A 53,419-nucleotide genomic window follows, 5' to 3' on the forward strand; every position below is an offset into this window, starting at 1 on the left:
ACACATGTTCTCTTTCACACACACATACGCACACGTTCACTCTCTCTCAAACGTACACAGACCCACTCACTCACTCACTCATACACACTCACACACACACCCAAAGACACATCAGTACTGAGCCTCTGTCTGTGTCCAGGACATCCTGTTGTACCAGAAGCGGAGCCAGCACAGACTGGCCCCTGGCCTGTACGTGGGCTACCTGAAGCTGAGCAGCTCCGTGGACCAGATCCGGGTGCTGGTGCCCCAGAAGATGCCCTCCATGCTGTGCCACGCCCGCGTCAGGGACAACGCCAACGTGTCCAGGTACCCAGCATGCCCCTCACATGTTTCACACACAGCGTTTCACACACAACGTTTACACAGCGTGGATGACCTTCTTTGATGTAACACATGGAGCACATCTGGTGCTGGACATCCCCCACAGGCAGTACAGCATGTGTATGTCAGTCCTTGGAGGGCAGTACAGGCCTGGACCCAGAACTCTCAAACTTCATTTTGAACCACACATCGATTCAACTTTCATCTACATGTTGTCAAACCTTCAGTCGACAGTGCATCTCGATATGAAATGTGATTTTCAGCCTCCAGTTGTTCTGGTAGTAGGCTCATGGAGAGTGGGACCAAAGGAGGTGATCTTCCTGCCTACCTGTGTGGGGGTGTTGTGTGCAGGTGCAATAATGATGTTGACTTGACGCTGGCGGAGGGGGTTGACTCACGCGTCCTCTGTTCTGAGAGAAAACTGTGTGATGTTACTTTGTAGCCTAGTGTGTGTGTGAAATTTGCTGGGTTTGTGGGTGCCTGTGGGTGCGTGTTTGTGTGTGTGTTAACAGATGGGGTCTGCAGGTAGACAGTGTGTGATGCTGCTTGGCGTCCCGTGCAGGAATGTCCTGGCAGACAGACAGACAGACAAGCCACAGAGCAGGGGACAGATTGCAGAGTGTGAAGTGAGAGACAAAGAAAACACTCAACTGGTTTTCCCCTTCATCTCTTCACTCTGAACATAGGCAGACAGACAGGCAGGAATACACACAAACAGACTGACAATCAGACAGGCAGGCAGGCAGGAAGAGAGTTAGGTAGACTGGACAAAATGACAGACAGGCAGGTAGACAGACACAGGCAGAAACAGGCAGACACAGGGAGTCACAGGCAGACACAGGCAGGCAGACAGGCAGGCAGGTAGACAGGCAGGCAGGCAGACAGGCAGGCTAGATCTGAAGGCTTATGACTGGACTGGGGGCGCCGGTGCCAAAGCTTCATGTATTCTCATGCAGATATTGTGAAAGTATGTCTGAACTTTGGCTGCTGAGAGACGCAGAGAAACAGGAGAATGTAGTGAAACATGGTGAGGAGCAGGAGAGGAGAGATGGAAGGATGAGAAGAGGATGAAGAAGGAAAGACTGAGGAAGACAGAAATGGGGAGACGATAGTTGCAAATAGTTTGTCAGGCAAAGAGAGAGAAGCAGGAGAGAGCAATAGAGAAAGAGGCAGACAAACGGTGAGGGCTAGGCGGGTGTTGTTGCTGATATGTAAATGAGTTGCGTTTCTGCTGGTGTGAAGTGGCAGTCGTGTGGAGGAAACAAGGAGACCATTTAACACCCACACGCACACACACACACACATACGATGAACTCCCACTCACAGTCATTAATAATTGCAGTGACAGTCCATAAATACAACAGAGACACACTATACAGTACTTACATAGCCACACATAAATACACACTTTAAGGGGCAGTTACAGGTGATCTATTGAGGTTTGTCACTAATCCAACCACAGGAGAAACCGACAGAACACACACACACACACAACTAACCAACCAACACACACAGTTTAAGGAAAATTCCTGCTGCTGAACATAGATAAACACACGCACACACCCAGTCGCACACACACGCACACGCACACACACACGCACAGACCTAGAGGACAAACTGCCGGTTTGTCTGAACCACACATTATCTCTTGTTCTGTTCCCTCCTTCCTCTGTCCTGTCCTTTCTCAGAGAGGAATGGGACTGGCTCCAGGGCCTGTGTGTCCCGGAGGAGGGCGAGAGGGAGGGGACGGAGGGAGAGAAGGAAGGGACCGAGGGAGAGAGGGAGGGACTGGAGAACATGCCAGAGAACCCCAGTCCTCTGCTCTACTATGAGCTCCAGACTGCCCTGAAGACCCTGCTCAAACACATCAACCTGCCTCTGGCCCAGGTACACTCACACACACACTCACGCACACAAACATACACACACACATATATTGTATCCGTGTCTGAACTGTAGTGTGTGTGTGTGTGTGTGTGTGTGTGTGTGTGAGCAGGCCAGGCCATTCCGTGTGTACAGCCAGGAGGTGCTGGAGCTGGGACATGGTGTGTCCTTCCTCCTGCTACTTCCTGCGGCAGACGCTGTGTGTACGGCCCCTGGGCAGAGCAACCCCTACACCCCCCTCTCTGGCTTCCTGCACCTGCCCCTTCAGATGTTTGAGCTGGGTAGGTAGCAATACATACATGAACTACACCAGGCATTATTTTGCATTGTAATACAATATAAAGAAACAACACCATAATCCAGTAGTAGGTATACCACACCTGGATACTCTCATTCTCACTCCGGCCCTGCAAGTGTCTGTTTCTTTATTGTTTCTAAATCCTGCTTTGTCTAGCCCTCTTCCTTCCGTCTCTCCCCTGTTCTAAATCCTGCTTTGTCTAGCCCTCTTCCTTCCGTCTCTCCCCTGTTCTAAATCCTGCTTTGTCTAGCCCTCTTCCTTCCATCTCTCCCCTGTTCTAAATCCTGCTTTGTCTAGCCCTCTTCCTTCCGTCTCTCCCCTGTTCTAAATCCTGCTTTGTCTAGCCCTCTTCCTTCCGTCTCTCCCCTATTCTAAATCCTGCTTTGTCTAGCCCTCTTCCTTCCGTCTCTCCCCTGTTCTAAATCCTGCTTTGTCTAGCCCTCTTCCTTCCGTCTCTCCCCTGTTCTAAATCCTGCTTTGTCTAGCCCTCTTCCTTCCGTCTCTCCCCTGTTCTAAATCCTGCTTTGTCTAGCCCTCTTCCTTCCGTCTCTCCCCTGTTCTAAATCCTGCTTTGTCTAACCCTCTTCCTTCCGTCTCTCCCCTGTTCTCCTGAGAATGTAGAGAATGATCTTGGTACACAATCTTCTGTTTGTCTGTGAGAGAGAATCCTTAGATTCCTTTCTTTCTCTTGCTCTTGCTCTCTCTCTCTCTCTCTCTCTCTCTCTCTCTCTCTCTCTCTCTATGTGTCTCTCTCTCTTTCCCTACCTCCCTCCCTCCCCCTCTCACTCATTTTATTTATGTCCCCCTCCTCTCCGACGTGACGTGCTGAATCAGTCTGGATTCCAGTGTCTCTATGCTCTTACCTATTTCTACTGCCCCCCCCCCCCAACACACACACAAACATGCAGACACTAGTCTCCTTTTTCTACAACTTCACTTGTTACCTAATACATTTGATTTACGTTACTGACCTTTGTGTGTGTGCGTGTGTGTGTGTAGTCCATTTCTGTGCATACCAGGAGAAGGCTGTTAGTGTGTACTGCCGTCTGTCGTCTGTCCTGGAGCTGGATGCTCTTATTACCCAGCAGGCTTTGCGGGAGGCCATTACAGATCCGGAAGTTGCCACTGCCAAGCAGAGACACCAGCACATTCTTGACTACATTCAGGTAACACACACACACATCACACACTCACACACACGTAGGGACATACAAGTTATGTAATTCTGCTATTGTGTTACATTGAAAATAAGTGAATCACATTTCCACTTAGCATTTCATCAAGCATTCTTCAGTAATACATAAACTCGGTTTAAGAGGGGCTAGCTGTGAAAGAGCTATTTCTATTGAATCACACTGAATGAGTCATACTTGTGTTTTTTCACACAGTAGATATTTATAAAATGTATTAAGGGCTTTTAGTTTGCAGTAAAATATATATTTCTCAAACACCAAAATGAGACTACATAAACAACAGTTAGTAATCTAATTAAAGATGTTTATTGAACTAATAAAGTGTAAGTACTGCTGTTCTAGTTGTTGAACAACTTGTTATTTTAGTAGTAGAGGACGTAGTGTGTGTGTGTGTGTGTGTGTGCACGTGCCAGACAGTTCTCTAATGTCAGGATGGTGTTTTCACTGTGAAGAGCTAGTCCACCACAGTTAGTTAACACTGACCACAAACCACCAAGTGTGTTCCTCTGATCTGACCTTGAGTGAGGTATGTGTGCATTTGTGTGTGTGTGTGTCTCCATCTGTCTATGTCTGGAAAAAAACCACAAATTGCTCAGTGCTGTGAGAGCGACAGGGGAAAAAATAATACCAATCATGAGAGCCGGTGTGTGTGTCCATGTTTGTATATGTGTGTGTGTGTGTGTGGTGAACTGCAATGTGTGCTTCATTAGCCGGAGTGAAATGGTAATATGAGGGGCAGATTGTTTGAAAGGGGGCCATGTCTGTCAAAAAGCTCCAAGTCACACACACACACACCCATAAGCCAGTCGAGTCTGGGAGGTCTTGTCGTCAGTTGCGTGTGTGTGCCTGTGTGTGTCTGTGTGTGCTTGTGTGTGTGTCTGTGTGCTTGTGCGTGTGTCTGTGTGCTTGTGTGTGTGGCTGGGCATCTGTGGTCTGGCGCTAGAATGACGCGAGGTCTGCTAATTGGACAGTTTGTTTAGACGTCCGGGCGTGGATGGAGCACCATACCAGAGCTCCTGGCACAGGGTCAGGGCCTGAGACACGCCCAACAGCACCACTAGACTCATTTCATCTTCATCGAAACACATTAGTCTCATTTCATTCCAAATCCGTTTTTTTTGCTGAAGAGCGGTCCAGGATGGCTGCCAAGGACAATGACGTGTGGAAGATGTGGAAGTCCCAGGGTTAGTCCCTAGCTCAGTTCTCCTGGCTCCTGGCTCTCATGGGGGTGTCACTGTTAATACCATCCCCCGCTTGGCTCTCATCTGGGGGACATGTTTAATACTGTCCCCCTCTTAGCTTTCATTTTGGGGCTCAGGTTTAATATCGTCTCCCGCTGGACACTCATCTGAGTGTCACATTTAATACCATCCCTCTCTGACTTCAGTCCCCAGCTTAATGGAATCTAAAGCTGTCCCTCATGAATGGTCTGCTTCCTGTAGCAGCGAGGCAGGAAGTCCTTTTGTCTGGCCTTTATTAAAGCCCCCGTCTCCCGAGTCTCCTTGCCTGTCACTTTCACTTACTCTCTGTGTGTGTGTGTGTTTCTGCGTGTGTGCATTTACGAGTGTGTGTGTGTGCACGTGTGTGTGTCATCTTCAGTCAGGTTCCCGTCATTGAGATGTCTTTAGCTCTAAGTGACAGCCATGTTTGGAACTGATGCGGCGGTCTTATTCGCGCGCGCACACACACACACACACACAGAAATGGATAATGATGATAGTTCTCCACTTGCTCCTCTAACTCTGCATCATGAATGTGATGACCCAGTCCCCCAGGAGAACTCCAGTCGTACCTCTGCCTGGTGCTCTGGGGGTCCTGGGGCTCTGGGGTCCTGGGGCTCTATGGTCCTGGGGGTCCTGGTGCTCTGGGGGTCCTGGGGCTCTGGGGTCCTGGGGCTTGATGGTCCTGGGGGTCCTGGGGCTCTGGGGTCCTGGGGCTCTATGGTCCTGGGGGTACTGGGGCTCTGGGGGTCCTGGGGCTCTGGGGTCCTGGGGCTCTGGGGGTCCTGGGGCTCTGGGGCTCTGGGGTCCTGGGGCTCTGGGGTCCTGGAGCTCTGGGGTCCTGGGGGTCCTGGGGCTCTGGGGGTCCTGGAGCTCTGGGGCTCTGGGGGTCCTGGGGCTCTGGGGTCCTGGGGCTCTGGGGGTCCTGGGGCTCTGGGGGTCCTGGAGCTCTGGGGCTCTGGGGTCCTGGGGTCCTGGGGGGCTCTGGGGGTCCTTGGGGTCCTGGGGGCTCTGGGGTCCTGGGGCTCTGGGGTCCTGGGGCTCTGGGGGTCCTGGGGCTCTGGGGGTCCTGGAGCTCTTGGGCTCTGGGGTCCTGGGGTCCTGGGGGGTCCTGGGGCTCTGGGGGTCCTGGGGGCTCTGGGGTCCTGGGGCTCTGGTTGTTCTGGGGTTCTGGGGTCCATTCTGGAAACTGAGAGGTTCTTCGTTTATTCCCTCTCTCCTCCTGTTACTCTCTCTCTTTCACTTTCTGCAACCGAAGCGCGGGCATTCTTTCCAACCGAGTCATCCACCCGGTGTCAGTCTTGTCCTTGTGTATGTGTGTGTGTATGTATGTGTGTGTGTGTGTGTGTGTATGTGTGTGTGGTGTCAGTCTCTTTGGCACTAAGTGCTCTCATACGGAATGCCAGACAGTCCCCTAATTGCTGCCTAATTGCTGCTTAACGTCTGTCATGCTTCGTTTTTCTCATACACACTCACACTTTCACACATGCTCTCTTTGTCACACACGCATGCCAAATACACACTATGAAACCTTGCATACACTTGCACACACACACACACACACATACACCCACATATGACAATACATTCAATGCTTGCATACACACAATATGACAGACCAGGCAGTCAGTGGTGTGTTAACCTAACCTCAGGCCTGCTGTGGAAAATGTAAAAGAAAGGGCCAGAGGAGTGGCACCATGAAGAGTTATGGAGTGTGTGTGTGTGTGTCTGAGGTCAGACATGTCTTTAAGGTCTTTAATAATATTGAAACCACATGAGCCCTGCAAGCATATACTGTGTCTGTGTACGTGTGTGTGTGGGTGTGTGCATCTGTGTGTGTGTGTGTGTGAGCAGCAGATGGATGAGATGTGGCGGGAGCTCCGCTGGATCACTGACGCCCTCCAGTGCGCCCGCGAGCGCCAGCCCCGAGGCGGGGTGCCCCTCTCCTGCCTGCTGGACCCCAACTCCCAGGACCCGGACACCAACGCCAAGACAGACTCCACCTCGTCCACCATGGACTACCTGCCCACGCCCTCGCCCTCCCCAGAGCTCCCCAGAGGCAAGGCTGGCGGTGGTGAGACCCCGCCACGCATGTCCACGCATGCAATGCATTCTCACACAGCTTTACCTAGTCCACACACACTCACTATTAACACACACACACACACTGTTCTTGTTAAAAGCTCTCAGTCTTGCCCTGTCTGACCCTGTCCTGTCTACTGTAGACTGCCAGCTGGGCTCAGATGAAGACACCTTCTCAGAAGTCTTCCTGCCCACGGACAGTGACTACGACTCCAGCGAGGCCCTGAGCCCTCGTGACCCCCCCGACCTCTACTCCCCCCCCCAGGGCCTGTCTCAGCAGGCCATGTACGCCCTGGGGGGCAGCGCCCCTGACGTGCTCCAGATCCATGAGCTCAGGTAGGGGACCACCTGCTGCCTGGCCTCCTTCCTCGCCTCCCCGCTCCACGAGCTTTGGCTTCCAGCTCTCCTCTGTTCCCTCTCTTGTCTTTTCCCCTGAATTCCTGTTCTCATGGCAGTATGAAGTGATGTCTTTCTCTTTTCCCATCTGCAGGTACAGTGTGTGCTCACCCGCTGACCTCTCCCCCTCCCTCTCCAAAGACCTGCCCATCTCCCCGTCACTCTCCAGAGACTACCCACTCTCCCCCCTCCTCCCCCTCTCCCCCGGCCTCTGCGACACCACCAGGACCCTGGAGGGCCTCTCTCTGTCCAGGGACAAGCCAGCCCCCAGCACCCCCCTCCGGGCCCTGGCCAACCCCCCCTCTAAGAGGAAGCTGCTGTCCCGGGGCCACGGGGCTGGGGGCCAGGGGGGATACTTCTTCAGTGGGCCCCAGCGCTGGCTCAGGGGCCACAATGACAGCCTGGGGGGTCCCCTGTCTGAGGGGGTATACACCCGGCAGAGGGACCAGGACCTGCCCTTTACGCTGGCCCAGCCTGGAGACTTTCCCTCCTCCCAGCCCCTGTCTCCCCTGCCCTCCCCCCTGCTGTCCCTGTCCAGCCAGGCCAGCAGTGTGCTGGCGAGCCGGCGGGGAAGGCAGAGGGAGGCGCGGCCGCATGTACGCAGGATCTTTGTGGAGCCCTGCAAGGAGGCGTCCCCGCCTGGGACGGAGGGCCGGCGCTGGGCGGAGGAGGAGCTGGAGGGGGGAGAAGGAGTCGGGGTGTCGGTGGTGGTGGTGACTGAGCCAGGGCAGGGCCAGGATGGAGGCTCTGTCCAGGATGTGGACTCAGATGATCAATCAGACGCCCAGGTGTCCGAGATCCTCAGTAGCACGCTCTAGGACTGGGCAGTGACTCCGAATCGGGCTCTTTGATTGGACAGTGTTTAAGGATGGAAGCCCAGGGTTAGATTGTGTTGAGTATCCGGCTCTAGGTTTGAAACCATTTTCACGATAACATTCTAGGATTGGGCGAAAATTGGCCTTCAGATTGGACTTTGGGATAACATGGTTCCACTGAGCCCTATTGTTGTATTTCAACTGCAGCCTTGAACTGCAATGTATTTTTGTGTGTGCTTGTCTCTATCTCTGTCCCTCTTTCTCTCTCTCTCCCCCTCCCTTTTCCTACCTCTCTTTGTCCACTTCTCAGTAGCCATGCTGACCAGACGAGCCAGACTGAGATCAGCAGAACGAGAGTTGCAGGTCAACTCAGACCCATGGCAACGACTGTTAAAACTAAGCCACTCAAACCATGCAATGACAACCCAAACGCTTCACAACACCTCTGCACTTGAATCCGTGTTCAACACAGCATGTCCATCCACAGCAGCACAGCTTAGTTCCACTCAGAGGGAATTATTGTCCATTCACGGAGAGAGTCATCCACAAAGCAATCATCAAAAACATGGCTGGAGCATGGAGTTCCCCAGCTGAAGCCTCAGGAGAGCGCCTCTCTTTTTCCTTTCTCACCCCTCCCGTGGCGTGACCTTGGAGGTGTGGTGTTCACAGGCGGTGCCACCTTTAGATGTTGTCGAGCTACAAAGTGACAGTGTCTTTAGAAACGTTCCCAGGGCTGGTTGGACGGGCATGGTTAGGGTTAAAGGCATGGTTTGGGTTAAAGGCATGGTTAGGGTTAAAGGCATGGTTAGGGTTAAAGGCATGGTTAGGGTTAAAGGCATGGTTTGGGTTGAAGGCCCTCTCGGCTCTCATGGTGAATGTAATGTTTACACTTCCGTCTCTGTCGCAGTGCTCCCAGGTTTCACACACAACAAAGTTTCTCAATGCTGCTGATGTTTTCCTCAATTATCGTTTCATGAATGTTTTTTGTGTGAAATGATACAACCTCCCGCCCCTCACAGCCTCCACCACGAGAGGCTTATACCTCCCTCCTTGTGTTCCTGCATACAGTATTTTTATACTCTGTGTTTTAAAAATGACTTGCTATTTCACATTGAATGTCCACTGTAAGTCTTGTAATGGAGTCAAATGAAGATGTTCTTTTTTTTTGTTTTCTTTTGTCTGCATGATCTTCTTGTGTACCAGTGTGGACTAACGTTCTGTGTCCACTTTGTGCCTAACCGTGTCTTGCATGACAAGGTCAAAGATTGGGGTCAGGGGACGTTATGAAGGGCATGGTGACCGTGCAGCATGAGTCTCTCTCGACAGTGGGTTTTGGTGTGTCGTTAATACTGCAGTATCAAACATCAGACGTCTCCTATCGTCAGGAACATCCAGCTCTCATCAGTCACAGGCAGACTGTACCCAGGAACAGTATTAGCTGGAGGTCTGAGAGGTCAGCTAATGATGGTGCTCATACTTGAGCCACACAGACCACAGATTGCACTTTGAACCTGTTAGTATTTTTTTATTTGAACATAATGTCTTTCATATGCTCCAACTGAAAAAGAAATAAATGTAACTAAGCCAATAGCGTGATGTTGAATGAATTGGTCTTTTAGATGAATTGTTTAACTTGAACTTGGAGCTAAATTTTGCTGCAAAACTGGCACATAACTCATGGCAGTACACCAGTACAGGCTTCAAAGAGTGGTAGGATTTGAACAGACTGCTTGTTTGCACTTAATTTAGAAATGAAAGCTGACTTGAAATTCAATGCACGGATAAATGGCAGCTTTCCATTGATATTGATTGTACAAGGACTCCAAGTCAGTTACTATAATCGTAAAGTTTTGGCGTTATATTTTTTATACAGGATGGTGTATTTGTATTGAAAGGTTAAAGGTCAATCCACTTGCCTCAATTGGTGATTCCTGTCTTCGTTCAGTTTATTAAAAGTGATGCAGTTGTCAACCACTCCATCAAATACCAAATGCACTAATGTTGTCTTAAATGTCGAAGTCCATCACTCTCGAGCACAGCTGCACCTCTTGCTGTTGAAACGTTACGTTTTCATGTATTTATTTGGTTATCTGTTTAGAACCGCTGTTTCAGAACCATGGTTCAGTCAGTACCACAACATTGTAGCTACTGTAGCTGTGTTACGGAATACAGAAACATGAGTACCATCAGACAATCTGTATATATTTTAATTAACTTGTCAATAACATAAACAAACTTACAAAGCATCGAATAGATACTTTCTTGAATGAAAATTACAACTTGTGTTTGTGTGTGTGTGGGGGGTGGGGGACACAATTTGTGATGATGCAAGCTCTGAGGTCACATGGCCAGGTGTGCGCTACCGTTTAAAATAAACCTGCTCCTATATGGATGTTGTGTACCAAACTATCTCGGCCTTTCTCTTTCTGTTTTTCATGATGTTCTACACAGTGGATTGATTGTCAGTTTTTGAGTTTGTGAGTCATTGAGTTTTGAACTGTTTTGTAAAGAGTAGTATTTAACCTGGTATTTGACCTCTCCTCTGCGTCCACTGGATGACATCTAATCACTTCCCTGTGTCTCCCTCCAGCCTCTCTCAGTCTCCCACATCGCCTTAAGGCGTAAATAATCTTAAACCGGGGGGTTACGGGGGGGTTTGAACCCCCTAATTAAGACTTGGACCCCCCCCAAAAGAGGTTAAAATAACAGGTTGGGGGGGTCGATACATTTATATATCGTGCTTACCTCTAATCGTAAATATTACTATACGCCCTCGAGAAGAAGTTGACCCCCCCCGATTGTCATTGTATAATTCGCACTCTGTTCACGATGTCTGACAGGATCCTTTATCTCGCAGGCACGTTAGGGAGAGAGCAATGGCACATATCAGCATCTGTCTGAAGGCATGGCAACCGGTTACCATGGCTACGACACAAAGACAGCGCACAGCACTGGATTGCCTCAGAGATCTAAGAAGGGGAGAGGTGAGAGAGCCAGAGGTGGTGGTGGTGGAGGTAAACAGACATGATTACGTATATATCTCAAAAGAATTGAGATATATATGTGAGGGAGAGAAATAACAGACAAAGAAGGCATGAAATACCTACGGCAGGGGGACAAAGATGGTTCATGTCAGGATTGAAAGATAGCAACTGCAGGCTATTAATCCCTATAAGTAATTATAAATAGCCGTCTATATTGACTCAGTGCTGACGTTGCTTAGGGACAAGGGATTGCTCAGACTTTGACATACTCTGTTTGTCAATATTTGAAATAATTGAAATCCACTGTGGAATAATGACCACACTCAGCTTGAAGAAATTAATTTTGGTTTGTGTGATGTGCAATTCCTTAGTAATCAAACTGTTCTGTAGAAGACTACCTGTCCTGTTGATCATCCACAGGTGAATTGAGGCAAACTATTCCCAAATGGAGACTGTCTTGACATCAAGGGTATGGAGCTACAGAATATTTATCAATCACCCTGATGGAGTAAAGCCAGAACCCCAGGTGGAGGCTGGCAGGGGAGAGGGAATAAGAAAAGTCATACATACTGTAGTAACACACTCGCCTAGTGGCACTGTCAGCTGTCTGTGAGGATTCCCAGGTCTGTGGAGAGTCTGTAGGGCCGCAGGTCGGTGGACAGTCTGTAGGGCTGCAGGTCGGTGGACAGTCTGTAGGGCTGCAGGTCTGTGGACAGCCTGTAAGGCTGCAGGTCGGTGGACAGTCTGTAGGGCCGCAGGTCAGTGGACAGTCTGTAGGGCTGCAGGTCTGTGGACAGTCTGTAAGGCTGCAGGTCTGTGGACAGCCTGTAGGGTTGCAGGTCGGTGGACAGTCTGTAGGGCTGCAGGTCTGTGGACAGTCTGTAGGGCTGCAGGTCTGTGGACAGTCTGTAGGGCTGCAGGTCTGTGGAGAGTCTGTAGGGCTGCAGGTCAGGGGAAGTATTACAGGATCCCGCTCCCTGCCCGGCTAACGAGGACCACAGCTGCACCTTGTCAGCTAATCAGGGTAGCCACCACATATTAGCTGGCCAGTACTGGGAGGAGGAGAAAAAGAGCAAGCACGGTCGGAGCTACAGCCAACAGATAATTCACATTGTTTCCCTCTTTAAACAGGAGTAGAGCCCCAGCTAGACGGAACTTGGCACCTTTTCCTCCACCGGGTAGTATTTTGGTTTGTTTGCATTTCATTTTTTCCTGTTCTGTTGAATAAACACCCTACCTGGGTTAAACTGTCCCTGGTTGTGCAATCTTTCTTTGGTCATACGAGGTCAAAGCCAGAGCGAGCTCCCTGGTTACCACTGTAGGGCTGCAGGTCTGTGGGACTGCAGGTCACAGCGTGGGAGGGTGTGAACTGCCTACAGGTCTGTAGGTCTGTAGGGCTGCAGGTCTGTGGGACTGCAGGTCACAGCGTGGGAGGGTGTGAACTGGCGGGAATCTCACAGCCTTCTTGGCAGAAGTTTTCCTGTTGGAACGTTCAGAGTGTGTGGCGTGGTGTTCCAAGCCCCAGAATTCCTGCCCTGCGCAGCGAGGCCTCTGGCAGTCTCACACGGACACACAACAAAGAAGGCACACGGATCTGTCCATCCCTCCTTTCTTGCTCCATCCATCCCTGTTGACAGCTTGGTAAATTATCAGGTCTTTTTCGTTTTGGATATTACTTTCCCAGCCCTCCATTTCACTATGGGCTCTTTAATTTCTCCTATTTGCTACGAATGCTGAACTGGTCTGTCAACCTTTTTCTCAGTTTACCAATGTTTCATCCAGGGATGGACAGATAGTGAGTGTGTGTTTGTTAACTGACCTCTGTCTGCCACCTTGAAGCCTTTGCACCTAAATGGAGCGTCCAAATTGCTGTGTTGTCGGGTCATCAGCAGGTCTGCCAGGAGAATTAGACCCGAACACACAAGGTCTCTGATCTGGATGAGCTTGGGAGGCCTGCAGATTTACTATTAAGATTAGAAGACCCTCGTATTCAGAGGACACACACATACACACCGTGACACTGCGTGTGTGCGTGTGCACGAGTGTGTGTGACTGTGCGATAACCACACATCTCTACGAAATCACAAAAAAATAGTCCCAGATCCGCTCCACTCGTCTGTGTCGCCATCATTTTCAGGAAAATCAAAGGAAAATGTGATTCAGAACATGTGGATTTCCTCTCTGCTGGACAGAGAGGGAAGGAAAAAACACTCCAGGAGAAAACTGGAATATACGGAAAATGGTGACGTCGGTACAACTCTTTAGATGATAAGTGAACCTGATAGTCAGTCCTCTTCATGACATCATGTTTTTACAGTAGGAACTGTGGCTAGTGCTTAATCCGGCACTCAATCAGCACACCACAGACATCATCTGCTGACTAGTGTGTCGCATGCTCCATCCTGCAATGTCCCCTACGGATGACCGCTCCCTCGATCAGACCATGGGTAGCCCAGGTACCAGCTCATCTCTGCTGGGCTGTCTTCTCCACGGGAGGGGACAGTGGTCCCAGGATCACATGCAACAACAAGTATTCCTGTGACTCTGTGACGGTGATGCTGATATCTACTGAAAAGACTACTTCCAGATGTTTCCAGAGGTTGGCTTTGAGTTCTTCTGTCGCTATGATGGTCATGTGCCACCCAGCTTTAGACGCCCATCAGAGTCCTGGCTTGGCCCTGGTCACAGCCCTGTTGACATGCTCACACACACACACACACAATATGCCGATAGGAGTCTTATCTGAGCATCATGGCTTTGCCTCTGGCTTCCTGAGGGGAGATATCCCAGCATCCTCTTGGAGTGGCGCCTGTCACAGCACAAGGACACAGCAGCAGGCCAGAAAATTACCCCAAGCCTCATTAGAGAGAAAGAATGAAAGAGAAAGAGAGATGGTGCAGGGGGCTACAATAAACCATTTAGATGGTTCAAAGCAGAACTTCTCATATCAGGATAGTCAAACTCCTGTCTGTGTAGCGAGTGACCTGTCTGCTATACATCTTGGTTTTTCGCATGAGAGACTTAAGTAGAAAAATGTGATGGTCACACACACAGCACACACAGTAAAGCTAGAAATATTCACTCAATCTAGCATATTAATTCCTCCCCAGCGACAGATATAGTGCGCCAAAATAAGGCTATAACTCTACACAGCCATATTAATTCTCGCGATCGCGGGTCCTCGCAGTTGGAACTAAGTTCCCGACATTCTGGGGCTTATTTGTCCCTGTCTCGTGCGGTCCAGTGGAGCACAGTCGCCCTTTCTCCGTCCCTGCTTCTCAGCACCGGCACCGACCTCGCAGACAAGAGTTGTTTTTTATCTGGGCCATAACTCAGCCTTTACTACACGCGCTCACATTCCTCTGGTTTGCCTTCTGGCGGGAGCAGGAGGTGCGCTCTCCAAGGCCGTGCTGCGAGTGACTAATCGAATTGTGACTGTTTAATCGTTTTTCTCTGTTATTGCCGTTCATTTATGACTCCCTGGAATTAACAATCAATAAAGTGTTTCTCCTCTTTTTATAATGTCCTGTGTTTATCTTTATTCTCAAAGTTGCGCTTGGCCAAATTAATTGAGTTGTGTTTAATTTAAACACTTTGTCCTCTTTCAAGGTAAAGCATATAAAGTCGACAGGCTTCCTTGTCGAATAAAATGATAAATAATAGTGGCAATGAAAGCAGCACTTTGCTCTCTCTGCCTCCGTCCCGAGTCCGTCAAAACACACGCTGAGAGCATCTAGGTGGGGAGAGACTTCTAAAATAAACAGCGCTCTGGCACCAGCCGTCTTCGGGACAGGCGCCCTCGTAAAAAACCCTCTCGCAGTTTGTCTGTCTAGAGGAGACGGCTCTCGGCACCTCCGCTGTTGAACTTGAACTGTCGTTTGATTTATGAGACCGTTGGTATTCCGTCCACGAGACACATCTGCCAACTATGAGACTGCGGAGTTAGTGCAACACTTTCACTTGGTGGAGGGATGCCACGTTTGAATACCCGCTTTGAAAGTCTCAAATCGCCATCCAAGGCCATTTACCGTCAATGATAAAACGGCCTAATAAACGTAAACCGATACGTTTCTTAATGTGTGCGTGTGTTTTGCAGGGGGGGGGGGGGGGGGGCGGCAACTTCACCCTACTCAGTGGATAATGGGAGGGAGCAAGGGAGGAGAGGTAGGGGGAGGCTTTGGGTCGTTTGGCTCCAGCCTTGTGCATAAGCATATGAGAGAGAGAGAGAGAGAGAGAGAGAGAGAGAGAGAGAGAGAGAGAGAGAGAGAGAGAGAGAGAGAGAGAGAGAGAGAGAGAGAGAGAGAGAGAGAGAGAGAGAGAGAGAGAGATGTGGGATTACATCACTGCCCGCGTGGATATATCGGTGGAGCCAAAGGAGGCTCCGTGTGGCCACAGGGAACAGCTCGTGCGTCGGTGAGGAGCCATGCATAGAACGCTGGGTGAGCCGCTCTTACTCCACCTGGACTCGGACCTGATCAGGACCAGTACCCAAGCCCCGAGGAGATGCAGCCAGATCAGACCAGACCACACTTCTGAAGCTGATGTCCCAAAAATGTCACTGAAGTGATTCATTTGTCACGCTGGTGGGCTCGTGGAATTGCCTTGCACCTGTGACGTCTCTGCCTGGACCTATGTCCTAAACCTTTATCTGTGCAGCCAAACATTCCGCTGACCACGCACATCGACGTCCCACTCCTCGACTGCAGTCTCTAGTTGCCATGGTGAACAGCCAACGACCAAGAGGAACTTTCTGATAAACTTTTGGACTGCACAGAGCGCGAAAATCACCTGGTGGAAGCGCTTGCGTCTGTTCAAACTGTATGGGGTGGAAATACTGCACGAGGTGACTTCCACAATCCCCGGGAAGAACACACGGATGCTCTCATATCTCCATTGAGGATTCTATTATTCATCCCTTTCTCACCTGGAACTATCTATTTTACTCTCGTGGAACTACATCACATTGATCTGTCCTGGAACTAACCTCTATCAAGGCGATGGATAGCTCCTACTCTCTCCTCGCCTTGGCTCTTCTGGTGCTGTCTCTTGGGTTCGGGATAGAGGAAGGCATGTGTCAACACTACTTCCTCCTCCGGCCCATTCCAAGCACCAACCTACCCATAGTGCCGCTAAAGGAGGACCCGGACCCTGTTCTAGACCCAAAGGAGAGGGACCTGAACGAGACGGAACTCCGCTCCACTCTAGGGAGCCATTTTGATCCCTTGTTCATGTCCATCACCCCGCCAGAGGACAAATACGTTGGGGAGGAAGACCAGGGCGACTGGGAACTGAGACAGAAACCGTCCGGAGCCATGCCCAAAGAGTTCAAGGCCATTGAGTTTGAAGTCCAGCACGGCAAGAGACAGAAGCCCAGTAAGAAACTCCGCAGACGGCTGCAGCTGTGGCTGTGGTCCTACGCCTTCTGTCCGGTAGTTTACTCATGGAACGACCTTGGGCCCCGGTTCTGGCCACGCTGGGTGAAAGGGGGTAAATGCTACAATAAGCGCTCTTGTTCAGTCCCTGAAGGGATGGTCTGCAAACCTGCCAAATCGGCCCATTTTACGATCTTACGATGGCGCTGCTTGCAGAAAAAGGGGGACTTGAAGTGCTCATGGATACTCGTTCAGTATCCCATTATATCAGAGTGCAAGTGTTCTTGTCCGAACTGAATAGAACTGAAAAATAACTTTTGAAATCATTATGTTGAAATAAATCATAGCTCCATGATTATGTTTTATATGCACTGCCAAGTGTAAGAAGAATGTATATTTTATGTAAATATGTGGTGCCATTTTATTTTAAAACAAACTTTTTAGACGATTTTAAAAGGTCAGTATTATTACTATAACTAAAGGTCTACTGTATTTGTTTGTTGATGTATCTTGATATTTATATTATGAGCAGTTCGTACTGCAAATCATTTGACATACTGTTTGCCTACTGTTACTGAAGGATTTACAAGCTGTTTTCTAATTCTTCTGGATCTTTCTGAGGTTCTGTACATACAGGGAAAGGGAAACGTGGTGGATTCACCATGGACATGAAGCTGGCCTATTTATTATTTAGACCCATGTAGTCATTGTCAATAAAACCACTCAAATGGCACCCAAGAGGGACTTCTGATTTGTTACAACAATGCCACAGATGAGAGATGATCTCTGGGAAGCTGAGGGTCAGAATGTCTCCCTCCTGTAATGGATGAGGTCCAAAGCCAGACAGAGGTTGTGGTGTTGATGGCCAGCCAGACTCAGCCAGGCTATAAATCCAACCTCAGGCCTAAACATTGATCCATTTCATTGATCCAAAATAACAGAACGATGCTGCTCCACTCTTGCCATCAAATGACCTGTTAGAGTAGTTTTAAAGAACAACATGCTGTGTGGCTAGATTGCCAGGAAAGTGCTTTTGTATCCCACTGTGTTCCTGTGTGCTACGTGTCCCTGGAAGTGTGCTCCTGTCTGCCAGAGAAGCTGTTTCTCCGTGTTCCTGTGTTGAATGTTGGCCCACCTAAGTAGTTGCAAAGAGGTTTGAAACACCTTAAAATGACCAACAAGTGCAACTTCCGTTAGTTTGGGGCAGTATGGGAGTTTTTCATTACAGTAATTTCCAGAAACAAAAAGTTTATTTCCGGACTCGGCAGAAATGAAATACACACACCGTCCAGACAGACACACTAACACCGTAGCAAAACGATGGGCTACATTGTGAGGTAGCCTAAAGAAGGAGGTCATCAAGCTGTGTGATGAAAGAAGTGTGTGGTGACATCAGTTTGCGCATATGTGTGTGTGTGCATGTTTGCATGTGCGAGTCGTCTGCTACTTTCCCAGTGTCCTGGTCTCCCCCTGTTAGACAGCAGCCTTTCTCTGACAGTCTAAGGGGTCTTTGTAAAAGGATTAAAATACCTTAATTTTCAGATTTTTGCATTTAAGCTGCATGGCGCCTGAAATACATACTGGCTGGGGGGGGGGGGGGGGGGGGGTCACATGTAGAAACATTCTTCCTGCGTCTGCACTCATTCTCCAAAGAAGAGAACAGAAAAAGATCCAGAGAAAGGGAGATCCAGAGAGAGATCCAGAGAGAGAGAGAGAGAGAGAGAAGCTGAGGGAGGGGGGGGGGGTAATGTTCAAAGGCAGACAGTGAGATGAGGACAATGAGGTTTGGTTGTCTATGTAAAGTACAGTAGCAGTGACTCATTTGGCCTCTGATTAAAGACAGACCAGCAGTTAGTACTCCAAAAACTCAGAACACTGTGTCTGTATTGATCTCACACAAAATGCATTACCATAAACCACAAAACCCTAACCCCCCCCCCCCCTCTCTCTCTCTCTCTTTTTCTCTCTTTCTCATACACACACGATCACATGATCAAAACAAAAGGTGATACCCAACCGGGCATCAAACCAACTCCTGTACCCCTCCCATGACAGTTCTGAACCGCTCTGCCAAAGAGCCTAGGAACAGGTTCCTCATCAGGACTAGCGAGCTACATCAAAGATTGAATACACACACGCTTTAATTGCCTCCTGAAGGATCAAAGCTCCTCAGATCAACCCCATTCTGTTCCTCTGAAGATCGTTGGGGTTTCCATGGAGGGGATGTCTCCCAGCCTGTTCATGGATGCAACCTTTTAATGAGGTTTACATGCCAAGTAAGTAACAAGTAAGTAAGTAAGTAAGTAAGTAAGGGATAGAGACAGACAGGTAGAGAGCAGGGAAAGGGATGGTATCTTTGAATGAGAGGAATAAGGATGAATGAAGAGGTGAAATGAGAGGGGGGGGGTGGAGAAAAAGAGTCAAGATAGTAGAGCAAGTGAGGGAGCAGAGAGGGATAGAGCGATAGTGCAGTGGTCAAGGAGGAGAGGAGAAGGATGGTGGGGTGAAGTGTGTGGGGCGGTGTTCTCTGGTTTCAAACAGGACACTATCTGAGAGAGGTGGGCAGGTATGCTGGCCGAGGTCAGGCTTGGCTTTGATGTGTGTGTGTGTGTTAAAAACTTGGTTACACGTTATTACTGCCAGCATCATAGAAGAGTAGAAAAGAGCAGGGAGCAGTAAAGAAAGGCTACAAGCACACACATTATAGATCATTGGTGTATAGACACACACACAAATTGAAAATGCCCAGCAGTCAACACACATACAACACGATAAAGACCATTTATGTGTGTGTGTGTGTGTGTGTAAATCATATCAGAGGTAGCTCATCTAATGGCCACACATCAAGCGGCTCCCACGGGGCGTTCTGTCTGAGTGTTCCATGGAGGGGCACATGGAGGGGAAAGAGGGGGGGGGGAGGTAGGAGGGAGGAGAGAGGAATAGGAGAAACAAAGACAGAGGGGAGTGGAAGAAGGAGGAGGGAGGGAGAGAGAAAGGGGGGAAGACAATAGAGAGAGACAGACGAGAGGGGAAGGTGCACACAGTGTCTACGAAGGGTTTATGGAGCCTGGAAAGCATCTTTGAAGGTTGTATTATTATTTCTTCTTTTGGAAAGAATGGTGAAAACATCTTTCCGTTGCTCTCTCACAGGCACACGTGTTAAGTACCCTGCCCATCACAGCCTTGCTCCAGTATTGGGCTATCTTGGCATGGCACTCCCTCACAATGAAATTCTGTCTCTCAGGGGATAGAGAGAACTGTATGTCTGCAGTGCAAGCTATGGGAGATGAGACAATGGAGTTTAGCATGGACACCCACACACACATACACACACACAGCTCAGGTAACAAGAACAGTCTGTTCCCAATCTATTTAACACGTGTGTATGTGTGTGTGCATGATCACTTCTTTGCCTTTCACTCCCGCTCTTTGTCTCTCCTCAATCACTTGTTTAGCATGACAAGGAATACATCGTGGTTGAGGCCAACCTCTCCTCCAACATCCTCCGTCCATCCCCGTTAAAAAAGTGAAATGTTCCAAGTTCCAATTCTGCAGTCTCACATATGTACCCAGGGTGCACACCCCCACACACCCCCCTCGCTGTGGATTAGCGTCTGTATTGCTCCTCAGGAATGCTGGCTGTGGCTCAGAGATGGTCTGATCAGTAGGTGGTACACCATCGCACACTCTTGATATCGAGACATTGAGTCAGACTTCCATTCAGTCAAAGCAGCACACCACAGGCTCCATGATTCTTGTGGCACAGCTGTGACAGGTTATGGCACTCGTATGACAGCTGTGAAGGTGCAGGAGTGACAGGCCCGTGGGGGGGGGGGGAGAGGAGGAGGAGGATGTCACACACAGACGTTCCAAGGTTTTCACTTTGGCGTGTGAGACTACATGATGCAACTCCACCCAGGCTGCCGCCAGGCCTCTCACGCACACACACACACACGCACACACACACACACACACATACACACACACACCTTATGCAAAAAGTTGCTGAGCATCATAAACCCACACAACCGGAGCCTGTGGGCAAGTATCACACATAGACACACACACACATATACACACAAACACACCCACAACTCTAACAAACCTGCCGCCTGGCTTGTTTTTCTGAGTGGTACTCTCGAAATACTTGTCATTGTTTCCTGCCCTCCATCCCTCCCACAAGCCAGGATGCATCTAGAGTATAGTATACAGACACACACACACACACACACAGCACCCCACAACCAACCTGAGACTCGCCTCTATGGACTACCTGGTCTTCAGTAGACCAGAAAGTGTTTCACCTGGATATTCCCTCCACAGGTTACACTGCAAGAGCTCACACGGACGGGGAGCTGGGAGATGGATGGATGAAGTGCTGAGAGGAGGGTGTTAAAAGGAAGATGAATGCAGAGGCAGAAATAGAGATAGTGAGGCTCACAGAGGCAGAGGGAAAGACCGAGGCAGATACAGCCCCCCTGAACCACAAAGCTCCCTGGAGGAGACAAGGAGAGAGGAGTGGGGGCGACTGAAGCAGGAGAGGGAAAGACAGGAGAGGGTTAGAGGAGAAAGCTGGATGGAGGCAGGGGGGCTAGCTGTTGTGACATTGAGTGGTCCAAGGGCCAGAAGATTGATGACAGTCTGGGTGTATTTGTGCCAAGGTAGAGCAGACAGACCTGCCGTTAGGTAGCCCCAATGTCCTGTGTATGCACGTGTGTGTGTGTGTGCATTTGAGTCTGTCCATATGTGAATGTGTGCGTGCGAGGTGTACGCATGTCAACCAGTGTGTCTCGACGTCTGTCTCGAATCTCTCTCATGTCTATATTTGCCTGACTGTACCATGCGAGCACTCCTCCACATCTCACAATGTGGCTAAGTCTTGAGAGTGCACGCCTGGGCAAGTGTGTATGCTGTGTGTGCACGTGTAGTGTGAGAGCGTGTGTGTGTGTGTGTGTGTGTGTGCAGAAAGGGAAGGGGATTACACTGCTCCGCAGTGTTCAGACTGTTTATGCATACCAGTGGGGTGTGAGGGCCTCTCTGTCGCACTCTGTTGACACTAACTTATTTTGGGAAAATTCCACAGAGCGGGAGAGAAGCCGGCCATTAATCACCCACACTGCAGCTCGCCGGGATGCGAGCCTGTCACTCACGCTCCTCACTGCTGCTATTACTCTCCTCAACCATAACAGAGGGCCTGTGAGTGGCGTGAAGCGTCGTGTTTGTGTGTGTGGGGGGGGGAGAGTTATGGGAGTGCTGCTGGTTCTGTGATTGTATCTATTAGCAGGGTGTAGAGTCCCCTCATGCTTGTACATCAGAGCTTGTGGTGTTCTTAAAACACATGCACACTGGGGAGACAGATGAGTGTTGATAATAACGCGTCCTTAACCCTTGTGCTACCTTCGGGTCATTGTGACCCACTGTCGCGTTGCAATAACTTTACCTAACCCTTGTGCTACCTTCGGGTCATTGTGACCCACCGCAGTGTCTGCGTTGTCAATTACGAAGCATCTCCCTGCCCCCAAAGTGTTATGTCACTAGTTAACACTAGGTGGAGCTGTCTCCGGGTCATTGTGACCCAGCACAGTGTCTACCTTGTCAATTATGGTGGTCGAATTAGGTAGGCGTCATTGGACTCTCTCAACTTGACGAGGTCGGATCCACGCCTGCAACATCTCCGATACGCCTCCAACATCTCCCCTAAGTCTAATGACGCCTTTACGATTCAACATTCAGCGATCACTCTCAGCGGGAAAATGGTCCGGGCTTCAGAGAAACCGCAGCCAGACCAGTCTGCCAAGCGGCATGGCAGGCCTTGGACTGAGACGGGTGACGTCAAGTCTGGTGTAAGAGAAACCGCAGCTGGACGTCTCTGCCGAGCAGACAGTCGAGAGGCGTGGCAGGCCTTGGAATGAGACGGCTGACATTGACCTATATTAAATTGATAAGGTCAGAACGACGGGAAACAAATGAAATCAATGCGCATCACAAACTTGTTCATCCACTTTATTTTGTCCAACCACGGCCTTTACGATTCAACGATCGCCGATCCCTCTCGGCGTGAGAATCGGCCGGGCTTTAGAGAAACCGCAGGTGGACCTCTCTGCCGATCTGACTGTCGATAAGCGTGGCAGGCCTTGGAATGAGACGGGTGACGTCAAGTCTAGCGCCAGAGAAACTGCAGCCGGACCTCTCTGTTGACCAAAAGTTTTGAGACGGGCAACATTGACCTAGTTTAAATTGATAAGGTTGGAACGACGGAAGACAAAATAAATCAATGCGCATCACAAACTTGTTCATCCACTTTATTTTGTCCAACCACGGCCTTTACGATTCGACGATCGGCGATCCCTCTCGGCGGGAGAATTAGCCATGGGTCAGAATTTTTGTTTTTGTTTTAAAGATTTTATTTACAACGGACACAACACAAGTAAGGTGAGGAGCCGAAACCCCCCTCACCCAACTGACACTGTCCACAAAAAAACCCAAAAACCAATACATATATTATAGACGCAATAAACCATTGCCCTTCCCATCCACTGTGACCGAAAAAATATATAAAATAAAAATTGATCGAAATGATCTGTGACCCCACCTTAACTGCTTCCCAAAGGAGTTAAAACTTCCAACGATGGTTTAGGATGGTTATGTCATCCCTTCACACTAAACTGGAAACATATTTTCTAATTTGGAGCCATCACAGAGCCAGTAACACAGAGGTCACCATTTCTGACAACAGTCAGAATGTGTGACCCAGAAAAAAAGCCCTCCAAAAAATTTGTGACCCCACCGTAACTGCTTCCCAAAGGAGTTAAATCTTCAAACGATGGTTTGTGGTAGTCATATCATCTCTTCACACTAATATGGAAGCAAATGTTCTGATTTGGAGCCATGACAGAGCCAGTTCCACAGAGGTCACCATTTCTGACAGCCGTCAGAATGTGTGACCCAAAAAATGTCATAAAAAAAGATCGAAATTATCTGTTACCCCACCGTAACTAATTCTCAAAGGAGTTAATTCTTCAAACGAAGGTTTGGGGTAGTTATATCATCCCTTCACACTTATCTGGAACCATATTTTCTGATTTGGAGCCATCACAGAGCCAGTTCCACAGAGGTCACAATTTCTGACAGCCGTCAGAATGTGTGACCCAGAAAAAAAGCCCTCCAAAAACTGTGTGACCCCACCGTAACTGCTTCCCAGAGGAGTTAAATCTTCAAACGATGGTTTGTGGTAGTCATATCATCTCTTCATACTAATCTGGAACCATATTTTCTGATTTGGAGCCATCACAGAGCCACAGCCGTCAGAATGCGTGACCCAGAAACAAAGCCCTCCAAAAAATGTTTGACCCCACCGTAACTGCTTCCCAGAGGAGTTAAATCTTCAAACGATGGTTTGTGGTAGTCATATCATCTCTTCATACTAATCTGGAACCATATTTTCTGATTTGGAGCCATCACAGAGCCAGTTCCACAGAGGTCACCATTTCTGACAGCCGTCAGAAAGCGTGACCCAGAAAAAAAGCCCTCCAAAAAATGTGTGACCCCACCGTAACTGCTTCCCAAAGGAGTTAAATCTTCAGACGATGGTTTGTGGTAGTCATATCATCTCTTCACACTAATATGGAAGCACATTTTCTGATTTGGAGCCATCACAGAGCCAGTTCTACAGAGGTCACCATTTCTGACAGCCGTCAGAATGTGTGACCCTAAAAATTCCCTCAAAATAATGTGTGACCCCACCGTAACTGCTTTCCAAAGGAGTTAAATCTTCAAACGATGGTTTGTGGTAGTCATATCATCTCTTCATACTAATCTGGAACCATATTTTCTGATTTGGAGCCATCACAGAGCCAGTTCCACAGTGGTCACCATTTCTGACAGCCGTCAGAATGCGTGACCCAGAAAAAAAGCCCTCCAAAAAATGTGAGACCCCCACCGTAACTGCTTCCCAGAGGAGTTAAATCTTCAAACGATGGTTTGTGGTAGTCATATCATCTCTTCACACTTATATGGAAGCAAATTTTCTGATTTGGAGCCATCACAGAGCCAGTTCTACAGAGGTCACCATTTCTGACAGCCGTCAGAATGTGTGACCCAAAAAATGTAATAAAAAAAAGATCGAAATTATCTGTTAGCCCACCGTAACTGCTTCTCAAAGGAGTTAATTCTTCAAACGATGGTTTGGGGTAGTTATATTATCCCTTCACACTAATCTGGAACCATATTTTCTGATTTGGAGCCATCACAGAGCCAGTTCCACAGAGGTCACCATTTCTGACAGCCGTCAGAATGCGTGACCCAGAAAAAAAGCCCTCCAAAAAATGTGTGACCCCACCGTAACTGCTTCCCAGAGGAGTTAAATCTTCAAACGATGGTTTCTGGTAGTCATATCATCTCTTCACACTTATATGGAAGCACATTTTCTGATTTGGAGCCATCACAGAGCCAGTTCTACAGAGGTCACCATTTCTGACAGCCGTCAGAATGTGTGACCCAAAAAATGTCATAAAAAAAAGATCGAAATTATCTGTTACCCCACCTTAACTAATTCTCAAAGGAGTTAATTCTTCAAACGATGGTTTGGGGTAGTTATATCATCCCTTCACACTTATCTGGAACCATATTTTCTGATTTGGAGCCATCACAGAGCCAGTTCCACAGAGGTCACCATTTCTGACAGCCGTCAGAATGTGTGACCCAAAAAACTTTACCTAACCCTTGAGCTATCTTCGGGTCAGGGGAAACCGCAGCCAGACCCGCCTGCCCAAAGGCATGGCACGCCATTATTTAGTCCGACCGCGTTTTTGGAGAAACCGCAGTCGGACCCACCCGCCCACCTAGATTGAATTGACGATGTCGGAACAACAGGAGACAAATGAAATCAATGCCTTTCGCTAACATCCCTCTCGTCTCAAGTTTATTTAGTCCAACCGCGGCCTTTATGGGTCGGACGATCGGCGACCCCTCTCGGCGGGAGAATCGGCCGGGCTTCGGGGAATCCACAGCCGTGCCAAGAGGGATCGCAGGCCAATATCTCAAAGACGGCCTTTATGCTTCGACAATCCGCGATCATTCTTTGGCGGTCGAATTAGGGATCATTTGTCCATGTAATCACGTGAGCTATAGGCAAGTCCTACTAACACACATTAGTTGGGGGTCAGGACCTCCGTTATCTAGGGTCACGCAGCTATGGCTCGGGATTTCAGTGCGCTGCAAGTTCTACAACAGATGTTTGCAAATATCGAGATGAGACCGAGGATGTGTCAGAAATAGAAGACGGCGAAGAGTGTGTGGAGCATGTGGCAGAAGAGCAGGAAGAAGAAGAAGAAGAAAAAGACGACGGGCAAGAGTAAGCGGAGCATGTGTCGGAACAAGAAGACGGGCAAGAGTATAATGCAGTCGACGACAACGCAGCCGCCGCCAACCGAGCCCAACCGGCGCCGTTTCCCACGCTCACGACATCGTCTCTGTGTTTTTACTCTTTGTCACGCCACAAATCGAAAGAGCTATTTTGGACGAGACAAATCGGGAAGGCTATCTGAAACGCGGAGAGGAGTGGAAAGCCATGGACGCCACTGACCTACGTGCCTACATAGGGCTGCTAATCCTGGCAGGGGTTTACAAGTCCCGAGGCGAAGCGGCCGCCAGTCTATGGGACGCGCAAAGCGGCAGAGCGATTTTCCGCGCTACCATGCAGCTGAAAGTCTTCTACACCTATTCGACGTCGATACCATTTGACGAACGTGGGACGCGAGCGGCGAGACGCTCCACGGACAAGTTGGCAGCAATACGAGAGGTCTGGGATATGTGGGTAGGGAGATTACCCCGCCTCTACGACCCAGGGCCCGAAGTGACCGTGGATGAACAACTGCTTGCATTCAGAGGACGGTGTCCTTTCAGACAGTACATGCCGAGTAAACCGACAAAGTATGGGATCAAGTTGTGGGTCACGTGCGATGCGAATTCAAGCTATGCTTGGAAAATGCGAGTGTACACCGGGAAGTAGAGCGACGGAGCCCCGGACAGGAACCAGGGGATGCGCGTCGTGCTCGATATGACAGAGGCCCAGAAGGATCGCAATGTCATGTGCGACAATTTCTTCACCTCCTACGAACTCGGACGAGGGCTCATGGCGACGAGAAACATTGCCATGGTTGGCAGTTGGCACCGTGCGAAAGAACAGGACCGAGCTCCCGTCCGAGCTGCTGACAAAGAGGCGACGGGTGCTGTTCTCAGTTCGCCTTCACTCCCACAACTACTCTGGTTTCCTATCTCGCGAAGAAAAATATGAACGTTTTACTCATGAGCACACGCCACACAAACGCTGACATCAGTGACAGAAATGACGGCAAACCGACCATCGTCCTAGACTACAACCGCAACAAAGGAGGTTTCGACAATCTGGACAAGGTCATCATGGCCTACAGCTGTTAAAGGAAGACGACCCGCTGGCCCCTCGACATCTTCAGCATGTCTCCTCCTACAACACGTTTGTGATATGGAGAGGTCAACCCCAACTGGATGCCGCGTAAGCACAACAAGACAAGGTTTTTCCTTGAGCAGCTCTGAGGGGCCCTCGTGACTCCGCTGATCGACAAATGATGTCTGCCCCGCACGGAAGCTGCTGCCGCGGTTGTGACAGATCTACGGATGGCCAGCTGTCGCGATCCACCTCCTCGACGGCAACCCAAAGAGGATGGCGCAGCAGCAGCCGCCGCCTCCTCATTGACAGGACCAACCTCATCGGTCCCTGCCAGTAAGAGGAAGAGATGTCAAGTCTGCCTTGTGAAGAAGGCCGTAAAACTTTCACCATTTGTCGTGGGTGTAAGAGGCATGTCTGCAAATTCTGTTCGCATGTATAATGCCCCACATGCCCCACCGAGCTGGGCTTCGGCCAAGGAGAGGTTCCCGTTGACCCTGGACGACCTTCAGGAGAGTGTGCAGAAGACTGAACAACTCAGTTGAGTGCAGAAGAAGGCTTTGCCTTCAGCAGCAAGCCGCCAATGCCACCGCCACCACGTGCATGGGATGTATAGATGTTGTATCAGGACGGCGGGCTGGAGGTCTATCCCTAGTGCTGTCTGCGGGTCGTTGTGAAGCACGGTGTCATGCATGGTGTGCCAACTTTTCATGATACAAAAATAAAGTGAAACATTTGATATTATTCCTCGCGTTGTCTGCCTAGTCTATGACGCCACTCTCGTGCTGTTTCGGGGTCGTGATGAGTCAAACTGACGTTGTGACAACTTTTTCATAATAAAAAATTAATAAAGTGAAACCTTTTATTTCTAGCCTTGTCTGCCTAGCCTATTAGTACACTCTCGTGCTGTATCCTAGTCTGCGCTGTGATTCACCATACCTCATCTGTTACGCCACTTTCGTGCTGACAACCTTTCGTAATACAAAAATAAAAGTGAAACATTATCTGTCGAAATAAAAATAAAATCACATTAGACCTGACCAAGGAGCGAACTCAGGCCGCATAGTTGAAAGCCCCTAGCCTTGCCACTACACCACTGGGGAAATGCTTCTTTGTTGCGTCTATGCCTTTATTTTAGACACGGCAACGTCAGTGTTGTCTATTAAACAGCCCTGCACTGTCTCCGGTTCCTTGTGACCCACAGCGGTCTTCTGACAACTTTTCATAATACAAAAATATATAAAGTGAAACATTTTATTCCCCAGTGTGGTTCACAATCACAATGACCCAGAGACAGTGCGAAGGTGGCGTAATAGATAGAGCTGTGGGTCACAACAACCTGGAGACAGCGCAAAGGATAAGTTCAAGCTGCATAGACAATGAGGAGAGCGTGAGGGTTAATACACACACACGCAGTAATGTTTGTGTACTAGGGAACACAAGCTGATGTGTGAGATTACCAAAGAGGGCCATCTACTGGCTGTATGAAAATCTGAAGTTTATAACAACTTATTAATTTAGCACACTTATCTTAAGAAACACACATAGGGAATTTGAACCTACAATCTCTTAAACCGTAGTCAAATGCTCTACTACTGAGCTATACTTATCGCCAGTTAGCTGTATCCAAGTATGTGAATGTGCAATAAGTAGATCTCACTAACTACTTAGTTTAGGAGTGTCTCCATTCCCATGGTTTTCCATAATGGTTTGCTGTTAATGAGACCATTAACCGACATGAGAACATACACACGCACAACAGCATTCTGGGTAGCACCAGCCACATTTATAAGTACTTATAATGGTTTATACCAAGGCCTTAGAAACTGTAGGCACACAGGCAAGGTATTTCCAAAGGTGCTTCACCAGATAAGCACCAAGTACAGACACATATTCACAACATTTTTATAAATATAAATTAAAATAATATTTCACCTCCAAAGACCTGGAACACAATGAATGACTGATTGTATTCAGAGTGTAGGTCCTGCAGATCAGTAACACTGATTGGCATCAGGATGAAAATGGCACCATTTAAGAGGTGGAAATTCAAGAATGGAATACAGCTGTAGCTTCAAATAACTGAACTTCTGACAGAATAAAACACCATTCACATTCATGATTCCTTTGGTCCCGAAGGGAACAAAACAGGCTGATGTTGGTAAGTGTGTGGGTGTGTGCTTCAGTCAGTCCAAAGATCACCAATACAAGCCCAGTAACAGTTCTCTATACATGGTCCCACAGACCCCGGAGGCGCCGCCACCTGGCCTCTTGAAGCCCCAACCTAGAAACTCCACAGGTCCTGCTGTCGTCCTGATGAGATCCAGGAAGATGGTCACTGGGGAAAGGGACCAGGAAACGTATGAAGATGGAAGCATTGAACACCTCCCACATGTGGCTTGTGGTAGTTCACCGTCAGAGACTGATCCCAGGTCAGTGTAGGGGCAGGGGCCCCTGTAGTTCATCACCAAAGGCTGCTCTCAGGTCAGTGGTTCCTGGAGTTAAAGAAGCCCACGCTGGTGGGAGACTCCTTCACTGTTACCGTTACAAAGTTGGCCGTGACGTCCGTAACAAACACGTGTTCTAGAAGGCTACGCGCGGGACGCCAGTCAGAGTCCACTGCCTCCATATCAACTGGGACCGGATGGATCCTGGGGCCCCCATTGCCTGCGTATGGAGAAGCATCGCCACCTTCTGATTCGCTGCTACTAGTGTCGTCTGAGTCACCTGTGCTGAGGTCATTGAGGCTCCGCTGTCCTGACTTCCGGTCCTCTGCACATGGTCTGTCCTGCCTCGCTCCTCCTCCTTCCCCCGGGGTCCCACCCCCCCTCCCCATAACCCCCACTGCCTTCCTCTCTCTCCCCACCTCAGTCATCTTGTCCTCTCTTTGCCTTGGTCCTCCTCCTCCTCTTCCTTCCTGTCTGGGAGTGTGTGTCTCTCTAGTGCTTCCCCCTGCTCCCTTCACTACTGTGCTGCTGCCACTTCTTAAACTGGACCTTGATGTTGCCACAGCAACGCCACCGTTTCCTTGGAGACCGTTCCCAGATGCTGTCTTGGTGACACTCTGCAGGTTGAGGGCTCTGAGGTTGAGGGCCTGGCTGGCACGGTCCCTGGCTGAGGGAGGGGGGGAAGGGGCGGGCCTGGAGCTGCCTTGTGGAGCTCCACCTGGGCCCTCTGGTCGTCTCTGCCCCAGGGAAGGGCGTTGAGCTGCGCCGCATGTTGTCTGACCTCCCCCTAACCCCGCGGAAGGCTTAGAAGTCTGCAGACCCAGTGTGGTGCTGCCCCCCAGCTTCAGAGAGCCTGTCCTGCTACTGCCACAGTCAGAGAGAGAGCGCTTCAGCTCAGAGGAGCTCTTACTGTGGGCGGGAGGGGCTCGACCCATGGAGGAAGAGGAGGAGGAGGAAGAGGGAGAGGAGGCGGAAATAGATCTGCCAGGCCAAAGGCAGCTGAGAGCTCCAGGTTTAGGGGCCCCGGGTTGGGAAAAGGCCCCTGAAGAGCCCTGGGCACCTGAATCCTCCCTGCCTGCCCTGGCCAGGCCTGGGTAGGTGAAGCTGGCTGGCTGTAGGGGCTTCTTTACTCCACCTCTTGAGTCCTCTCTGGGGGGGTCACGGGAGGGGCGCAGGGCCTGGGGGCGAGGGGGGGGTGGGGTCTTGGCCTGTCTCAGAGCACGGAGCTCAGGAAGGAGGGGTTTTCTCCCACGCTTCTTTCTGACTGGCTCCTGCTTGGCCGCCAGGGCAGGCGGCCTCTTCTGGGGAGAGGAAGGCAGGTCTCGTAGGCGTGGCCCTGGCCGGGCCTTCTTCACCTGGTCCTCGTCATCTGAGGAAGAGGAGGAAGCAGAAGAGGAGAGGCCAGAGGACGAAGAGGAGGAGGAGCGGCTGGATTTGGCAGCAGCCGGAACTGGCTCCTGGAAATTGGAGAAACACGTTATGAGTAATTCTTGTTACATCCTACTATTTATATTCTCTGTGTTTGCCTCAGGATCTAATGACTTCCCAATCATCTTGTCTCGCTATCTTTGTCTAGGTCGTCAGTTTACCCATCTCAAAAGGTGGTTAAACAGACCATGCTACTGTGCAGTTGGAAAGAGTAAACAATATTAAGAGGGGGCTGTCAGAGTGAGTGTGTGAGCTGTCAATTACCAGAATTTTCCGTGGACGTCCTCTTGGTCGCTTCCCTTTTTTCTGGAACAGCAGCTCCCTCTCCTGTTCCCTGGAGGAACCACATACAAACAATCACTCACCTATCTCCACATCATTCAATTTAGTGTGTAAATTCAACTAACTGTATGTAAAAAAAAAAAGTGCAGCCTACCTCTTATGGAAGGCTGCAAGTAACCTGGGATCCAAAATGTTTTCTTCAGGCTCCCAGCTGTTGTGCCTGGACAAAAAACATACACATGGTGTAACTGTGAGGTCAGATGGCTGAGCGGTTAGGGAATTGGGCTACCAATCAGAAGGTTGCCGGTTCGATTCCTGACAGTTCCCAATGACGTTGTGTCCCTGTACCACCCTACTTGCCTTGGGGGAATATCCCTGTACTTACTGTAAGTTGCTCTGGATAAGAGTCTGCTAAATGACTAAATGTAACTCAAGTACTTAGAATCTACATAACATACAACCACGTACCTCTCGAAATGTTTACGTTTCGCTATCAAGTGGGATTTTTTTAGGGCTCGGCTGAAGTGCAAAAATGAAGGCCTAGTTGCAACATATGTCAGTTATGATCAGTGTCGTAGTAGTCGTAGTAGTTTGTATGGTTGTGTCTCATGGAGTGATGCCAAACTAAAGTGAGATCTTTAAACAGGGTTACCGTCACGAGATTGGAAGTATTGTTGGCTTCTGTAGATGTAGATCTACATAAGCTGTATTACCGGTTCAAATCTTGTTATTTCGTTTTATATCGTTTTGGTATGTTATATTTTGGTTTAGTGCACATCTGTTAAAAAGGTAAACTAATCGGAATATGCTGAAAAGACAAACAACGCTAACTTTCGTGGTCGTATCGTATACTGCCTCAACGTTCAAAGTCATATAATTTATAGCAATAAAAAGCACGCAGCTTCGCATTGTTTTAGTTAGCTAAAGGGTAGGCTAAATTTGCTACATGCACTTGCTTATACATGAGGGTATAAGCAAGTAGGCTACATAGTTTTGTGGTTGTAAAATCATGCTGGGATACGTGATATACGTAATGGGCGTTCCATATCTCCAAAACAGCGGCTGGCTAGTGTGTGCAAATAATTATGCTGCTGCTGTCAACCCTTACTACACTAAAGATAGCTGTTGACACGGTAGCGGCTGCACTGCTAGCAACGACAATAAAACAAGACTCTTGTCAAGAGACAGAAAACGCTCTGCCGTTCCCTAGCGTGCATGCATTCAATGATTCACAGGACAAATGATCCGATGTAATAAGTATTGTAAATGCAATGATTATGTGTGGGTTAACGATAGAAATACTGCAAGTCGCTAAGAGAGCGGGGGGCTACATTGTTGTCATTGTTTGGAGCCCAGAGGCTGCCAGCTAAAATAGCTGGCTGGCTACTCACTTGGAGGACCACCCTCTCCACTTCACCAAATACTCAAACTTGCCCTGCAGGAAACGAGAGAAAAAATAATTCACCCGACCGCTAATGCAAAGTAGTATGTACATATATTCTGTGGCGACATTTTATACCTTTCTTGGCCGTTTGTTGAGGATGCATTCCGCGTCAAATACCTGCCCTACAGTTACCCCCTCCATGGCTGCGTAGCCCCTCTCTTTACGAGCGGAAAAAGCAAAATAGGCTAAGGCAAATGGCCTCAGTCGGCCACTGTAGTTTCTCTCGCACCATTTACGTCACTTTCGTTTTTTAAGAATTATTTTTATTTAATATAATGATTTGTTCCTAAAAGTGTAGTTACGGCAGCATATTGCTGCCACACTAGAAAAAAAGCATCAGTAACACGTTATAACTTGACATGTTTCTTGTTATAACAAGATGTTTATCATGTTATAACAAGTTATTTTCACGTTATAACGTGATGCAAACGTATCTTGTTATAACAAGAAACATTTATCACGTTATAACGTGAAACTTATCATGTTATAATTGAAACTTATCACGTTATAACGTGAAACAAACTTATCACGTTATTTACATAGGTCATATACTATCCGGTCTGCAGACAAGGGATCATTAAGGAACATGGCTCATTTACAAGACTTGGTTAAGTTTTACTTCATGCTTGGGCCGAGACTGCTTTTATTGAGCATGGTGGATGATATTGCGTTAAGTATGCGTACATAAAGAATAATTTTAAAATGCATGGGGGTACAGAAGGAACAATGTTTTGGGCCATGGTAATAGTTTATTGCAAAAGAGTCAAGACCTAAGTGCCAATAAGTGCACATGCAGTTCACAACCGGATACTGGGGGAAAGGGCGTAGGCCTATTCATGAGCACTTTGTTCAACGTTATATGTTTCACGTTATAACAAGATAAAAGTTTCACGTTATAACGTGATAAGTTTCACGTTATAACGTGAAAATAATTTGTTATAACATGATAGACTTAAACATCTTGTTATAACGAGAAACGTATCACGTTTATATCATGATACTGATCCGTTTGTCAAGTTATAACGTGTTACTGATGCTTTTTTTTCTCATGTGGCAGCAATATGCTACCGTATGTAGTGAACTTAACCAACACATCTAAAGAAACAATTCAACAGCGTCAGGCAACAACTTGTATAAAATAAACTAAGGGTTTTCTCAATACAATTACGATGATTATTGATAATGAAATCACACAAATTCGACGTGTCAGACTACAAATTACATAGGCCAATCCACAATTGACAGCAGTCTTACAACAACTGCACATCCATTTTAACAATTATGTTTCCTCTCTAGAGATGACAAAATTAGCCAAGACATGTCAAACATCAACATCTGAAACATGAGATCAGATGTGTTTCACAAATCAATAGAAAATTAACCACTCTAGCCAAGCCTGTAATTCATTTAGTCTTCATTTAGGCTGTCAAAAGTAGCTATGTTTCATGTCTATTTGGTGATCTTTTTGGTCATCAATAGCCTCGCCCTCTGGAGATCTGTAGAAGAGACAGGAAGATAGTACGAGTGCATTAGCATGTGTGTGTGTTTTAAATTTCAATAGATTATTCAGGCGGAAAGAGATAGTGAGTGTGTTGGGTTCAGGGGGGGGGGGCACCTCAAATTCTCCATAAAATGGTCCCTTTTACTCCTCTTGTACATGGTCTGAGCTGTGCTGATGAAGAACACAAGAGCCAGGAAGCCGGCCACTGCTGACAAGCCCACAACCACATCCCATAATACCTCTCTCTCTGGAAGCATAGCGAGAGGGGAAGGGATGAGCGTCAAAGATTGAGGGAGAGAGAGAAACAAAATATGTACAGCACAGAAGGAAGAGAGAAATACAGACCAGAGAGAGACAGAAAAAACACACCAAAAAGATCAGTAACTGCATTAGTGTTGAAACAAGTGTATGGACCTTACACATGACATCTTTAACCTTTTGTTATCAAGTATCATCTGATAAAATGATAAGGAAACTGCTAGTGATAAAATGTTTGGTGAAGAGATTATGTCTCGATATTGGATTATGATCTCTCTGTTAAGCACAACAACCCGATATGGACCTGGAGAATATGTAACTTTGTTATCAGTCTTATCTATTGGCAGGGTGGAAGGTTTAAAAATAACAGACTTGCGATTCATATCACCCTCTGGACACTCATCTTGAGGACTTACCATGGTGGCAACTATCATGCCAATGATCAGCTGCCTTATAGAGAGTAGTACAAAGGTGCAAATTTGTTGAAGTAGAGTGCTATTGAGTGAACCTCATTGTAATCTTACCCTGGTAGTCTACAGGGTCAGGGCTTGGGCGGAGCATGTTCCTGGTGACTTCCAGTGCCCCGTCGTTGATCTCGGGCGTGATGCCTAGCAGGTGGCACATCAGTGGGTACACGTTCACAGTCTCAAAGGGTCCCACCTGGAGGTTCCTCTGGAAATCTGGCCCCACTGCCCTGAAGAACGGCTTCATGTCCAGGCCCTTGTTGTCAAAGCCATGCTCACCCTTGTTAAACTGGACTGGGAACAGCTGGAAAGAGGAGGTGGGTTGGTGTGAATAGGTGGAGGGAGGAGGGGATTAGTGTGAATAGCTGGAGGGAGGAGTGGGTTAGGGTGAATAGCTATATGTAGGAGGGGTTTAGTGTGATGCAGTGTGATGTGATGTCTATATCTCCCAGGTCTTCCTGTTAGCACACTTACCCCATTGATAACATATCCAGGGTCGGCAAATAGGATGAGCGGCAGCAGGCGAGGATGGTTTCCAAAGTGCAGTCTGGCAGGCATGTCCTCCTTCTTGTAGACATGAAGGTTGGGGTGCCCTCCCTTCAGGGCCAGGTACACCTTCTCCAGGAGGCCATCCTTGGGCAGCAGCATCCCCGCTGGTCCGTAGTCAACCAGCTGGAACTTGATGTCCTTGAAGTCAAACCCAGGGATCTGGGAGAGGATGATCTCATTCACCCCCGCTCCCCGGAGCACCGTGGTCATCCCATGGTCGGCTGTGATGATGACATTGAGGCGTTCAGTTAGGCCGTAAGCCTGGATCTTCTGCCGGATGTATCCCACCGTCCGGTCCACCTGCCTCACCATCTCCCGTCTCTCCGGAGAGTCAGGGCCGTGTTCGTGTCCCGCCTTCAATACAAACAACAACAGAACAATACCTCAAAACTATTGACAACGGTTTGCTTGACTTCCACTACCAAATTGGTAGCGCCAATGTGTAGCTTGGTTGCCAGTACCCCACAAAAGCATGACCGGAAAAGTGGTACAAAGGCCAGATCGGAATGTTGTTGTTGTGTATGCTTTCTGCTAGCCCACATCTTCCATTCTATAATTAGTATAGATGCCATTGACCTACCAGATCAGGCTCTCCAAAGTACAGAGACACAAAGTCCAGATCTTGGCCATGGAACCAGTCTCCCACCACCTTGTCGATGTTGAGCCTCCAATCTGTCTCGTTGGAGTGGTCATAGAATCGGGGCTCCACCTGTTTGACCCCGACCTCCTCACCCCTGTACTTAGCGGCCGTGCCGGGGAAGTGCAGGGAGCCGGCCTTCAGGCCCTGGAGGAGGAGAGAGAGCACATGCCCCGGAGATGCTTCATGACAGGCTTAGAAGTCCAGGAGTTGTAGGCTTCGTCTATGAAACAGATCCTCAGAATATGCTTCTCCAAAACCAAATCACTAATGTCATCTGTTTAATCATAATCGACAAGATTACGTGAGATAATGTAATGCGTTCCTGGTATTGTCTGCCGGAAACAGTGATGCCGTAGATGTTACAAACATGTGATCTCTTATAAATAATGAACAAAAGGAGTACGGGGCCGTGTGAGAGTGTACTGGTGTGTTCTGTCTCACCTGTCTCTGTGCAGTGATCCAGATTGGCAGGCTGCCATTGTCCCAGTATGAATCCACAAACTGGGTCATGTAGTACTGTTTCTTTTCCTGGGTGGTGGTGTTGAACCAAATGTTGTGGATGACGCCATGGTTCTCAACATAGCGCCCTGAGGAACATCAATCACCAATTATAGCTGTTCAGTGACACCACATTTTTCTGGGAGTTATGTAAGTTTGTTAATAGTAGACAGACCAGCCTATGATTCACGATTGCATGGTTGATGTGACATTATCGTAGATAATGATATCACCTTGCTTGATTTACTCGTTAAACACTTGGAGGGAAATGGGTCTTATGTTAGACTTCTATTTGTGGATTTTCCCTCTGCTTTTAACACAAGTCAACCACATATTTTAACCAGTAGTCGTTCAAAACTGTTGAAGGTTTATAGTTCCAAAGTGCAGAACAAAGCATTATAAAAACGGCTTTGTTCTGGCAGCTATTATTCAGTTGAATAAGTCCTAGCAACATTGCTAGTATAATAATATTGACGCAAAGTCTATTTTATTTAAGTTTTCATGTATTGGTTTTGAAATTATGGAATGTGGAGCACCAGTTTTATTATGTGGTTTAAAGTTTTAGGTCATACACTGTTTGTGTTGTTTTTGTAAAATATGGCAAACGCACAAACTCACCCACTGCAGACCAAGGTTTCTTACGGGTATAAATAAAGTCAACTGAACTGAACTGAAATGCCTGCAGACGTGTTACTGTGAGGAAGACGAATGTTGAATGCTGTGTGTTTTCCAATGACTTCAGTTTTGTAAGCGTTAGTGTGTGTGCCTACCTGAGAGCAGGGTGAAGTGTGTAGGGCTGGTGATGGTGAGGAAGGGGGGAGTGACGTATGCTGCCCTGACCCCATCCAGGGCCATCTGGTCTAGGTGAGGAGTGTCCACGTCTCGGTCGTAGTCCCAGCGGAACCCATCAAAGGAGATGAGCAGCAACTTGTTCCTGGTGGTCCGGTCGGAAAGAGCGCTACGGCCGGACTCCTGCCCAGGAACAGAGCCTCTGTGTGGGGTCGCTTCAGAGGAAGAGGTGGCCTGGAGGACCAGGAGAAGCAGGAGAGGCAGCATGGTTTGACACAGTCTCTCAGCAAGTTAATTGAGGTGAGATACACCAGTCAGATCAGCAGCCAGGCCCCTCTGTGTGATGTAGTCCAGACTCTCAGACCCCAGGTGGCCGCTGTGTGTGGGCTCTGGCATTACCACACGGATGGACTGACACACATCACACCTGTGTTGAAGCTTATATGCCCCTGCCCCCCCCCCCCACACACTTTAACACACACATCCTAAAACACACACACACACACTTTCGATGACAGATAACATGAGAGGGTTCCAGTCTCAGAGGCACACTCTCCCATTGTTTAACACACGTCCCTCTTATCTTATCTCCTGCACAGATATCAGACCTGTGTAGCTGAATCGATTGCTTGAATGACTCTCGTGTGTGGCTGATGATGAACCTACACTCCTGTGACCACCAGGTAGAGACATTGCCCCATGATTCAGATAACAAAGCTATGCTTGAACCATCAGTAACTTTGACACTCTCCCTTCCTATTACTATCTGTCCTCCCACAGACTCCCTCCATCCCTTCCCTCCCCCTATCACCCCACCACCCCACCTCTCTTTTCCATCACGATGAGATGGGCTTTAGTATAGTCACGCTTGAGTTGGCAAATGTATTCCATTATCATATTTGAATGCATTGAAAAGTAATGTAAGTACACATCCAGACATATGCATCCCTACGGAGATGTAAAATGTAAAAAACAATTAAAATGATAATTTCAACGATTTGAGTCTGACATGGGCATGGCTTAGCTGCTACAAGTTGCCGCAGTTGCTGATGAGAGGGTTTAGGCAAAGCAGGGCTGCTCTCTAGGTGTTTCCATGCAAGGTCTTCTTCAGTGTATTCCCGGGCCTGGTTCTGACTTCCTGGTGGGAGCGGAGAGGCCACGCCCCCAGAGCACCAGATGTGAACTTGTTGACACTTGGAAACAAGTTTGGAGACAGAAAAGTTCCTGTTTCATGCACATGTAATTAGGCTTGTTGTTTTCCTCCTTTCTGGTGGGTTGGAAGTGTGCTGGTGTGTGCTGAACCTGAGTGGACCTCAGCAAAGCTGGGTTAGATAAGATGCACTTCTTCCTGTCTAGCCCTGGTGAGGCAGCAGTTCAAGGCTAATAGTTAATCTGGCGGAGATAAGATATAGCTCTCTCTTAGTCGTTCATGCACACACATGCACACACACACATATATACAGATACTCCCTCACGCACATACATACAGACAGACACACAAGTCTCTGGCGCCCTCTGCTGCCCATACAACCACACATATTCAGAGCTGCAGCGATGCACAGTCAATGTTGTATCACCTGTGATGAACATCTAGGTTAGTGTAGAAGAGGACAGAACCACAGGTTGAGACACACAACAGCTGTTGGACAGGTGTGAGTGTGCGTGTGTGTCTGTGTGAATGTGTGTGTTTTACCATATGCTTCAGGGACATTGTTGAAGAGTTATGGTTGAATGTTTCTTCTATGAATTGTCCAGCAATTTGTGCGTTTTACTATACAGGAATCCCAAGCACCTTATTGCCCTGCATATGTCCAAGATGTATGTTTGTCCCCGGTCTCTTCATGGTCTGTTTGTGTGGATGTGTGTGTGTGTGAGTGAATGTGAGATGATGTGTATTTGTGTGTTTGTGTGAATGTGAGTATATGTGAGTATAAGTGTAATTGTGTGAATGTGAGGGTGTGTGTGTGTGTGTGGAGTTGAGGCCCAGGTCTCGGCAGCGTGACAGTGATGTATGGGTAATTTAAAAAGTCGTTCTTTTCCACGCGGCGGTTTGCAGTCAGGGCAGCCAACCGCAGCCCGAAGAAAACTCATCTACATTTACTTACACAAACACACACACAGACACACACACACACACATGCACACACGCGCACATACACACACACACCCCCACACACACACATGCACACACACACACAGGCATCCACAACAGAACTTTAACACGGCCGATGTGTTTACACAGACACTCACAATATGCAGTATGTTCCCATGCAGACTCAAAGTTTCAACTTTTAGACAGGAAGCAAGAAAGAAGGACTTCTTCTATGTGCAGTAATTGTCTGTCTGCATGTGTGTATTTGTGCGATTGTTGAATGTATGCATGGTTGTGAATGTGTGTGTGTGAGTGAGTGTGTTTGAGTGTAAGATGGCGCCAGTTGATCCTAAGTTCCGTTCTGCTTCTTCCACCAGTCTGGTTACATAACTTCCTTCTGATGACCTCTGACCTGCTCCAGCTCTGCTGTCTTTGTGTGTATGCATGCTCATGTGTGTGTGTGTGCATGCTCGTGTGTGTGTGAATGTGTGTGTGTATGTGTACAATGGTACTTCACATTTTGTTACTTAATTTTTTGGTAATTGACAATTGTGAAGTAAAGGTACCCACTTCTGTGTGTATGTCTGTATGTGTGTGTGTGTGTGTGTGTGTGTGTGAGAGAGTGTTACGTTTGTATGTGTGTATTGTGGAATATTGAGTGTGTCCGTGTGTGTGTGTATTGGGGAGTAATACGTGTGTGTGTGTGAGTATAATATTCTTCTGGAGAGGTCAAACACCTGTCTCCTCCCAACATGTCATCTAACAGGGCAGTAACCCCCATGCACTAATGAGTGATGACCACGATTGATTGGTGGCTATGATAGGCCTGATCTCTCTGGCTCATGCACACGCACACGCACACACACACACGTGCACATGCACACACACACACACACACACACACACACACACACACACACACACACACACACACACACACACACACACACACACACACACACACACACACACACACACACACACAGTCTCCTCGGTATTGAGTGGGAGCTCCACAGTTCTCCAGCAATCTGCTGCCATTGATCTGCAGAGAGATCCAACACCGGGCAGGCGCACCCAGGAATACTGCTTTTCATTAAGTGTGTGTATGTGTTTGTAAAAAGACTTATGTTTATGTTCATTAGAAGTGAGAGAATATTGCATTCTAGGGCAAAGTGTCTGACAGAGTGTGTATGTGTGCATTTGTGTGTGTCTTTGTGTGTGTGTGCTCATGCACAGGGGTCTCTAGCAGTCTGTTCCAGCCCACAGGGCAGGGTGGCTCCACCAAGCCTGATATCAGCCTGGTGATCAGAGACTGACAGACAGTCAGACGACAAACAAGTCAAACAGTCAGCCAGCCAGCCAGCTAGCCAGGCTCCTGATGTCTGCCTCTCACAGCACTTACAAGCCCACCATAAGCATATCTCTCTCTCTTTCTCTCTCTGTCTCCCTCTCTCCCTCTCTTTCTCAGTCGTGTGAATTATCTATTTGTATGAGATGAAAGATGGCGCTCAAGGTGGTGAAAGAGGGAGAGAGGGAAAAAGAGGGGTTGGGGGGGTTGAGTCTTTCACATCAGAGAAAAATGAAGAGATTGATTTTCTGTCTGTTTCTGAGTCTGCTGGGAATATAAAAACAGACGGCGAGGTTCCACACACTTTTCTCCTCTCCTTCGCCATCCTCTCCTCTTCTCCTCATCCTCCATTCTTCCTCCATGTCCTGCCTCCTTCCCTCCCTCTCACCCCTCTCTTCTATATTCCCCTGCTCATCTCTCCCTTCCCGATGTCCCCTCATCTGACTTCTCGTTCTCCTGTCCTCTGTCTGGTTCTCCTCCCCGTACTTTGTTTCTCAATAATCTCCGTACCTCTCCTTTCTCCCATCCCCTCTCCCTCCTCCCCCCTCTCTTCCTCCTTTCCTCTCCTCCAGGGTTCTCTCCGGGGGTTCCGTTTGCAAATGGCTGCCCCACCAGGCTTATCGCAGGGTCGGAAGGAGAAAGTGAGAAAGCAGCTTTGATGAAGGAATGGAGCGGAGAGATGGGTTTAGGAGGGGGGCCTATAGCCCCAGGCAGTGGTGTGTCAGGTGGAGCCCTCTAAAGAGCTGGCCCGGCCCTCAGCCCTCAGCCTCCAGTCTCCAGCCCCCAGCCTCCAGCCTCCAGCCTCCAGCCCCGAGCCTCCAGCCCCTAGCCCCGAGACTCCAGCCTCGGCCCCCAGCCAACCCCGCCCCCCTCCCAACGTTTTGCTACACTCCCTGCTTCCAGACCTGCAGACATGAGAGACCCAGTTCCTACGATGAAATGCGTGTGTTCAGCTGTGTGTGTCTCCCACTCTTCACTTGAACATCTGTGTGTGTGTGTGTGTGTGCATGTGAATGTCTTCTCATACAAGATATGTGTGTGGGGGTTTAAATGTAGCTAACAGCATTTGTCAGACATTAACACGCACGTAGCCCGTACAATCCCCTGACCTTGGCTAAGTGACAGGCATCCCATAATTTACCCTGACACCCTCCTCTCCCGCCTTGGTGACCAGCGTTAGTGTGTGACGTTTCGGAACGCCCCCGATCACCACCTCAGAACCAGGACCATAAACCATCACACACACACACACACACACACAGACAGATACACACACACACACACTACCCCACCTCCAGCACCCTAACCCCAGCTCAACGCCGGTGATGGAACGTCCTATCGGCGGCCCTAACTCATCGCCCTGCCGGCGTACAGATGGAGACCAAGCTGAGGAGGACATCAATAGTGTCCGGGCTGAGCGGTCAGGACGGGGCTGATGAGCTGAGAGAGGGATGTTGGTTTAAGGCCCGGGGACGTTCCTCATTCCTGTGAGGAATGTGGCAGCGCAGCGCCTTGATGACAATTTCATTTCCCTGTCAAAGAGACAGGAAGATCCAACAGGAGATCTCAGAGTGTGTGTGGTGTGTGCGTGTGTGTGTGTTAGTACTGGTCTTTCTGTGTTGGTGTTCATGTCTACCTTTGTGCTTGTGTCTACCCGTGTGTACGTGTGTGTGTGTGTGTGTGCGTGTGTGTTGACAGGTGAGGCGATGGAACACTAACTGCCATCGACCAGCAGAGAGATTAGGAGGGAGAGGCAGAGTGAAGGGCAGGAGAAAGGGATGGAAAAGGAAGGAAAAAGGGAGGCAAACGAGTGTGACTTTGGCAGGAGGTCACCGTGACGTCCTCCGGGCAGATTGTTCCGGAGGGGTGTGTGTGTGTTCTGACTTGGCTTCCAAGGATTCCTTTGAGATTAGCGCGCGTGTGTGTTTGTGCTGTTAGTCCCTCTTTTAAATGTAGAATGTGTGAAGGGACCCCTTGCTGGGAAAGGTCAGCTACCCCCCCCATTTCATTTTCTGAGCACATTTGTCACAATGAGCACTGAGCACCAGGGGGCGTGTGTGAGCACACGTGCCACAAGCCCACTCCTGCCTAACACGTAGATGCTGCACACAACTGTAGTAGCGTACAGTAGCATAGACTATAAATACACTATACAGTAGCACAGTATGATTCACTGCTTTGGGTTTGGTGTCACTCTTGTCACACGGTACTCAAGATGACCTGTGTTCCTTTCCAGCGAAAAGGAAAGCACAAATCATATTGCCTTTTTTTTACTTGTAGAAAAACCGTATTTTTGCGTTGGTGAAGGGGCGTGTGTGGGAGTAAGCGAGCGCATGTGTATGGGTGTTTTTTAATTGGACAGATTACGCTCCGATTTACGGATCAGTTGGAATGTATGTGTCCATACTAATGAAGGAGCAGAAACACTTCCGTCTGTGAGTGTGTGTGTTTATATCTGAATGCATATACCCAGTAAGAGTGAACCAGTTCACAGCTAGCTTCAACAGCCAAGTTTCCCTCTCGTTCTAACCTGTCAGACCCTCTCCTCTACCCATCTACAGTACAGACACACACACCCACATAGACTCCAGCTAGCTTTAGCTCACGTTAGCCCTCTCTCCAAGGTTAGCTTCCTTCCAGTCTGACAGAAATACAACTATCAGTAACCATTTGAAATGATATCGGGCCCTGCCAACACTTAAACAACTTTTTCTCTTTCTTTCTCCTGTCTTTTATTTCCCCCCTCTCTCTTTTGTTCTCTGGGGTCGTAAATTGTTTTTCTCTGGCCGCAGCGTCTCCTTGAGCTTGTCATTGGTTTTTCCATTAAAGGGGAGTTATGATAAAGTTTGGGCGGGGACTGGCCTGCGTGCACCTCTGTTGGCTTTGTGAGGGTGTGTTGGTGTGCGCGTGTCGGGAGGGTCTCAGTGTTGCCCCTGTGAAGAGGTTTCTCGTTCATCAAGATTAAGAACAGCGAGGTGTGTGTGTGCGTGCGCGCGCGCGGACGGGCGTGTGCGTTGCTTTGTGCTGTGTAGACCCGGAGACAGTTCCTCACATAGAGGGGGTTTGTGTTTCTAAATATTAAATGAGCAGCAGGGTGTGTGGAGATTCTCTAACAGTGTGAATATCCCCAATCAGGTCTGAATCATACACTCACACACACACACACACACACACGCACACACACACACACATGCAGACACAAACACATGCACACACCTATGCACGCCACTAATATAACTACTGTGTAATCAGGATGTGTAAATGCTTGTGCTTCTAAATGTAGAAGAGTATGTGTTTGAAGTGTGTGTTGTTCCAACCCCCTCATTAACTATGCAGATTTCGCAGCCGCGCCTAATGATGCCGGCACCAGGTTTATCAGTTGTTATGGAAACCAGCTGAGATTTAAGTAAGCAGTTTCTTCCTTTTTCTCTTGCATGTCATGCCCAGATACACACACACACACACAAACTAACAGTAACACACAGATGCACAGATCCACCACATGTACACCTACCCACATGCACACCCGCACACACACACACGGACCCCAGAAGTCCTCCTCTCTCTGTTACCCCCTTGTTTATTGATAAACGTTTATGGTGCTGCCGGGCAGCAAGGATTGTGGGTAAGTCCTGGCGGAAGGTTCTAGCTGCAGCATCATCTGTCTTTCATGACAGCATCGGAACACTCCCGACCACCTTTCTCCCTGTCTTTCACCTACCGCTCTCTCTTTCAGCCCTCTCTACCCTCCGCCCCTCTCTCTGTCTCGGTCTCATGTCAACCTGTGTGTGTGCACCTGTGTGTGTGTTTACCTACTGTGCTGGCCTCTTTATTTCAGGCTGCATGTCGTTAGTCAACATTAGGAGATCTCTCGTGTTCCTCAGAGTGAGAGGAGATGAGTTGATCTGAGAGGCTGTGATAATGTATTACTGAGAGGATGCTGCAGCATTGTCAAAAGGGTGTGTGTGTGTCTGCGTGCTGTGTATGTGTGCGTCTGCGGTGTGTGTGTGTGTGCGTGCATGTGTGCATGCGTGCACGCGAATGGGGTGTATTCGAGACTTAATTTTCTGACTCAGTGCTCCTGGTTGGACTAGTATCGCCGGGGGCGACCAACGACGAGGGTTCCATGGACTGGTGGGAGACAAAAAAGAAAAACTCCAAAAGATGTGGGAGTTTGAGGACAAAGCTGTAGATCCAAATCATTTTCACTCCCAACCCCGAAAAGCGAAGCAGACTGAGAAACAAATTCACAGTGTATCCCAGCTTACAAGCAAAGCGCAGGTTACAGCACTAGAGTTTGGTGTTTCAGGAAGTTTATTTCTTGATGTGTGTGTGGGTGTGTGTGTATGTGCGAGCACCCTGTCTACAGGCCTCAGTGTTATTGACCATCTCGACCAGCCTGCCTGCTACCAGCCCCCATGCATCACCTCGCCCAGGCTACCTCCTTCTGGGACTCCCTGGCCCTGAGCATCACGTAGGGGGACACATTTAACCGTGACACACAGCTCATTAGATCACAGAGGTCGGACTGTGAGCTTGTTACCGACCGGTCCGTCCCTGTAATGGACACCCCTAGTGCCAGGGGGACGGAGATGTGTGTGGCGCAGACCAGTCTCGCCAATTTGGAGAAGTGTTTTGTGGCGTCCAATGGGAGCCCTCTAGCTGTCTGAGATCTGATTGGAAGGTGACCTTGTGAGGTTGTGATGTTTTGGAGGAAAAAGTGAGATTAATCTGGAGCTGTTAATGTTTATCCTCCCTCCTTCTATCGCCCTCCCTAACCCCCTCTCTCTCTCTCTCTCTCTCTCTCTCTCTCTCTCTCTCTCTCTCTCTTTCTCTTTCGATTTCTCTCTCTCGAACCTGAGTGATGGATCTCAGAAATGGTAACTTACGCTGCCTCTGAAACATCAACCTCTTCTCCTCTAAAATCTCAATGTTAGAATCCAGGGTGAGGTGAGGTCTGTCTCCAGGGTGAGGTCTGTCTCCAGGGTGAGGTCTGTCTCCAGGGTGAGGTGAGGCCTGTTTCCAGGGTGAGGTCTGTCTCCAGGGTGAGGTCTGTCTCCAGGGTGAGGTGAGGTCTGTCTCCAGGGTGAGGTCTGTCTCCAGGGTGAGGTGAGGCCTGTTTCCAGGGTGAGGTCTGTCTCCAGGGTGAGGTCTGTCTCCAGGGTGAGGTGAGGTCTGTCTCCAGGGTGAGGTCTGTCTCCAGGGTGAGGTGAGGCCTGTTTCCAGGGTGAGGTCTGTCTCCAGGGTGAGGTCTGTGTCCAGGGTGAGGTGAGGCCTGTTTCCAGGGTGAGGTGAGGCCTGTCTCCAGGGTGAGGTGAGGCCTGTCTCCAGGGTGAGGTGAGGCCTGTCTCCAGAGTGAGGTGAGGCCTGTCTCCAGGGTGAGGTCTGTCTCCAGGGTGAGGCCTGTCTCCAGGGTGAGGTGAGGCCTGTCTCCAGGGTGAGGTGAGGCCTGTCTCCAGGGTGAGGTCTGTCTCCAGGGTGAGGCCTGTCTCCAGGGTGAGGTGGGGCCTGTCTCCACACCGTCCAGCCAGGCGAGCAGCTGTGTCACAGAGCCCAGGAGGTCCCTCCTCTGTAGAAACTGGTCCTCCATCCATCACAGAAGCGAGGCGAGCGGAGCGGGGGGATAGATGGATGTGTGCTGCAGTGAGACTGTTAATGTAGCTCCAGCTGCAGCCCTGTCTCCCATGTCTCCTCTCGCTCGAGCCCCACTTCCTCATCCTGCTCATCTGCATACCAAGCATCCATATTCATGTGCTTCTGAGCCTCAACTGCTGTTAATTGGAGAGTCGATTAGCGGAAGATGGGAAGAACTTTCTGTTGCAGTTGCGTTCAAACATACGAGTGCGTGTGGAGAAGAGAGTTGGTCTGAGAGATTAATGGACTTTTGGGTTTTTCGCATTGCTTTTCTGTAATGCTGGACTGCAAATTAAATATGTCATAGAGAGCATGTGTGGGTTATCCAGAGTTTGGGAGAACGTGTGTGCACTTCGGTGTTCATTCAGACCTTAAGAAGAGATCTTTTTTTGTGAGGCATATTCCCCCAGAACAATCACTATTTTATAACTCTGAGTTTGAGAATGATTACTATTTCTCTTTTGGTTCCAAAGTTCTCCCGACCAAGGTTTACAATGTGTATGTGTGTGTGCGCGTTGCTGGCTGGTTATTGATCTGAGTGTTTTTATACAAGGACACACCGTGTGCAAAGTGCAGGACCTTGAACAGTCCTGGGCTGCAACAGATTTCACCTAATCCACAGGTGATAGGTGTGTGTGTGTGGATTTGAGAAGGAAGGAGAGAGGGAGGGAGAAAGTGTGTGTGAAAATAAGATAAAGGGTTAGAGCAAAGTTACTTCTGCATTCATCCCCGTGTGTTTAACATGCTCTCGTCTCCTCTCCTCTCCCTCAGTCCACATGATCATTAGTGTGTTTAGTGTTTGTGTCTGTGAGGGGGTGTCGAGCAGGCGGGAACAGATATGGTCTTCATGTCTTTGTGTGTTCACGTGTGTGCGTGTGCGTTCCTTTTGCTGTCACACCTGTCACACTCCCCTCATCCTCAAGACCGGCGAAGGAAGAAAAAAGTGAAGGAGGGAAGCGGTGTGGTGGGTGGAGGAGTGAAGGGTGTGATTAATCACACAGCCTGACAGACTGTCAGGGTAGGGCTGGCCACTGAGATGACCACCCCGACACACACACACATATCCGTAGACACTGTGCGTGTGTGTAGTAAGGTGGGGGGGGGGGAGGGTGGCAGGTTGCCAGGGATAGGTGCTGAGAGGCTTGGCACCTGGCAGACAGACAGATACCAGGCAGAGCAGAGCTATTAGTTAATGGCAGGTCTGACATCACTCACGATGCATGGAACAGGGGAGGGGGTGAGAGAAGCAAAGAAGAGAGGCCTGAACATGAAAATGTGACTTGTGCCCCTATATTGGGCTGACTGATAGGACAGCTCTCTCTAACGATCTCACTCTCACTCGCTTGTGGGTGGGTGTTTATTTTTAAGCTCTTTTTATCACAACTGTCTCACTCTCCCTTCTTTCCTGTCTCGCTCCATCAAAACACACATCAGTGATTTACTGTTGGTCTGTGCCTGAACTGTAAGCAGGACAAACATACGCACCCCCCCCCCCCCTCTCTCTCTCTCTCTCTCTCTCTCTCTCTCTCTCTCTCTCTCTCTCTCTCTCTCTCTCTCTTTCTCTCTCTTTCTCTCTCACACACACACACACACAAACACACACATACTTACAGTGTCCCCTCCAAAGCCAAGGTACTCAATATCTGAGGACTGCAAATCAAAAACACCTTCACTCTGAGACAGGAGAGTTCAACGGCTAGACACACACACATACACACACACACACACCCACACAAACACACACACACACACACACACATTTACACACGCACCCTTGCCTGTTTAATCTCTCAGGTCAGGGCCTGGTTTGGAAGGTGAGGGGGACTGGAGGGAAACTAATCTGCATAGCATGAATAAGAATGCTGCCAGGATGCTAACAGCATTAGCGTCAAGGCTAACGGAGCTCTTTGCAATCAGGAAGAAGATGGGGCTGATGGGAGGCATGACCTCTGTGACCTCAGGGGTCATTCAACGGAGACACGTCTTGGTATCACCTCATCATGCTGCACGATGGATATCAGACATGCATCAATGATAGCATGAATGCATTTAAATATGCAATATTCAGATGCACATACCTATATTTGCATGCTACTGTATGATGTACGTACCCCTACTGTACAACGATGTATGAATTGCTTATCCCTAATGAAGTTCTGGGCAAAACCTTAACCATTCATATGGAAATTACTTTAATAACCTGAATATAATCTCATCAATCTCATAGTCTGATGGTCATGGTTTTATAGTTTGATAGTAGCTTCTCCAGACCTAGCCTCACCAGACCCAGCCTCACCAGACCCAGCCTCACCAGACCCAGCCTCTCCAGACCCAGCCTCTCCAGACCCAGCCTCACCAGACCTAGCCTCACCAGACCCAGCCTCTCCAGACCCAGCCTCTCCAGACCCAGCCTCACCTGACCCAGCCTCACCAGACCCAGCCTCTCCAGACCCAGCCTCACCAGACCCAGCCTCTCCAGACCCAGCCTCACCAGACCCAGCCTCACCAGACCCAGCCTCACCAGACCCAGCCTCACCAGATCCAGCCTATCCAGACCCAGCCTCACCAGACCCAGCCTCTCCAGACCCAGCCTCTCCAGACCCAGCCTCACCAGACCCAGCCTCACCAGACCCAGCCTCTCCAGACCCAGCCTCACCAGATCCAGCCTCACCAGACCCAGCCTCACCTGACCCAGCCTCACCAGACCCAGCCTCTCCAGACCCAGCCTCACCAGACCCAGCCTCACCTGACCTAGCCTCACCAGACCCAGCCTCACCAGACCCAGCCTCACCAGACCCAGCCTCACTTGACCCAGCCTCACCAGACCCAGCCTCTCCAGACCTAGCCTCACCAGACCCAGCCTCTCCAGACCCAGCCTCTCCAGACCCAGCCTCACCAGACCCAGCCTCACCTGACCCAGCCTCACCAGACCCAGCCTCTCCAGACCCAGCCTCACCAGACCCAGCCTCTCCAGACCCAGCCTCACCAGACCCAGCCTCACCAGACCCAGCCTCACCAGACCCAAAAGACTTCACACACTCTGTGGAACAAAATGTGAACCATGGATTGTACTTCACGGTCAGATCAACACGTACCAAGTCAAAGGGGAACATCCTCAGATGGGTTTTTGTCCTATCTGACAGCCATCACTCCAGAGAGGCCGGCTTCCTACCCACACAGGAAGTCCCCCAGTCACCTCCCCCCATGCCGTGCTGTCCAATCAAATTAGCTTTCCTTCTCACTCTGCCTGTCAGATTTTAACGTCTTCAGCACTAGCTGACACGCGCATGCACGTACACACACAACCTCTTCTCTGCCCTAATCTGTCGGAATGAGCATTCACCTCTATGCACATACTCCATCCATATCCTGTTTCTATTACATGTGACAGGACTATGGAGTTGCTGTGCCACCTAGTCACGCCACACACGCTCCGATGCGACTCTCTATCAATGAACTGTTCCACCAGTCATTATCAATAAGATGTTATAATGGAGTGCATCAATAAGCAGTATGGCCGTTCAGTGGAGATGAGACAACATGATGTGAGAGAATATTGGCTGATCTGTGTGATCAATAGCAGGTGATGCTGATTACCCACAGACCTGTGGAGAACACAACAGGGCCTTGTAGACCTCCTCCCCTCTGCTCTCTCTCTGCTCTCTCTCCCTCTCTCTATATCCCCCTCTCTCTCTCTCTCTGCTCTCTCTTCCCCTCTCTCTTTCCCTCTCCCTCTCTCTCTCTCTCTCTCTCTCTCTCTCTCTCTCTCTCTCTCTCTCCTCCCTCTCTTATTTTCACTATCTCCATTCCTGTCCCTCCCTGCCTCCACAAGGCAGAAATCCATAGCCAGCAAATACAATCTAATTTCTCCTGCCCTGCCAGTTTAAATAGCCTGTATTGAATTAAGTCGGTAAAACAGAGATCGATCTCTCCCTCGGCCATCTCTCTGCTGTTCCTCGCTCCGCTGGGTCCGTAATCAACACTTATCCTGGGAGGAATTAACCCAGGAGAAAGAGAGAAGAAGTGTGTGTGTGTGTGTGTGTGTGTGTGTGTATTCCTATGCGGGCTGAACAGTCTCCAGTATATTTCTCTCTCATTGAGAAACACAGTGGCTTAATTGACACAGTGACACGAGCAGACTCAACAGGAACTTATGAATCCTTCACATTAAGCAGTGGTACCATGGAACACCTACATGATCTTGATGTTTAATACCTTCTCCTCTCTCAATAGAACCTCATCCCATTCCTGAGTATCGCACACACACACACACACACACACACACACACACACACACACACACACACACACACACTCACACACGCAAACACGCACACAACACTTTTCCTCCTCTCTTTCTCTGTGTCTCTCTCTCTCTTTCTGTCTTTCATGTCGTTCTCACTTTCCAACACTCATTATCTCTCTACTCCCCCCATTCTCAACAAACTGAGGTGGAACACAGATCAATACAAGTTTGTGATGTGATTCCCCTCTTGAAGTGCTTCCCTCTCTTCCTGCCATCTCTCTCCTTCCCTCCCCACATCTTTTTCCTCCTCCCTCCCATTTGCTCTCTTTTTATCACTTTCCTTCCATCCCCCCCCCCCCCCTTATCTCTCTTTCCCCCTCGCTCTCTCCATCTTCTCCCTTCATATCTCTGAATCCCATCACCATCTCTTTCCCATCACCAGATGTACAGTAGGTTAAAAACCTTCCTCCATGCTGCAGTGCAATCAGAGAAACATGGATGGCTAGTCTATTAGACGCAGGCAGACTCTAACTAAACCTCCTGTACTTGGTACTCAGCAGAGGCAGATAGATGGAAAGACAGAGAGAAATATGGGGATGTGGAGATGGAGAGAGAGTAAAAGGCTATCCATGCCTAGTTGTCTTGGTGAAATATGTCCGTTCATTGATGTTGGCAGTTGCTGCAGGGTTTGATGTGGCAGAGATATGTTTGTGTTACACACTTGCATTCACACGCATGCATGCATACACATATGAGGGAGAGAGAAATGAACTGTACTAATTGAAAGGCGGATGACAAATGTATTATTCATCCAAGGGGTCTTGTGTTGCTATGCATTTATGTGCTGGTTTAGTTTATCTGGTGCTATGAGCTGCACAGCTGTACACACACACTCGCACACACATCATCTCTTTCTATCTCTTTTTGTCTTACTGTTGCACACACACACACACAGGCACACTATCAATCTATCTATCAACTACTGACTACCCAAAAACCTTCACAGCCACCAGCCAAGAACACCAGATGTGTGTGTGTGTGTGAAGCCGGTTTCCTTACTTTACAGTGTGTGTGTGTGTGTGTGTGTGTGGGGGGGGGGGGGGGGCTACACAGTAATAACATGTCCTTCTAGCTGCAAGGCTTATCTGTGTTATTGCAAGGCCGGCAGTGTGTCTCTGTTATTGTCTTCTGGGGGACATGGTAGGTATGAGTATTAAAGTGTTCATGTGCAGGTGTACAGACTGTGGCGGGAGACTAACACTGTTTATGTTGTTTGTTTCAGGGTGGGGACATAATCACCAGGGTCATTTTTCTAGTAGAGGTGGCCTGGGGGGGTAGGGATGGCGTGGGGGGGGGGGAGAGAGTGGTAGAGAAAGGGATAGAGAGTAAAAGAGATTTGTACAGATTGGGGGCGAGAGAGAGAGAGAGACTGCGCTCGCTCTCCTCAACAAACCAGCTCTCTTATTATCCCTCTCTAGATTAATCCGCCAGCCGAGAGACGCTCCGACTTTAAAAAATGTATTTATTGCTTCTCAGTGGCAGAAAATTGCCTAAATTTGATGAGAATGCACGCACGCTCAATCATCCACCCGTCCGTCAGCCGGGAGCCATCAGGGCAACATCAATTAGAGAAACGCACTGCGAAGGCTCCATCTATAACCTGGAGAATAATCAGGCCCCAGCAAGCCCCCAGGGGAGGAGGGGGGGGTCTAAACCAGGTTAGGCTGCCTCGCTCAGATCCTTCATCCTGCCCTGGCTGTCTGTCCTCCTCCTACCTGGGACACACATCTGGGAGCTATCAACACGCTAATTAGCCGCTAATCAATGTTTAATTAAAATGGGGTTGTTAATTAAGATGACGGGTTGAGGGGTTTGGGGATGAAGGCGACACCATTGGCAATAAAGAGCTCGTTTGGGGGATCCAGGGGGGCGGGGAGGGGGGGAATCACGTACGCCACTGTAACTTTGAAAACTGTTTCAGTAACTTATTTATTGGCACTGGATGTAACTTTTAACATTAGATATTATCATAAACTGACTTTGCTGTCTAACAGTCTTATTCGGTATCCACATATGGATGCACATCTATACACTGTCGCTTGCCTTATATGGCTCACCTCTGTATCAGCTAGCCTTATTGGCTAACTTAAGGATTAGCTAGCCTTATTGGCTAACCACGGTTGAGTGTTCATTTTGGGTATGGGAAACAATGGGGCAAAAGTGTCACTGGACAATTAGCGGTATCGCTAATTAAAGACTATTGGTACACATACTGTTTGTACATTTCCAATTTAAGAAATTAAACAACAGATCTAATGGTCTTAGAGAAATTGAGTAAAAAGATAGATGTTAGAATTGCTCCCAGTCGTCACAAGTTCATCCAAATACTGGATGGGGAGCTTCTATTCAGTATAAGTCTAACTTTCCTTACTTGCGGATAGTTTTTATTGAACATTATTCTATGTTCTCAGAGGAACAAATACATTCCACACCAAAGTCTTGAAAGGTGTGTGTGCATGCGTGAGTGTGTTCGTGTGTATATTAATGTGTGTATATTAGTGTGTGTGTATATGTGTGTATATATGCGTGCATGTGTGCGTGTGCACGTGTGTGTGTGTGTGTGTGTGTGCATGTGAGTGTAGGATGCAGTCTTCAGCTTGTGGCGCTTCTAAGTAGTAGCGCTTTTCAAGCTCTGCTAATTGGAACGCAGTAAAAGGAGCGACTGAATAAGAAAAATATCCCTTTTTATTACATTCAGTGATTAACACTGACCTTTGAATGGAGAGGGAAGAGCTGCAGTAGAGAAAGGCA

The 53,419-nt window shown here is 48.8% G+C and overlaps 4 protein-coding genes and 1 pseudogene across 4 annotated transcripts; 3 read left to right on the plus strand and 2 right to left on the minus strand.

Annotated features, from left to right (window-relative positions):
- Window positions 1-139: 139 nt before the first annotated feature.
- LOC124465318 lies at window positions 140-10,618 on the plus strand (the record flags this gene model as incomplete). Its single annotated transcript, XM_047017039.1, has 7 exons — window positions 140-306; window positions 2,010-2,208; window positions 2,318-2,486; window positions 3,503-3,669; window positions 6,771-6,990; window positions 7,142-7,334; window positions 7,489-10,618. Coding segments are annotated over 7 exons (1,839 nt in total), but the record flags the coding sequence as incomplete, so codon positions are not given.
- Window positions 10,619-15,493: 4,875 nt separating this feature from the next.
- LOC124465320 (noggin-3-like) lies at window positions 15,494-17,314 on the plus strand. Its single transcript, XM_047017041.1, has one exon. It carries the CDS (start codon window positions 16,191-16,193, stop codon window positions 16,860-16,862), a length of 672 nt encoding a protein of 223 aa, XP_046872997.1. The 5' UTR covers window positions 15,494-16,190; the 3' UTR covers window positions 16,863-17,314.
- Window positions 17,315-22,318: 5,004 nt separating this feature from the next.
- Window positions 22,319-27,170, plus strand: LOC124465321 (annotated as a pseudogene).
- A 1,574-nt stretch (window positions 27,171-28,744) lies between these two features.
- On the minus strand, window positions 28,745-32,760 carry LOC124465319 (chromobox protein homolog 2-like). Its single transcript, XM_047017040.1, has 5 exons — window positions 32,665-32,760; window positions 32,537-32,580; window positions 31,300-31,365; window positions 31,128-31,197; window positions 28,745-30,892 (listed from the first exon to the last, which is right to left on the minus strand). Exons 1-5 carry the CDS (start codon window positions 32,728-32,730, stop codon window positions 29,474-29,476), a joined length of 1,665 nt encoding a protein of 554 aa, XP_046872996.1. The 5' UTR covers window positions 32,731-32,760; the 3' UTR covers window positions 28,745-29,473.
- Window positions 32,761-34,038: 1,278 nt separating this feature from the next.
- On the minus strand, window positions 34,039-37,663 carry LOC124465322 (ectonucleotide pyrophosphatase/phosphodiesterase family member 7-like). Its single transcript, XM_047017042.1, has 7 exons — window positions 37,270-37,663; window positions 36,443-36,588; window positions 35,942-36,145; window positions 35,287-35,715; window positions 34,873-35,116; window positions 34,236-34,337; window positions 34,039-34,085 (listed from the first exon to the last, which is right to left on the minus strand). The coding sequence occupies exons 1-7, from the start codon at window positions 37,553-37,555 to the stop codon at window positions 34,039-34,041; spliced, it is 1,458 nt and encodes a 485-aa protein (XP_046872998.1). The 5' UTR covers window positions 37,556-37,663.
- Window positions 37,664-53,419: the final 15,756 nt, after the last annotated feature.

This window comes from Hypomesus transpacificus, unplaced genomic scaffold (genome assembly GCF_021917145.1).
Source record: "Hypomesus transpacificus isolate Combined female unplaced genomic scaffold, fHypTra1 scaffold_468, whole genome shotgun sequence".
Taxonomy (NCBI): Eukaryota; Metazoa; Chordata; class Actinopteri; order Osmeriformes; family Osmeridae; genus Hypomesus; species Hypomesus transpacificus.

Coding starts and splice junctions, on each gene's coding strand:
- LOC124465320 (XM_047017041.1), top strand. CDS start 16,191: ATGGATAGCTCCTACTCTCTCCTCGCCTTGGCTCTTCTGGTGCTGTCT.
- LOC124465319 (XM_047017040.1), bottom strand. CDS start 32,730: ATGGAGGGGGTAACTGTAGGGCAGGTATTTGACGCGGAATGCATCCTC. Junction 31,366..32,536: donor TGGAGAGGGTGGTCCTCCAA/GTGAGTAGCCAG, acceptor TTTTTTGTCCAG/GCACAACAGCTGGGAGCCTG. Junction 31,198..31,299: donor CTTGCAGCCTTCCATAAGAG/GTAGGCTGCACT, acceptor TGGTTCCTCCAG/GGAACAGGAGAGGGAGCTGC.
- LOC124465322 (XM_047017042.1), bottom strand. CDS start 37,555: ATGCTGCCTCTCCTGCTTCTCCTGGTCCTCCAGGCCACCTCTTCCTCT. Junction 36,146..36,442: donor GGATCACTGCACAGAGACAG/GTGAGACAGAAC, acceptor CTCCTCCTCCAG/GGCCTGAAGGCCGGCTCCCT. Junction 34,338..34,872: donor TGACCCTGTAGACTACCAGG/GTAAGATTACAA, acceptor CTATGCTTCCAG/AGAGAGAGGTATTATGGGAT.